Here is a 72,089-nt window from a genome sequence, read left to right on the forward strand (position 1 = left end):
AATGAATCTACTTAGGTGCTCGCCGCACATCTAGCCTGTCACGTACAATAATGTGCCCAACTATGCATAACTAATTAGGCCTCCTTAGATAATTATGGCAGATGTTGAATGAGAATTGTCTATTGAATAAAATATATGGGAGTGCAACTCCACTTCTTGACTTTGATATATATATATATATATATATTAGTGGTGTATTTTTGACCCCTTGCAATATGCCAACCTTTTTCTTTTCTTTCCAAAAATTGAAAATGTATCAACAGCAAAAAAAATAAAGAAAAGAAAAAAAGAGGGATGAAGAATTAGTGATGTATAAATATCTACCTTAATGTGCCAGCGCTGTAAGTTGTCTTTACATAACTTTTTCCTTGGTTTAATTTTTTCTAAAATTTCCCTTGGAAATATAAAAAATCCTTCAGTTGATGCTGCAGCCGAAGAGAAAGCCAAGGAGAATCAAGAATTAATTTTGAGTCAGCTATGGAAAGAAAAAGGCGAAGGTTGTGGGGACATATTATAATATTTAGATAATGAATCTACTTAGGTTCTCGCCGCACCTCTAGCCCGTCACGTACAATAATGTTCACAAGTTTGCATAACTAATTAGGCCTCCTTAGATAATTATGGCAGATGTTGTATGAGAATTGTCTATTGAATAAAATATATGGGAGTCCAACTCCACTTCTTGACATTGATATATATATATTAGTGGTGTATTTTTGACCCCTTGCATTACGAAAACTTTTTTCTTTTGTTTTCAAAAAATTAAAAATGCATCAACAGCAAAAAAAATAAAGAAAAGAAAAAAAGAGGGATGAAGAATTAGTGATGTATAAATATCCACCTTAATGTGCCAGCGCTGCAAGCTGTCTTTTAATAACTTTTCCCTTTGGTTAATTTTTTCCAAAATTTCCCATGGAAAAATCTAAAAATCCTTCAGTTGATGCTGCAGCAGAAGAGAAAGCCAAGGAGAATCAAGAATTAATTTTTAGTCAGCTACGGAAAGAAAAAAGACGAAGGTTGTGGGGACATATTATAATATTTAGATAATGAATCTACTTAGGTGCTCGCCGCACATCTAGCCCGTCACGTAAATAATGTGCCCAACTATGCATAACTAATTAGGCCTCCTTAGATAATTATGGCAGATGTTGAATGAGAATTGTCTATTGAATAAAATATATGGGAGTGCAACTCCACTTCTTGACTTTGATATATATATATATATATATATATTAGTGGTGTATTTTTGACCCCTTGCAATATGCCAACCTTTTTCTTTTCTTTCCAAAAATTGAAAATGTATCAACAGCAAAAAAAATAAAGAAAAGAAAAAAAGAGGGATGAAGAATTAGTGATGTATAAATATCTACCTTAATGTGCCAGCGCTGTAAGTTGTCTTTACATAACTTTTTCCTTGGTTTAATTTTTTCTAAAATTTCCCTTGGAAATATAAAAAATCCTTCAGTTGATGCTGCAGCCGAAGAGAAAGCCAAGGAGAATCAAGAATTAATTTTGAGTCAGCTATGGAAAGAAAAAGGCGAAGGTTGTGGGGACATATTATAATATTTAGATAATGAATCTACTTAGGTTCTCGCCGCACCTCTAGCCCGTCACGTACAATAATGTTCACAACTTTGCATAACTAATTAGGCCTCCTTAGATAATTATGGCAGATGTTGTATGAGAATTGTCTATTGAATAAAATATATGGGAGTCCAACTCCACTTCTTGACATTGATATATATATATTAGTGGTGTATTTTTGACCCCTTGCATTACGAAAACTTTTTTCTTTTGTTTTCAAAAAATTAAAAATGCATCAACAGCAAAAAAAATAAAGAAAAGAAAAAAAGAGGGATGAAGAATTAGTGATGTATAAATATCCACCTTAATGTGCCAGCGCTGCAAGCTGTCTTTACATAACTTTTCCCTTGGTTTAATTTTTTCTAAAATTTCCCATGGAAAAATCTAAAAATCCTTCAGTTGATGCTGCAGCAGAAGAGAAAGCCAAGGAGAATCAAGAATTAATTTTTAGTCAGCTACGGAAAGAAAAAGACGAAGGTTGTGGGGACATATTATAATATTTAGATAATGAATCTACTTAGGTGCTCGCCGCACATCTAGCCCGTCACGTACAATAATGTGCACAACTTTGCATAACTAATTAGGCCTCCTTAGATAATTATGGCAGATGTTGAATGAGAATTTTCTATTGAATAAAATATATGGGAGTACAACTCCACTTCTTGACTTTGATATATATATATATTAGGGGTGTATTTTTGACCCCTTGCATTATGCCTACTTTTTTCTTTTCTTTTCAAAAATTAAAAATGTATCAACAGCAAAAAAAATAAAGAAAAGAAAAAAAAAGGGATGAAGAATTAGTGATGTATAAATATCCACCTTAATCTACCAGCGCTGCAAGTTGTCTTTACATAACTTTTCCCTTGGTTTAATTTTTCTAAAATTTCGCATGGAAAAATAAAAAAATCCTACAGTTGACACTGCAGTAAAAGAGAAAGCCAAGGAGAATCAAGAATTAATTTTGAGTCAGCTACGGAAGGAAAAAGGCGAAGGTTGTGGGGACATATTATAATATTTAGATAATGAATCTACTTAGGTGCTCGCCGCACATCTAGCCTGTCACGTACAATAATGTGCCCAACTATGCATAACTAATTAGGCCTCCTTAGATAATTATGGCAGATGTTGAATGAGAATTGTCTATTGAATAAAATATATGGGAGTGCAACTCCACTTCTTGACTTTGATATATATATATATATATATATTAGTGGTGTATTTTTGACCCCTTGCAATATGCCAACCTTTTTCTTTTCTTTCCAAAAATTGAAAATGTATCAACAGCAAAAAAAATAAAGAAAAGAAAAAAAGAGGGATGAAGAATTAGTGATGTATAAATATCTACCTTAATGTGCCAGCGCTGTAAGTTGTCTTTACATAACTTTTCCCTTGGTTTAATTTTTTCTAAAATTTCCCTTGGAAATATAAAAAATCCTTCAGTTGATGCTGCAGCCGAAGAGAAAGCCAAGGAGAATCAAGAATTAATTTTGAGTCAGCTATGGAAAGAAAAAGGCGAAGGTTGTGGGGACATATTATAATATTTAGATAATGAATCTACTTAGGTTCTCGCCGCACCTCTAGCCCGTCACGTACAATAATGTTCACAACTTTGCATAACTAATTAGGCCTCCTTAGATAATTATGGCAGATGTTGTATGAGAATTGTCTATTGAATAAAATATATGGGAGTCCAACTCCACTTCTTGACATTGATATATATATATTAGTGGTGTATTTTTGACCCCTTGCATTACGAAAACTTTTTTCTTTTGTTTTCAAAAAATTAAAAATGCATCAACAGCAAAAAAAATAAAGAAAAGAAAAAAAGAGGGATGAAGAATTAGTGATGTATAAATATCCACCTTAATGTGCCAGCGCTGCAAGCTGTCTTTACATAACTTTTCCCTTGGTTTAATTTTTTCTAAAATTTCCCATGGAAAAATCTAAAAATCCTTCAGTTGATGCTGCAGCAGAAGAGAAAGCCAAGGAGAATCAAGAATTAATTTTTAGTCAGCTACGGAAAGAAAAAGACGAAGGTTGTGGGGACATATTATAATATTTAGATAATGAATCTACTTAGGTGCTCGCCGCACATCTAGCCCGTCACGTACAATAATGTGCACAACTTTGCATAACTAATTAGGCCTCCTTAGATAATTATGGCAGATGTTGAATGAGAATTTTCTATTGAATAAAATATATGGGAGTACAACTCCACTTCTTGACTTTGATATATATATATATTAGTGGTGTATTTTTGACCCCTTGCATTATGCCAACTTTTTTCTTTTCTTTTCAAAAATTAAAAATGTATCAACAGCAAAAAAAAATAAAGAAAAGAAAAAAAAAGGGATGAAGAATTAGTGATGTATAAATATCCACCTTAATCTACCAGCGCTGCAAGTTGTCTTTACATAACTTTTCCCTTGGTTTAATTTTTCTAAAATTTCGCATGGAAAAATAAAAAAATCCTACAGTTGACACTGCAGTAAAAGAGAAAGCCAAGGAGAATCAAGAATTAATTTTGAGTCAGCTACGGAAGGAAAAAGGCGAAGGTTGTGGGGACATATTATAATATTTAGATAATGAATCTACATAGGTGCTCGCCGCACATCTAGCCTGTCACGTACAATAATGTGCCCAACTATGCATAACTAATTAGGCCTCCTTAGATAATTATGGCAGATGTTGAATGAGAATTGTCTATTGAATAAAATATATGGGAGTGCAACTCCACTTCTTGACTTTGATATATATATATATATATATATTAGTGGTGTATTTTTGACCCCTTGCAATATGCCAACCTTTTTCTTTTCTTTCCAAAAATTGAAAATGTATCAACAGCAAAAAAAATAAAGAAAAGAAAAAAAGAGGGATGAAGAATTAGTGATGTATAAATATCTACCTTAATGTGCCAGCGCTGTAAGTTGTCTTTACATAACTTTTCCCTTGGTTTAATTTTTTCTAAAATTTCCCTTGGAAATATAAAAAATCCTTCAGTTGATGCTGCAGCCGAAGAGAAAGCCAAGGAGAATCAAGAATTAATTTTGAGTCAGCTATGGAAAGAAAAAGGCGAAGGTTGTGGGGACATATTATAATATTTAGATAATGAATCTACTTAGGTTCTCGCCGCACCTCTAGCCCGTCACGTACAATAATGTTCACAAGTTTGCATAACTAATTAGGCCTCCTTAGATAATTATGGCAGATGTTGTATGAGAATTGTCTATTGAATAAAATATATGGGAGTCCAACTCCACTTCTTGACATTGATATATATATATTAGTGGTGTATTTTTGACCCCTTGCATTACGAAAACTTTTTTCTTTTGTTTTCAAAAAATTAAAAATGCATCAACAGCAAAAAAAATAAAGAAAAGAAAAAAAGAGGGATGAAGAATTAGTGATGTATAAATATCCACCTTAATGTGCCAGCGCTGCAAGCTGTCTTTACATAACTTTTCCCTTGGTTTAATTTTTTCTAAAATTTCCCATGGAAAAATCTAAAAATCCTTCAGTTGATGCTGCAGCAGAAGAGAAAGCCAAGGAGAATCAAGAATTAATTTTTAGTCAGCTACGGAAAGAAAAAGACGAAGGTTGTGGGGACATATTATAATATTTAGATAATGAATCTACTTAGGTGCTCGCCGCACATCTAGCCCGTCACGTACAATAATGTGCACAACTTTGCATAACTAATTAGGCCTCCTTAGATAATTATGGCAGATGTTGAATGAGAATTTTCTATTGAATAAAATATATGGGAGTACAACTCCACTTCTTGACTTTGATATATATATATATTAGTGGTGTATTTTTGACCCCTTGCATTATGCCAACTTTTTTCTTTTCTTTTCAAAAATTAAAAATGTATCAACAGCAAAAAAAATAAAGAAAAGAAAAAAAAAGGGATGAAGAATTAGTGATGTATAAATATCCACCTTAATCTACCAGCGCTGCAAGTTGTCTTTACATAACTTTTCCCTTGGTTTAATTTTTCTAAAATTTCGCATGGAAAAATAAAAAAATCCTACAGTTGACACTGCAGTAAAAGAGAAAGCCAAGGAGAATCAAGAATTAATTTTGAGTCAGCTACGGAAGGAAAAAGGCGAAGGTTGTGGGGACATATTATAATATTTAGATAATGAATCTACTTAGGTGCTCGCCGCACATCTAGCCTGTCACGTACAATAATGTGCCCAACTATGCATAACTAATTAGGCCTCCTTAGATAATTATGGCAGATGTTTAATGAGAATTGTCTATTGAATAAAATATATGGGAGTACAACTCCACTTCTTGACTTTGATATATATATATATATATATATATTAGTGGTGTATTTTTGACCCCTTGCATTATGCCAACTTTTTTCTTTTCTTTTCAAAAATTAAAAATGTATCAACAGCAAAAAAAATGATGAAAAGAAAAAAAGAGGGATGAAGAATTAGTGATGTATAAATATCCACCTTAATGTGCCAGCGCTGCAAGTTGTCTTTACATAACTTTTCCCTTGGTTTAATTTTTTCTAAAATTTCCCTTGGAAAAATCTAAAAATCCTTCAGTTGATGCCGCAGCAGAAGCGAAAGCCAAGGAGAATCAAGAATTAATTTTGAGTTAGCTACGGAAAGAAAAAGGCGAAGGTTGTGGGGACATATTATAATATTTAGATAATGAATCTACTTAGGTGCTCGCCGCACATCTAGCCCGTCACGTGTAATAATGTGCACAACTTTGCATAACTAATTAGGCCTCCTTAGATAATTATGGCAGATGTTGTATGAAAATTGTCTATTGAATAAAATATATGGGAGTCCAACTCCACTTCTTGACATTGATATATATATATTAGTGGTGTATTTTTGACCCCTTGCATTACGCCAACTTTTTTCTTTTGTTTTCAAAAAATTAAAAATGTATCAACAGCAAAAAAAATAAAGAAAAGAAAAAAAGAGGGATGAAGAATTAGTGATGTATAAATATCCACCGTAATGTGCCAGCGCTACAAGCTGTCTTTACATAACTTTTCCCTTGGTTTAATTTTTTCTAAAAGTTCCCATGGAAAAATCTAAAAATCCTTCAGTTGATGCTGCAGCAGAAGAGAAAGCCAAGGAGAATCAAGAATTAATTTTGAGTCAGCTACAGAAAGAAAAAGGCGAAGGTTGTGGGGACATATTATAATATTTAGATAATGAATCTACTTAGGTGCTCGCCGCACATCTAGCCCGTCACGTACAATAATGTGCACAACTTTGCATAACTAATTAGGCCTCCTTAGATAATTATGGCAGATGTTGTATGAGAATTGTGTGTTGAATAAAATATATGAGAGTCCAACTCCACTTCTTGACATTGATATATATATATTAGTGGTGTATTTTTGACCCCTTGCATTATGCCAACTTTTTTCTTTTCTTTTCAAAAATTAAAAATGTATCAACTGCAAAAAAAATAAAGAAAAGAAAAAAAGAGGGATGAAGAATTAGTGATGTATAAATATCCACCTTAATGTTCCAGCGCAGCAAGTTGTCTTTACATAACTTTTCACTTGGTTTAATTTTTTCTAAAATTTCCCATGGAAAAATCAAAAAATCCTTTAGTTGATGCTGCAGCAGAAGAGAAAGCCAAGGAGAATCCAGAATTAATTTTAAGTCAGCTTCGGAAAGAAAAAGGCGATGGTTTTTATTTTTATGAATATCAAGGATTTTGGTGTCCAGAACCTACCATTAATGCTGTTATCTCCTTTCAAAAGCACTTCCAAGCACAAGAAAGTGATGTAATACTAGCCACTTATCCGAAATCAGGCACCACTTGGCTCAAGGCCCTTACTTTTACTATTATGAATCGTTCCCGTTTTGAATTACAAAATAGCCCCTTGCACACTACTACCCTTCATCAACTTGTACCTTTCCTTGAGTTTGATCTTTATCTCAACCATCAATCACCCAATCTTGAATGCTTTTCAGCACCAAGGATTTTTGCAACGCATGTCCCGCATGCTTTACTACCCGGTTCCATTCTGAATTCTAGCTGTCGAATTGTGTACGTTTGTAGGAACCCACTGGACCAATTCATCTCAGAGTGGCTATTTATAGCTAGAACTCAGGACAAGGAGCCATGTGACCTAGCTGAAGCTTTTGAGAGGGCTTGTAATGGAATCCAGTTTTTTGGACCCATTTGGGAACATGCGTTGTGTTACTGGAAAGCCAGTATAGAACAACCCGATAAGATATTCTTCTTGAAATATGAAGATCTCAAAGAAGATATCGCCTCTTGCATTAACAGATTGGCCGATTTCTTGGGATGTCCTCTTTCGGAAGAGGAAGTGACCCAAGGTGTGGTGGAAGAAATCTCCAAGCTATGTAGTTTTGATTATATCAAAAACTTGGAAGTCACCAAAACCGGTAGAGCGTACGCAAATGGGGTGAAAAATTCTCACTACTTGAGAAAAGGTGAAGTTGGAGATTGGAAAAATTATTTAACCCCATCAATGTCAGAGCGTTTGGAGAAAATAATCGAAGAAAAGTTGGCTGGTTCTGGTCTTACCTTTAAAACTTCATTGCAGGAACCAGAATTGATATAGAGTGAAGTTTAATTACTATGTTTCAAGCTTGGTTTCATCAAGTTTTGAAAGCATGCATGTTTCCATTTGCCGCCTTGTTTTCCTTTCCTTTTTTTTTTTCCCTCCCCCTTGTTTGAATTCTGAATAATCTGCTGTTTTTTGTTCCCCCAAGTGGCTGTTCGATGCTTCTCCATTTTGGCTTTCAATAAATTCCCTCGCAGCGAATGTATTTGTTAATTTGAATATTTTATTGATGTGCTTTTATAAATTATCATCCCACCTCATTTCAAAAGCTTCCCGTGGCGGTATGTTACTGCTGATAAAAGTAAATTGGCATGTGATCTTTGCTGAAGTAACATCACCAATTAACAGAATCTTCTTATAATATGATCAGGCATAATAAGTACAACCATTTTAGGTATGTTCACCAACGATTAGGATCATCTCTTTGTTTTTTCTTTTTTTCTTTTTTTGCTCTCTTTACGTGTACTTGTTGAAGAATTTTACGATGCAAAAACTGCAGTGGCTTCCATGGTCTGCACTCTTATTGATCAATATTTATATGTACATAAGAATTACCCTAGTTCCCAAGGAAAGGAAATCCTATCAAATTAGGAAACATGTAACAACCAATAATATACACGTAACTTGCTATATGTATATATACATGTGAGTTAACACCCCCCTCAAGTTGGAGCATGGAGATCACGAATGCCCAACTTGCGAAGAAGGAACTCGAACTCTTTGTTGCCAAGTGCCTTTGTGAAGATATCAGCTAGCTGAATATGAGTAGACGCATAGGCAGGCCATATGTTTCTTCGTTGAATTTCGTCTCGGACAAAATGACAGTCAATTACTTCGATGTGCTTGGTCCGTTCATGAAACACGGGGTTGGCAGCTAGATGAAGAGCAGCCTGGCTGTCACAATACAGGTGCATGGGCCGTGAGTGATCAACTCCGAGAGACATCAACAACCCTTTGAGCCGCTTGAGCTCACATGTAACTGTTGCCATGGCACGATACTCGGCCTCAGCAGAGGATCGCGCAACGGTGTGTTGTTTCTTAGATTTCCAGGATATAAGAGAGGATCCAAGCATGACAAACCACCTAGATAAAGAACGCCGAGATAGGGGGCAGCTTGCCCAATCAGAATCACACCACCCATAAAGTTGCAAATCACAATCTGATCTTAAAAACACACCTTGACCAGGGTTACCTTTCAGATAGCGAACTACCTGCAAAGCTGCTTCCCAATGTCGCTCCCGCGGCTGCTGGACTACCCTTAAAAATGTATCCATAGCAAAGGTCAAGACAAGTTACAAGACCTGGATTACCATTAGAAAGACCATCAGAATTTACCTTTCCAGCAAAGAGTAAACACCCTTGGCGTGCAAGGAACCAAGAGAAGTAAAAGTTTCACGTTCACCGCCAAACTGGACAAACCTCGGACAAAAATTTCTCAGTCACGAGACAATGATTGATAATGACTATTAATTAATTGAACAAATTTGCTAAAGTTTCTCGTTGAATCAACGATGGTTTATTAATTACATAGAATTCGGCCATATTAAATATTACGAGTGAAGGCGAAGTTTATTTCTTTTTCCTAAATCTTGTCGTGGGCATCTCTTTTCATAGATTGTCAACAATTTTTTATTTTTCCATATTTACGTGTACGTACGAAGGAGCGGATTTGATATGATCACAATAAATTAGTGATGCAACTTAAAGCAGGACAAGATTTTTCTGGCGCAAGACCACTAGATATATTAGTCGTGTTACTTATAACTAAATTATATTTCTTTCAATGATAGAGACAAACTACGGACATGTGTAATTAAAAAACAATTTGTCGAGATATCATATCTAGTTGGAATAATTGAATTAAAGCTGGCCAAGATAAGAAACGAACCAAATTTGACTAAATTGTGATTAATTAGCTTTAATGATATATTATTTGAAAATTGGAGGTGAAAAACAAAAGCTACCGGTAATGAAAAGTGAGTTATCTTTGTCTTCTCTCATATTGAAAGGCCATTGAAAAAAATAGCAACATAAAAGTCATCTTTATTCTTTGTCGAGATTGCGACTGTGAAAAGCCCGGCAGTCGGCCCCGTTGTTTAATATTAAGAATGGAGACAATATTAAGAATAGAGATTAAAAAAAATACCAATTTGATGCATAGGTGTATCTTGGAATAATTTTTTTTTTAATAATAAATTACTACTACTAAAGAGAGAGAGAGAAACTAAATTTAAAAAGGGAATATTAAATTGTGTAAAACTATCCCACCTAACCTGCTCAGCCTCAAAGTTATCCTTTCTATAGAGCACTCAGAAAATCCCTCGATTGAGACAATAAGCAAGGAACATGATACATGACGATGATGAAGAGGAACTACTCTTGAGTCAGCTTCAAAAAGCGCAACTCTGCAACAGCTTTGATGTTTATCAATACCAAGGATTTTGGTGTCCGTATGTTTGTTTCCATGGTATAATCACTTCTCAAAAGCACTTCGAAGCAAAGCACATTGACATAATGCTAACATCCTTTCCGATATCAGGCACCACTTGGTTAAAGGCTATCACATTTTCAATTGTAAACCGATCACGTTATGGATTACAAAATAGTCCTTTGCTCACTACAAATCCTCATCAGCTAGTGCCTTTCCTTGAGTTCAACGTTTGCATGGAAAATTAACCATTACCTAATCTTGAACACTTATCTAAACCAAGGATTTTTTTCCAACGCACTCCCCATTTGCTTCACTTCCTCTTTCCATTCTTACTTCTAATTGTGGCATTGTTTACCTTCGTACGAACCCTTTAGACCAATTCATCACGGATTGGCAATTCATACCAAGACTTCGAGATTTGGAGCCATCTCGAATAGATGAAGCTTTTGAGAGGGCTTGTGTGGCATCCAAAGTTTTGGACCCATTTGGGAACATGTGTTAGGCTACTGAACAGCTTGTTTAGAACAACCTCACGAGTATTTTTTATTTTTTATTTTTTTGAAATATGAAGACCCCAAAAGGGATTTAACCTTTTGTGTGAAGAGATTGGCTGATTTCTTGCGATGCTCTTTCTCCGAGGGTGAAGAGGCCAATGGGGTAATTGAAGAAATATCAAAACTGTGTAGTTTTGATAACATCAAAGGTTTGGAAGCGACCAAGTTTGGGAAACAGCCTGATGGGACAAGAAATTTTTCGCTTCTTTAGGAAAGGTGAAGTCGGAGATTGGAAAAATTATTTAACTCCTTCAATGTCAGAACATATGGTAAAAATGATGGAAGAAAAGTCTGCTGGCTCGGGCTTGACTTTTAAACTATCATAGGAATTGCCGGAAGTTAAAGTACATGTTTCAGGGAAGCACAGAAGCTTACTACCGCATTGGTTGTATACTTCAATCTCTGTTTTGTCAATGGTATTAAACCCTGATTATAATATATGTGAATGCTTCGAAAATGAATAATAAGTTGTTCGTCTATTCAGATCTTTGTGGAGAAGTATCAGAATATAAACAAATAAAATCCAATGTATACTAGTTTGATCCTGAATATTATGTCTTTTGAAATCTATTACTACCTATCTCTTTTCGCATGATCGTAAAAGTGCTTTGGGACATGGATATATAACAATTTTCCAAGTTTTTAAGTGAAAGGAGGTATTCATTTACACTTAATTATGCATATATTCACGTGAGGAATGTAGTTAATTAGGATTTTGATGAGGCACATTTAAATTGAACATGATCATGCGCGACTGTAGACATAGCAATCTCCCATTTGAGGAGCTTTGCTATAGGCCTCAACCCTCAAATAAAAACTTGCCACACGCACAGTGATGCTTTATAAGGTGTACGACTGTATGGACCTGATTACACCTCATTGAAAATATAATACAATTTTGCATATTTAGATAGCAATATAAAACAACCCAAATTAAATATGATATTTATTAATAATAAATTTACTTGCTATGATCATCCTGGTCAAAGAGTTCTCGATGGGGTTTCATATTATATACAATCAAAAATATCTTTTTCAATATACACAACTAAGTTATCACTAAATTTATTCTTAAAATCTTGTAATAATGGCAAAAATATTCATATAATGCAAGATAAAAGAGAAAATATGAATACATGAAAAAATTAAAGATTTTGAAACTAAATAAAAGATCAATCAGAAAATTAAAAATTAGAATTAGTTAGACTTACAATTTAGGAATTAATGTTGAAACTAAATAATTGAAAGAAAGTACTTTTGATTTATGGGAAATACATGCATAGAGGCACATGCACTGCCCTAATGGACAATTCCACTGCCGCTGTGACAACAAACAAAATAAGTTTTTTTTTTTTTTAATTCAAAACACTAAAAAGAGACGAGGAAAAAAAAAAGAATAAAGTGAATCTCTTTTGTTTTATTTAATTTGTTATTTTAGTTAGTATCTATTATTTTTTTTTCTTTAGTTAAGTTTCTAAATGCTTTAATAGTTAATCAAATTATTACGAATTAGACACTTAAAATAGGGGCCACATGAAGTTTTCTAAAATTACTTGGGGCACTTTCATTAAAGTGATTTGCTAAGTTGAAGAAGCTCTAAGTTGTGGAATTTTTTACTCAAATGAAGCAGGAATCCTTAAGGAATTGCTGCTCTGAGAGATATTCCAAGCCTTCCATTGAAGGATTATGGAAAGGACTTTAGGTCAAAGGATAAATAGGGACAAAAGTCTCAGCTTTTTTGGCGGACTGCGTACTTAAATGAGAGGCCATTGTGTGTGGTGTCTTTTTCCTTTCGTCTAAAACGAATTTATGTAGGAATTTTATTGGTATGCTAAAATACTAATCTAATATTGGAGAGAAGTGAGAACAATTATTTTTATATTTGATTTAAAATTAGTCAAGCGTTTGATTTAATTGCAAAATAGAGTTGAAGAAATCAAATCTAAATGTGATTCAGATTATATTATTTGAATTAAATTATGAAATACATGAATGACTAATTCAAATTAAATAAGGAATGTGGGTGACTAATTCAAATTGAATTATATAGGATTATGGAGGGTTTCTCAATATAAAGGAGACATAAAAGGCCTTTAAGGTGTTATAACCTCTATTAGCTCTCCTTCTATCTCATGTCTCCTTCATAATTTTTCTTTTGTTATTCTACGTTGTTGTTTGGAGTGCAACCTCACAACAATGATGTCATTGAATCTTGGACATCAATCCGCATTATTTTTGTCATTATTGCATCGAAAAATCTTTATAGAGGAGCTCAAATTAGTCTTATTGACAGTGCATAGCGCACGCCTTAACGAATTTATGATTGCTGCCATATGAACAATGCCATAAATAGTGTCAAGTGAACAATGCTGTAAATAATATGGATGAATAGTATATGTGAACAATTATGTGACCAGTACCTACAGCTACTATTCATGGAGTTCTATTCTTCAAGTCAAAATTGTTGATTTAGCTAGTTTTGGATTCACAAAAGTAATATTGACACATATTTCCAACAATCTTAGGACCAATAAGGTATGCCAAACCTATTTCTTATGATATTACTTATAAAAATACTTATAGATTTGGGATTTATTAAAATATATATATGTAGCAAATCCTAAATCCAAAAGTATTTTATTAAGTGAATTTAATATGTTGAGTATATGTTGATAATAAACATTGTCAATTAAAGGTTTTACTGAAATTTATGCTGACGGGGGATTATTACAAAATTCATAATTATCAATACAAAATGAGTTTGAATTTCAAATTTTTATATATTATACTCGACATCCAAAGGAATCTTTTGAAACTTGTTCAAACAAAATCAGGTAAGAAATCAATTTATAATGATTTTATGAATTCAAGTCTATTGTGCTGAAAATTTTTAATTTAAGTAGAATGTTTGAGTCAGGGAATTGTTTTACCATTCTTAAACTTCTCCAAAAATCATGCAATTTTGAGAATTGTGTCCTACACATGTCTAGTATGTTTTTGGAAAGTGTCATGATTTTATGGTTAAAGGATAAATTGTTTTGAATTTTTGAATTCAGTAAGGTTTTAGCAAAAGGTTGTTTGAGGTTTAAAACGAAAATTGTTTATAATTGTTTTAAATGGAATCAAGCTATAACAATTTTATTATTGAGAACCTATATGTTACCATAAGCTATGTAAATTTTGAGATTTTTTGGATGAAGGAATAATTTATTAAAATTCATAGACTGTTATATTGAGAACTAATAATGATATTATTCGAGTCTTAAAGATGTAATTTGATTGTTAAAATTGAGAAGGAAAATGTAATAGAAGAATCAAGGCATTAAATTCCAAGGTAAATTCATCTGAGAATTATGCTCCTAAAAATTATTTCAATCTCATTTTTAAAAAAATTGTATTTTATTTAGAAAAATTGGGCACTATGTTAGCCTACATAGGAATTAAGCTCAAGGAATGGAGACAATAAAATCCTCCAGAAGCCCATTTGGCTAAAGGAGATGACTTTATTATTGTGATTGTATTCGAGAGGGAAGGAAAAGAATTTGTTTTCCTTTATGACTTCTGGTCTGCACCAGCCTTAACGAAGGAAAGATTCTTCTTGGACTTACTTTTGAGAAAATTCTTATATTGAATAATATATGTCACGTGAATAGAATATGATACTATTTGAATTATGTGTTTGTACTTAGCAAGATATGGGTAAAAATGTCCTTTCGAGAGTGCCACAATTATATTGTCAGATAATGGGATATTGTTGGGAAAGGAATATTTTCCTAATTCTCCAAGATTATAATTCTTAATATTCTTAAAGTTGAAAGAAGAATCATCTTAACTTGTGGTATTGACTCTATGGCATGGGAGACGTGGTCATGTGAAGTTTTTTTATATTAAGAAAATAAGAGAACTTGGTATACTGTCTAATTTGAGTTGAGCTCGTCAAATGACTAATGTAATATGTGTATGTAATCAAAATCCACAAAAAAGACATGTAAATCAGTTTTGAGCAGAGAAACTAAATTTATCAGTTTAGTTCACAATGATATTACTAATTTAAAATAAATCGTGAATTGCGGAGGTAAATATGATTGAAGCATTTTCAATTCTTATTGTGAGAATCATGGTACCATCGATAAAGTGATACCTCCCTATTCACCTTAATTAATTAATGTAACTAGAAGGAAAATAGAACATTGAACAACATGGTAAATACCATGGTACTAAGTTCTACAGCACTGCCAAAATTGTGGGGAAAGCTATGTTGTTAGTTTGTCACATTCAGAACAGAATATTCTATTAAAAAAAATAGAAAAGACACCCTATGGGTTATAGAGAGGTTGTAACCCTAATTTATCATACCTTAAAATATGGAGGTGCCAAGCGAAGTTTCTTACACCTAATCCCAAAAGGACAATGTTAGACCCTTACATTGTTGACAGTTTTTTTATAGAGTATGCCTAAAATAGCGCTATTAATATATTCTTAGTTTTTCAAAATGAAGGACATCCATTGAGGTGGATATCATCACCAAGTCCAAGATTATTAAATTCTTTGATTCTATTTTATTTAAAAAGTTGACGGTCATTTATCTACCTCTAAAAGAGTCAATCAAATGATCCTCCTGAGCATTCAGACGTTGAATATAAGAGAGATAAAAGAATGAAAATGACCATTACTTTTGATGGGGACTTCTATGTTTTTCTTATTGAGAATAATCCTTAAACTTTCGAAAAAGTTATGGCTTTACGAGATGCACTAGATGGAAATAGGCAATCAATAGTAAGTTAGATTCCATCATAAGCAATCATGTATGGGAATAAGTTGTTTTGCCTTTAAATACAAAACTTAGAGGGTGCAGATGGAATTTTCAAAGAGAATTGACAGTAGATGGATCATTTATAAATATAAGGCAAGATTAATTGCTAAATGACTTTCATAAAAGAAAGATATAGATTATTCTGATACTTATGCTCCTGTGGTGAGAATTGCATCTATCAGAGTTTTGATTTCATTAGTTACAATTCATAATTTACATGCTTATTAAATGGATGTGAAAACTACTTTTCCAAAATTAAACTTGGATGTAAAAATCTACATAATTCAAGTAGAGGATTGTGTAGTTTCAAGTAATATGCAAAAGGCACGCAAATTGGTTAAGTCATTATATAGCTAATAAGCACCAAAACAATGCCATAAAAAGTTTGATAAAGTATTAGTATCAAATGAAATGCAGATTAAACTAAGAGAATGCTTACTTATAACTTTAATTTGAAGAATATAAGAGAATTAGATATTACATTAGGCATCAAAATCACTAAGACTTATAATTGTCTTATATTGTCACATGAACACTATGTTGAGAAGTTTAGGTATTGTGATGGGAAATCAGTCACTACAACGTATGATGCAAGTACCCACCTTAAGAAAAATGTAGAACATAGTGTTGATAAATTATTATATGTCCAAATCATTGGTTACCTAATATAGTTCATGAATAATGCAAGTCAATGTTACATATAAAATAGGCAAATTGAGTAGTTATGCTTAAAATCCTAGTAAAGATCATTTGAATGTCATAAATAAACTTGTAAAATATTTAAGAGGCACCATTGATATCGAACTTAACTATAATAGCTCTCTACCAGACTTAACTACACTGGCTCGCCATCTATGCTAGAAGGGTACAATAACATGAATTCGATGAAAGATGAAATCAAATTTACTAGTGGTAATATATTTACCCTTGATGGAGGAGGTGTTTCTTGGAAATCTTCCAAACAAATGTGTTTAGCTCATTTTACCATGGAGTTCGAGCTAGTTGCTTTAGACAAAGTATATATTGAGATTGAGTGGTTAAGAAACCTCATAACAGACATTTATCCCTATATTTCTGCATGATTGTATTGTAATTGTCACACTGTTATTGCCATGGGCAAAGAGACAAGATATATAATGGCAAAAGCAGATAAATTCATCTAAGGTTTAATATTCTTGAGCAACTGCCAGAATCTGGGTTTGTGAACCTAAAATGCCATGTCAGAGTCATATTTGACTAATTCTCTAACTAAGCTACTAAACATAAAGTTAATGACAATTACATCAAGGGGCAAAAGACTTTTGTCTATTAAAAAAAAAATTGTAAATGATCCTACCAATGTGATTGGAGATCCCATGAGGTAGGTTCATAAGGATAATAACAAGTCACTTGTTGTCTTATGGCACTATAAGTCTATTTATTTAAGTCCTCTTTAAGATTAGATAGTTGCTTATTGTTAACTCTATGAAATGAGAATTATCAGGGCACTTTTAGGCTTAAATAGATATTATTTACAGAGTAAATGATGTGTTTCTATTGCATTTTTGTTACATTGTACATAAACATTCATTTTAGTTTACTAGCAATAAATTTTGTTTGATTTAGAATAATTCGTACTTAAATTGTGTGCATAATGGTAGGTGTCCGAAAGCTCAAGTTTCAAGAAGGAATACTGATGCAATAGGCGTGCAAAAATGGGGAAAGAACATGACTACAAAAGAATTGAAATAAATCTAGAACAATGTAGTGTTGTAGTCGTTGCTGTACCAACCATTGCTGTAGCAATCCTGCAACAACGATAGAGAAACTTTCGCGCGAGATACTTGCAGAATCGCGATCTGTAATTTTCTAATCTGACTTATGCACACCCTAAGCTTCCGTTTACCCTAATTTTCAATTACAAAAGGGGCACACATCATATGGAAGAACGATGGGAAGTAACAGCGAAACAAATCAAGAGAAAAAGAAGGAAGAAGCAGAATTCAAGAGAGAACAAATCTGCACCATTGAAGAAATCTGCAGAACTATTTGGATTTAATTTTCATCATTCTTTACTTGTTTCCTTACTTATTCTCTGATTGAAACGATGTATTTCATGGCTAATATTTTGATGTTAGTCTTACTGTTACAAGTTATGAACTAAATTTAATTGTAATTGGGTGACAAACAATCTAAATGGGTTCTTGACTGTTCTTATAAATTGATGTAAGATTGTTGTAGCCTTTTGCTTTAATAGCTTGTATTACAATCATTATTTCGGTTGACCTCCTATTTAATGGTTCAAGTTAAGAGAGAGCCACAAAAGGGCATGTTTTAGTGAAAATTATTAGAGTAATACTTGATCTTAATTTAAGTTTTTTAGATTGAGTTTAACTTGAGTCCCAAAAGGGCCACATTTGAGTTAAGATTTGTGATGAACTAAATATGGGGATTCACCTTGTAGGGTAGAGAGAATGTATGTTCGTAATGCCATATTTTATGTGATATAAAAATTGGTCATTGTTACGTTGTGTAAGGGTATGAGAAGTCCAACAAGCGACAACAGAAGATGTAAAGTAATTATGCCCAGTGCTATAGGAGTTGCTACAGCAACTGGTGTTAGTTTGAACAAAACAGTCATCCCATGAAGATAGTTTGATCATTCAACTACTTTATTTTTATTCTTATTGAATTCTTTTTGCGTAAACCGACCAATTTACTTCATTACTCCAGTTACTTTATTACATTGTTAATTTCATTAGTCAATCAACTTTCTTTTAGTTAGAAGGAAGTTTGCACTATCGTGATTGCTGTAGCATTTCTAGTAACAATAGTCCATGTAGAGACGATCTTAAATATTCATCACTTGATTACTTGTTGTGTACACTTGCACATTGACAACAATGACAATCGAGTTAAAATAACCAACACCTATTGCTGTAATTTAGGTTGAGTAATTGAGCTCCTAACGAACTTAATAGCCTCACATTTTTTGTATAGTGGTGTGTCAAAATTGCATGATACACTTTATGGAGCTTTACTTGTGTGAATGTGGAATCGGGTCGCTTCCTATGAGAGTTAGATAGGCTTCTCTAAAGCACTCATAAATCTAAGAGCACAAGGCCATTAAAGTACCAAACTGCAAAATAACAAAAGACTGAGAGAGTTTAACCTGCCTAATATAAAAGGAATATTAGCTCATGGAAACTATAAGGTTCACCAAGTTCCTATGGGACATAGTTAGTTGTTCGTTGGCTGGTTCATAACCCAAAAGGCACTAATTAATATACATTAAACTCTATGATGAAAGAAATTGAAGTATTTTGAAATGATCAAGGAACTTTATTGGTATTTCAAAATACTAATATCACATATTGGAGAAAAATGAAAGCAATCGCTTGTATATTTGATATTTGATTACAACATAAAGTTGAATAAGTAAATTTACCAAATTAAGTCCATGGAACATGTTGAGACTTTACCTTTAACACAAGTTTGAAAGAAAATTAACTATTCATAATTGAACTAGGGGTAAAATGAAAATTTATTAAAATACGTAGAAAATACAAGATGGAAAAGGAATTACAGAAAATTGAGCTAAAAAATGAATTCAGGGGTGTCGAATTAAGGGGGAGAGCCTTCTTTTTATAGATACAATGAGTAAATCATAGCCATCGAATTAAAACAATTTAGACGCTCAGAATTGCGCCACGTGACAAGTTTTGATTGGATAGAACACATTATCAGGGCTATTATTCCGTGTATATGCATGTACCGTATGCACTTTTTTTGGTCCACTAACATACTGCCACGTCATCAGTCAACACCACATTAATATTTTAGTCCAATAGGATTGTGACACATCATCGATCAACGCCAACTCATCAGTCAATGCTACATAAGCAATCAATGTCACATCATTCGTCCAATCGCATGATGCCATGTCATCGATCAATGACACATCATCAGTCAACGCCATGTCATCAGACCGTATATGTGAACAATGTCATGAATAGTGCCATGAACAGTACCGTACATGTGAATAGTATCATACATGTGAACAGTGTCATTTACTCTTTTATGCTCCTCCTAAGGTTTTCGACTGTCATGAGTCTAAAATTGTTGTCTCTTTTACTCTCTGATCTTTCATTCATTCTAAAATGACGATAATGTCCCTAAAATACATGAAATACTTAATTAAAATAAAACACACATAATTAAATTACAACAGACTTAAATGCATAAAAGTACGGATGTTAGTGAGACTTTGAGTGTAAAATGACGATTTTCTCCTCTATAAATATACATTTTCTAACACTCAACAATCATTCCACGTAACCAGATAAGAAGCAACCCATCATTATGTGCCCAAACTGAAAAGTCAGGGTTGGTGATAGACTTTCCATTACTAGAAATTGTTTGGGGTGGTGAGTCATCAGAGATGTGATTGTTAAGTCATAGGTTACTGATCAGGGGAAGGACTTGGGACCTCAATAAGAGATAGTTGTTGGTGGAGAGTTTGATAGATATTAGATTGGCACATTGGTGGATAGTTTGCAGGGAGAGTTTGGCCTCGGTTTGGATATTAGATGAAAAAGCCATAAGCTCTGATACTATGCTAAAATTCAAGAATATTGAAAAGGTTTAAAAGTTTTATTGACTACATTTCTTAGGGAACAGGATCAGGTATTTATACACGAGTAAAGAAATTATATATGGAAGTAACATTTTACAGATATTATGGGATTAATTCTAAACTTAGTAGTTGACTAGCCGTTGGCTAAGTTATGAAGAAAATATGGACTTGAATAATAGTTGGCCATCTTTCTTTGGTGAGTTTGCATGTCACGAGATTGTGTGAGATGATTGTTGCAAGCCTTTGGCAAGAGCAATACGAATTGCCATATTTGTTTCCAATGGTTTGTTATTTGCCTTGTTAATGCGGGATTGAGTTGGTGTGCTGATTTTTTCCATGTTGGTACGTGACTCATGTGGCTGCATGTGGTTCATGTGTTATGACTATTCGAATTCCACATTTAGTGGGCAATGTATCTTAACAGCCCCCTTCAAGATCAGTCGGGTCATAGAGCGAACGCCGAGCTTGTGTCGAAAGAGAAAGAAAAGATCTTTACCCAATGGTTTGGTAAAGATATCGGCAACTTGCTGTAAGGAGGGCACATGCGTGGCTTTAAGGAGTCCTTGAGAGACTTTTTCACGAACAAAATGGACATCAATTTCTATATGCTTGCTGAGAGCATGAAACACTGGGTTGCGTGTCATATACATGGCGCTCTTGTTATCGCAAAGAAGGTGAGGAAGGTGTGATAGTGAGACCCCAATGTCCTGCAATAAAGAAAGAATCCAAGTTAGTTCAGTTGTAGTGAAAGATAAAGCTTGATATTCTGCTTCAACAGTGGAGCGTGCAACAATATCTTAACAATAATTATATACGCTTGAACCAATTATGTAGTGACATATTATTCACCACAAGAGTTGGGATAAAAAATTTGTATCTTAACTAAGTAAATATAACATTATTGTAATGATAATTTTGCCTTAACAAAGTCATTTTTCGTATTAATGTGGATTTATGATGCAAAATTTTATATTTTGATGGGTTCAATTCAAATACCTCCACCTTTTTTAGAATCAATTACATAAACCCAAAATTATCCCGATTCAATAAAGAAATAACATCAATGAAAAAAGCATAAAGGAATTAGGGATATAATCCTTAATCATTTGAGATGATATGGATTTGATTCCGAGAGAGAGAGTCTCTTGAAACTATTGATTTTCATTTGATTTCTACTGGAAAAGGGAAGATGATCTTTTTTATTGTTGCTTCATACTTAAAGGTTGATCGAATGTGTAATAGAGAGATATTGTCGAAAGAAGAACAGAGTATATTGTGCAAGAAAGGTTGATCAGCGACTATCAATTGAACAAATTTGATAAAATTTCTTATTAAAATCAACGGTAGTTAATTAAATTAATGGCACAGAATTTAAGAATCCCTTTCTTTTAACTTTAAAGTATCAACTAAACTCTAAACTCGCAACGACAATGCCTAACAAATTCTCTAATAAAAAAAAATTCCTCAATAAAAAAAATAGAAATATCCACAATTATATACCCAAAATCAAACTAGAAATAACAATTGAATTTTGATCAACAAGGAACATGATTTTTCTCCTTATAGTTTAGAAAGCGTAATTATTGTAAATAATAAATGGGGACATATTATAATATTTAGATAATGAATCTACTTAGGTCTCGCCTCACATCTGCCCGTCACATACAATAATGTGCACAATTGCACGTACCTGATTAGGCCTCTTTAAATAATTTTGGTGGATATTGAATAATAATTGTCTACTGAATAAAATATGGGAGTACAAGTCCACTTCTTGACTTTGATTTATTTTTTTTTTAGTGGTGTATTTTTTACCCTCCGCATGATGCCAACTTTTCTCTTTTCTTTTCAAGAATTAAAAATGTATCCATAGCAAAAAATAAAATAAAAAATGAAAAAAAAAGAGAGGGATGAAGAATTAGTTATGTATAAATATCCACCTTAATGTGCCAGTGCTGCAAGTTGTCTTCTAAACTTTTTCCTTGGTTTAATTTTTTCTAAAATTTCCCATGGAAAAATCAAAAAATCCTTCGGTTGATGCTGCAGCAGAAGAGAAAGTCAAGGAGAATCAAGAATTAATTTTGAGTCAGCTTCGGAAAGAAAAAGGCGATGGTTTTTATTTTTGTGAATATCAAGGATTTTGGTGTCCAGAACCTGCCATTAATGCTGTTATCTCCTTTCAAAAGCACTTCCAAGCACAAGAAAGTGATGTAATACTAGCCACTTATCCGAAATCAGGCACCACTTGGCTCAAGGCCCTTACTTTTACTATTATGAACCGTTCCCGTTTTGAATTACAAAATAGCCCCTTGCACACTACTACCCTTCATCAACTTGTACCTTTCCTTGAGTTTGATCTTTATCTCAACCATCAATCACCCAATTTTGAATGCTTTTCAGCACCAAGGATTTTTGCAACGCATGTCCCGCATGCTTTACTACCAGGTTCCATTCTGAATTCTGGCTGTCGAATTGTGTACGTTTGTAGGAACCCACTGGACCAATTCATCTCAGAGTGGCTATTTATAGCTAGAACTCAGGACAAGGAGCCATCTGACCTAGCGGAAGCTTTTGAGAGGGCCTGTAATGGAATCCAGATTTTTGGACCCATTTGGGAACATGCGTTGGGTTACTGGAGAGCCAGTATAGAACAACCCGATAAGATATTCTTCTTGAAATATGAAGATCTCAAAGAAGATATCGCCTCTTGCATTAACAGATTGGCCGATTTCTTGGGATGTCCTCTTTCGGAAGAGGAAGTGACCCAAGGTGTGGTGGAAGAAATCTCCAAGCTATGTAGTTTTGATTATATCCAAAACTTGGAAGTCACCAAAACCGGTAGAGCGTACGCAAATGGGGTGAAAAATTCTCACTACTTGAGAAAAGGTGAAGTTGGAGATTGGAAAAATTATTTAACCCCATCGATGTCAGAGCGTTTGGAGAAAATAATCGAAGAAAAGTTGGCTGGTTCTGGTCTTACCTTTAAAACTTCATTGCAGGAACCAGAATTGATATAGAGTGAAGTTTAATTACTATGTTTCAAGCTTGGTTTCATCAAGTTTTGAAAGCATGCATGTTTCCATTTGCCGCCTTCTTTTCCTTTCCTTTTTTTTGTTTGAATTTTGAATAATCTGCTGCTTTTTGTTCCCCCAAGTGGCTGTTCGATGCTTCTCCATTTTGGCTTTCAATAAATTCCCTCGCAGCCAATGTATTTGTTAATTTGAATATTTTATATATGTGCTTTTATAAATTATCATCCCACCTCATTTCAAAAGCTTCCCGTGGCGGTAGGTTACTGCTGATAAAAGTAAATTGGCATGTGATCTTTGCTGAAGTAACATCACCAATTAACAGAATCTTCGTTATAATATGATCAGGCATAATAAGTACAACCATTTTAGGTATGTTCACCAACGATTAGGATTATCTCTTTGTTTTTTTCTTTTTTTCTTTTTATGCTCTCTTTACGTGTACTTGTCTTTATAATCTAGTTATTTGAAAAAAAAAAAAAACTGATTTGTTCGTAAATAAAGTGAAAAATAAATTTAAAAAACTCAACCTTAACCATTCACTCAGTGAGAAAAAACAAAGAGGGAAAAAGGATGAGAAAAGATTCCTCACCTGTTCATCAAACATGTACATTAAATTAAGTCATTTACCAAACTGGATTATAATTTTTTTTTTTACAAAATGAGGAGGCTTTATTGAAATAAAAACATTAAATAAATCGGCAAAAGGAGAATAAGGTGCTAAACCCCTCAAAAGAAAATGGAAAGTAGGAAAAAGAGAGATAAGAAAATGTATATAACCAAAATAAGGTGAATAACGGAGGCTAATGTTTACCAAATTATCTGCGTCGGGACTATTAGCTCTATACGTGTGAGTAAAATATATAAAAGGTCATGTGATGAATCAAGTTGTGACTATTAATCCAATTATTGTACAAAGACCGCGGGGAAGCCAAAGGAGTATGACTGAGCAAAATGGTGATAACCAGTAAAGAATCAATCTTCAGCCGCTATTCAGTAACCTGGATCACAGCCATAAAATAATTTGCCCAAAATAAGCAGTTTGAATACCCAAAGAGCAACCAAAACTACCTAACAAAACACCATTTTTATCTATACACAAAGGTGAAGACAAGTTACAAGACCTGGATTACCCTTAGAAAGACCATCAGAATTTACCTTTCCAGCAAAGAGTAAACACCCTTGGTGTGCAAGGAACCAAGAGCCGTAAAAGTTTCACGTTCACCGCTAAACTGGACAAACCTCGGACAAAAATTTCTCAGTCACGAGACAATGATTGATAATGACTATTAATTAATTGAACAAATTTGCTAAAGTTTCTCGTTGAATCAACGATGGTTTATTAATTACATAGAATTCAGCCATATTAAATGTTAAGAGTGAAGGCGAAGTTTATTTCTTTTTCCTAAATCTTGTCGTGGGCATCTCTTTTCATAGATTGTCAACAATTTTTTAATTTTCCATATTTACGTGTACGTACGAAGGAGCGGATTTGATATGACCATAAAAAATTAGTGATGCAACTTAAAGCAGGACAAGATTTTTCTGACGCAAGCCCACTATATATATTAGTCGTGTTAATTATAATAAATTATATTTTTTTCAATGATAGAGACAAACTACGGACATGTGTAATAAAAAAAAGAAAATTGTCGAGATATATATCATATCTAGTTGGACTAATTGAAATAAAGCTGACCAAGATGAGAAACGAACCAAATTTAACTAAATTGTGATTAATTAGCTTTAATGATATATTATTTGAAAATTGGAGGTGAAAAACAAAAGCTACCAGGAATGAAAAGTGAGTTATCTTCGCCTTCTCTCATATTGAAAGGCCATTGAAAAAAATAGCAACATAAAAGTCATCTTTATTCTTTGTCGAGATTGCAACTGTGAAAAGCCCTGCAGCCGGCCCCGTTGTTTAATATTAAGAACGGAGACAATATTAAGAATACAGATTTTAAAAAATCCCAATTTGATGCATAGGTGTATCTTGGAATAATTTTTTTTAATAATAAATTACTATTACCAAAGAGAGAGAGAGAGAGAGAGAAACTAAATTTTAAAAGGGAGTATTAAATTGTGTAAAACTATCCCACCCAACCTGCTTAGCCTCAAAGTTATCCTTTCTATAGGGCACTCAGAAAATCCCTCGATTGAACCAATAAGCAAGGAACATGACCATGCGATGATGAAGAGGAACTACTCTTGAGTCAGCTTCAAAAAGTGCAACTCTGCAACAGCTTTGATGTTTATCAATACCAAGGATTTTGGTGTCCGTATGTTTGTTTCCATGGTATAATCATTTCTCAAAAGCACTTCGAAGCAAAGCACATTGACATAATGCTAACATCCTTTCCGATATCAGGCACCACTTGGTTAAAGGCTATCACATTTTCAATTGTAAACCGATCACGTTATGGATTACAAAATAGTCCTTTGCTCACTACAAATCCTCATCAGCTAGTGCCTTTCCTTGAGTTCAACGTTTGCATGGAAAATCAACCATTACCTAATCTTGACCACTTACCTAAACCAAGGATTTTTTTCCAACGCACTCCCCATTTGCTTTACTTCCTCTTTCCATTCTTACTTCTAATTGTGGCATTGTTTACCTTCGTACGAACCCTTTAGACCAATTCATCACGGATTGGCAATTCATACCAAGACTTCGAGATTTGGAGCCATCTCGAATAGATGAAGCTTTTGAGAGGGCTTGTTGTGGCATCCAAAGTTTTGGACCCATTTGGGAACATGTGTTAGGCTACTGAACAGCTTGTTTAGAACAACCTCATGAGTATTTTTTTTTTTGAAATATGAAGACACCAAAAGGGATTTAACCTTTTGTGTGAAGAGATTGGCTGATTTCTTGGGATGCTCTTTCTCCGAGGGTGAAGATGTAAGAGAGATTGTAACATCTTTGAGAAAACGGCTAACCGTTTAAGTCCAGAGAGCATGTTTTTGTTCTGGAATAAACGGCTCACCGTTTATGGTGAAAACGGTTTTTGTTCTGGAATAAACGGCTCACCGTTTAAGTCCAGAGAGCATGTTTTATGTCCTAAAATAAACGGCTCACCGTTTATTGAGAAAACGGCTAACCGTTTATTTCCAGAAAGTTGTCAATCGGAAAACGGTTAGCAAGATTGAAAAGATTTCAATTGTAAATCGATGCATTTTCAAACCAAAAGAGTTCTTTCGAAGAAGTACCATTTCTAATGGTTGTATTCTTTCAAATAAACATCTTATTCATAAAAAAGAAAGACATACAATAAGATTAAAAAAATCAGATTTTGAAGATTTCATGCTTGTTCTGGAAATACAATCTTATTTGCTAAAGATTGTATTCAGGATTTGATATATCTTGGAGGTAATTTGCCATTGAAACTCTATAGCAAACCAAGATTGGTGAGGGCAAATAAAACCTTAAAGGAAAGTGTGTAAACACGTCTCAAATCCTAAGAAATTTCATTGTTCTTTGCCTCCATATTCTCATAATTCACCAACAGAAGAGGCCAATGGGGTAGTTGAAGAAATATCAAAACTGTGTAGTTTTGATAACATCAAAGGTTTGGAAGCGACCAAGTTTGGGAAACAGCCTGATGGGACAAAAAAATTTTCTCTTCTTTAGGAAAGGTGAAGTCGGAGATTGGAAAAATTATTTAACTCCTTCAATGTCAGAACATATGGTAAAAATGATGGAAGAAAAGTCTGCTGGCTCGGGCCTGACTTTTAAACTATCATAGGAATTGCCGGAAGTTAAAGTACATGTTTCAGGGAAGCACAGAAGCTTACTACGCATTGGTTGTATACTTCAATCTCTGTTTTGTCAATGGTATTAAACCCTGATTATAATATATGTAAATGCTTCGAAAATGAATAATAAGTTGTTCGTCTATTCATATCTTTTTGGAGAAGTATCAGAATATAAACAAATAAAATCCAATGTATACTAGTTTGAATCCTGAATATTATGTCTTTTGAAATATATTATTACCTATCTCTTTTCGCATGATCGTAAAAGTGCTTTGGGACATGGATATATAACAATTTTCCAAGTTTTTAAATGAAAGGAGGTATTCATACCTGAAAAATTTGTAATATCTAGAATGGATAAAACCTCATTTAATCCCTATATTTTGAGATTAGTATCCGTATACTCCCTAAATTTTTAAAAATATCTCAAAACATCGCTGACATTAAATTATTAGCAACTTTCCTCTTACTTATTGTTGCTTTTGGCTTAATTTTTACAATATTACCCTCTTACAATAATTTTTTTTGGGCATTAGTAAAAAGAAAAAAATTAATTATCAATTTAATCTCAAAAAATAAAATAGAAACAAAATTAATATATGTTACTTTTTTGGAACACACTGCTGAGGAGTTAATATATTAATTTTTTTAATAATGTCCAAAAAAATAGGTAATTTAATTATTTTTACAATAAATTTTTTTTGGACACATGTAAGCTTTCACAAAAAGTAATAAATATTCTTTTTGTTTTCATTTTATTTTTGGGGTTAAATTGATAATTTAATTTTTTCTTTTTATTAATTTCATAAAAAGAAACATTATTATAAGAGAGTAATATTGTAAAAACAAGTCAAAAGAAACAAAAAATAACAGAAGGGATGTCAATAATTTAATAGTATGGATGTTTTGAGGTATTTTAAAAAATATAAGGACTAAATTGGCACTAATCTTAAAATATAGGGATGAAACAAACTTTTACCCATCTAGAATTAATTATGCATGTATTCACGTGAGGGATGTAGTTAATTAAGATTTTGATGAGGCACATTTAAAATTGAACATGATCATGCGCGACTGCAAACATAGCAATCACCCATTTGAGGGGTTGTACTCTAGGCCTCAACCTTCAAATAGAAACTTGCCACGCGCTTAGTCGTGCTCTATAAGGTGTACAACTGCATGGACCTGATTACATCTCATTGAAAGTATAATACAATTTTGCATATTTAGATAGCAATATAAAACAACCCAAATATGATATTTATTAATAATAAATTTACTTGTTATGATTGCCCTGGTCAAAGACTTCTCTGTGAGATTTCATATGTTGAAAACAATGTAAGATAATTTCATTATCAATACAATCAAAAACATCTTTTTCAATATATACAACTAAGTTATCACTAAATTTGTTCTTACAATCTTGTAATAATGGCAAAAATATTCATATAATGAAGATAAAGGGAAAATATGAATACATGACAAAATTAGAGATTTTGAAACTAAATAAAAGATCAATCGGAAAATTGAAAATTAAAAATTAGCTAAACTTACGACTTAGGAATCAATGTTGAAGACTAAATAATTGAAGGAACATACTTTTGATTTATGGGAAATCCATACATAGAGACACATGCACTGCCCTAATGGACTATTCCACTACCGCTGTGCCAACAAACAAATAAAGTTTTTTGTTTTATTCAAAACACTGAAAAGAGACGAGAAAAAAAAAAGAGTAACGTAAATCTCTTTTGTTTTATTTAATTTTTTTATTTTAGTTAGTATCTATTATTTTTTCTTTATTAAAGTTTCTAAATGTTTTAATAGTTAATCAAATTATTAAGAATTAAACATTTAAAATAGGGGCCACATGGAATTTTTTAAAATTACTTGGGGCACTTTCATTATTTTATAATTGAACTGGAGTACTTCTTAAATAAAAAATAAAAAATATTTTGTTTAAAATCACTATAAAAAAAAAATTAAAAGTGAGTCTCGTGCCCCAGCCGATCCTAGACTGGATCCGTCCATAGTTGATGAGACTTTTTAAGGCACAAACAATTTTTTCCCTCTCTTATGACTTATCTATTCACCTTTGAAGAATGATGAATGATAAATGATAAAATTAGATAGACACATTCATGAGTCTCTGACTATTTGTGCTATTTATAAATGGATTAATCTCTCAAGCACAGATTTTTGGGTCAAAAAAAAAATTTGATACGTTCTACTAGAATTTTCTTTTCAAAGTTAAAATATTTTTGTTGAATAATAATGGGTCAGGCGTAGGACTATGTTACTTTCTCCAGGGGTGATCTCTTTGGCCATTAGAGTGATTTGCTAAGTTGAAGAAGCTCTGAGTTGTGGAATTTCCGACTCAAAATAAAGCAGGAATCCTTAAGGAATTGCTGCTCTGAGAGATGTTCTAAGCCTCCCATTGAAGTTTATATGAGAGATACAAATTCTCCAAGGCAATTATATATCTACTTCTTAAAGGATTATGGAGAGGACTTTAGGTCAAAGGACAAATAGGGACAAAAGTCTTAGCTTTTTTTGGCGGATTGCGTACTTAAATAGGGACAATAAGTGAATTTAATATTTTGAGCATATTTAGATAATAAACATTGGCCATTTAAGGTTTTACAGAAATTTATGCTGACATGGGGTTATTGAAAATTTTTTAATTATCAATACCAAATGAGTTTAATTTGAAATTTTTATATATTATACTAGAAATCCAAAGGAATCTTTTGAAACTTGTTCAAACAAAATCATTTAAGAAATCAATTTATAATGATTTTATGAATTCGAGCTCGGTACACTGAAAATTTTAAATTTCAGCAGAATGTATGAGTTACAAAACTGTTTTACCATATTTAAACTTCTTCAAAAATCATGAAATTTTGAGAATTGTGTCCTATACATGTCTAGTATGTTTTTGGAAAGTTTCATGATTTTATGGTTAAAGGATAAATTGTTTTGAATTTTTTAATTAAGGGTATAGCAAAAGGTTGTTTGACGGGTTTCTTGAGGTTTAAAATGAAAATTGTTTTCAATTGTTTTAAATGGAATCAAGCTATGACAATTTTATTATTGAGAACCTATATGTTAGCATACTCTTGTAAATTTTGAGATTTTTTGGATGAATGAATAATTTATTAAAATTCATAGACTGTTAAAATTGAGAAGGAAAATGTAATAGAAGAATCAAGGCAATAAATTCCAAGGAAAATTCATTTGAGACTTATGCTCCTCAAAATTATTTCAATCAGAAAAAGAAATTGTATTTTATTTAGAAAAATTGGGCAATATGTTAGCCTACATAGCAATTAAGCTCAAGGAATGGAGACAATAAAATCCTCCAAAAGCCCATTTGGCTAAAGGAGATGACTTTATTATTGTGATTGTATTCGAGATAAGCATGGTGAGGGAAGGAGAAGAATTTATTTTCCTTTATAACTTCTGGTCTACAACATCCTTGAGCAAAGAAATTAGACTTACTTTTGAGAAAATCCTTATATTGAGTAAAATATGTCATGTTTATAGAATACGATACTATTTGAATTATGTCTTTGTACTTAGCAAGATATTGATAAAAATGTCCTTTCGAGAGTGACACAATTATATTGTCGATAATGGGATATTGTCCTAATTCTTCAAGTTTATAATTCTTAATATTATTAAAGTTGAAAGAAGAATCATCTTAACTTGTGTTATTGACTCTGTAGCATGAGAGACATGATTATGTGAATTTTTCTTGTATTAAGAAAATGAGAGAACTAGGTATATTGTCTAATTTAAGCTTGTCAAATGACCAATGTAATATGTGTATGGAATCAAAATCTACGAAAAAGACATGTAAATCAATTCTGAGTAGAGAAACTGAATTTCTCAGTTTAGCTCACAATAGCGTTATTTATAGATTCATAGTACTTCAAAATAAAGGACATTTGTTAGAGTGTAATTTATGCACTAGTTTTGCATTGTTTACTTCCTTTACTATCGATGTTTTGCACTTAATAATAGTGGTTTACTTGTGTTTTATTTTTGTAGGTGCAATTTTATTGATTGGTGCTAAAATTGAGCTACAAGATGATGTTTGAGGATGATTATTTTTCCTAGAGAAATTATGAGCTTCAGAAGAACTTTATTGATAAAGTTTTGGCGCACGCTGTAAACTAAGGACCTACAGTTTTTATTTTAACGTGTTTTGTCTTTTTTGTAATTTTTGTAATTTTTGTAATTACGAATTTAATATTTAGATAATATTTTAGATATTAGTATTTTATTTTAAAAAGAACTCTAGAGAAGAAGAGAGAAAAGGGAATTGAGGGGAGGAATCTATTGTCAAAGGAAAAAAAAAACTCTATATCTAAATTTTTATCTTCTCTCTATGAAGAACTAAACCTATTATTATAGTTGAAGGTTAATAAAGTTTTGATTCATCATTACTGTGAGATCTTTCTTATGCTTTAATTGTTTTATTACTTTTTGGGTATTTGTTTATTCTCTAAATTAATTTCATGATTATGTTTGTTAATTAGATAATTGGCCACTATTTAATTATCAACTTAATCTATTGTCAATTAAAAGATTCATTGTATGAAGATTTTAATATTTGTGACAAATAGCATAGCAGTGCATTGTGTTATGAGAATGAACAATCTAATTTAAATGAACCATCGTATGTGTTTGTTAATTAGGATTTGGATCTCTCTGGTTTTTCAGGCTGTTAATTGATTAAATCTTATGATCGTATCTAGGGTTGTCTATTGATTAGGGAAATTGTTGAGTGTTAGAAAACGTATATTTATAAAGGAGAAAATCTTCATTTTACACTTCAAATTTTACTAACACCCTTACTTTTATGTATTTAAACTTCTTGTCATTTAATTATGTGTGTTGCATTATAATTAAGTATTTTATGTATTTTAGGGGCATCATAGTTATTTCACAATGAACGAGAGATCAGACGGCAAAACGGACATCACTTTTGAACTCAGGACGGTCGAAAACCTTAGGAGGAGTATAAAATAAAAAATAGCACTGTTCACATGTACGGTACTATTCATATGTACGGTACTGTCTACGTTACTGTTCACGACACTGTTCACATAGACGGATCGATGATGTGGCATTGACCGATGATGTGGCATTGACTGATGAGGTGTCACGATCCTGTTGGACTAAAATTCTTATGCACAGTTGATCGATGACGTGGCAGCATATCAGTGGACCAAAAATCTCACGTACGGTACATGCATTACACAGGATTATTTTCAACCAAACCACATCACTGTTCAAGCCGGGTCAAACCTTGTTACTGTTCACCCATGTGGTCAAACCGCGTACTGTTGACTGATGACGTGGCGCAATCCTGAGCGTCCGAAATATTTTCGATCCGATGGTCATGATTTACTCAATGTATTTATAAAAAGGGAGCTCTTCTCCCCTAATTTGATATCTCGGAATCTATTTTTGGACTCTATTTTCTGTAATTCCTTCTCCATCTTATATTTTCTACGTATTTTAATAAATTCTCATTTTGCCCCTAGTTCAATTATGAGTAGTTAATTTTCTTTCAAGCTTGGGTTGAAGGTGAAGTCTCAACATGTGTCATGGGCTTTATTTGGTAAATTTATTTTCTTTTCCCCTCTAATTTTTGTGGATAATTTGACTTTTCGTCGACAAATAATAATAATCTGGTCTAGATACCGCCCTGGTTACACCGGCTCTCTAGTACAAGGTTATTATTATTTGGCACGATAAGCCCTTAGCACCATATTGATTAGAGTGTGATTAATGAGGTGTGGATTCCCCCCTCATGATTTAATTGGTATTAATAAGAAATATTTAGCCCATGGTGCATGTTGATACGGATCCAGATACCCAAGTACGTCATCTCAATAGATTTCTCTTCAATTTATTCTCGTCATTTCAATTCCAATTTTATGATAATCTAAGTCACTTTCACCACAAATCCAACCACCCTCATACAAAACTAATTCTACATATAATTAAAATTCACCTCCTCGTAGGATCGACACTCGTCACCATTAATCTATTCTACAATAGATTCGTGCACTTGCGAGTTCAATAAAATTTACACAACAGAAATAACCAATGGTCGTACCTTGGTTATCGACTAATTAAGGAGAGATTGGCTATTAGAGGGTCTTAGTAGCTATAACTGGTCTATTCATAAGTAGTAATGATTTATATTTGAATCAATAATCAGTAATCGAATTAAGCTAAGTTAATTCCTTCAACCAGAGTTTTTCCCAATTTTAATTACAATTTTAATTTGCATTCTTATTATTTTAGTTTGATTTTTATTATTGTCAACAATCCCCCCATTTTGCATTTTACATTTTAAAAAGATTTAAATAATTACAGATCTCTGTGGACACAACCCTGCTCAATCACTATACACAATTTATTTAGAATAGTTATTTATTTTTGCTGGCTTCGATAACCATCAAATTTTGGCGTCGTTGCCGGGGATATTATCAATGCCGGGGACATCCATTGAGGCAGATATCATCACTAAGTCCAAGATTACTAAATTGTTTTATTCTATTTTCTTAAGAAAGCTGACAGTCATTTATTTACCCTTAAAAGAGTCAATCAAATGATCCTCTTAAGCACTCAGACACTCAATATAAGAGAGGTAAAAAAATGAAAATGACTATTAGTTTTGATGGGGACTTCTATGTTTTTCTTATTGAGAATAATCTTTAAACTTTCAAAAAAACTATGCCTTCACAAGATGCACTAGATGGAAAGAGGCAATCAATAGTGAGTTGGATTTCATCATGAGCAATCATGTATGGGAATAAGTTGTTTTGCCTTTACAAAACTTAGTGGGTGCATATGGAATTTTCAAAGAGAATTGAGAGTAGATGGATCATTTATAAATATAAGGCAAGATTAATTGCCAAATGACTTTCATAAAAGAAAGATATAGATTATTCTGATACTTATGCTCTTATGGTGAGAATTGCATCTATCAGAGTTTTGATTTCATTAGTTATTATTCATAATTTACATGCTTATTAAATGGATGTGAAAACTACTTTTCTAAAAGTAAACTTGGATGTAAAAATCTACATAATTCAAGTAGAGAATTGTGTAGTTTCAAGTAATATGCAAAAGGCATGCAAATTGGTTAAGTCATTATATGGCTAATAAGCACCAAAACAATGCCATAAAAAGTTTGATAAAGTATTAGTATCAAATGAAATGCAAATTAGACTAAGAGAATGCTTACTCATAACTTTAATTTGAAGAATATAAGAGAATTAGATATTACATTAGGCATCAAAATGACTAAGACTTATAATCATCTTATATTGTCACATGAACACTATGTTGAGAAGTTTAGGTATTGTGATGGGAAATCAGTAACTACAACGAATGATGCAAGTACCCACCTTAAGAAAAATGTAGAACATAGTGTTGATAAATTATTATATGTCCAAATCATTGGTTACCTAATATAGTTCATGAATAATGCAAGTCAACGTTACATACAAAATAGGCAAATTGAGTAGTTATGCTTAAAATCCTAGTAAAGATCATTTCAATGTCATAAATAAACTTGTAAAACCATTGATATCGAACTTAACTATAATAGCTCTCTACCAAACTTAACTACAATAGCTCGCCATCTATGTTAGAAGGCTACAATAACATGAATTCGATGAAAGATGAAATCAAATTTACTAGTGGTAATATATTTACCCTTGATGGAGGAGGTGTTTCTTGGAAATCTTCCAAACAAATGTGTTTAGCTCATTTTACCATGGAGTCCGAGCTAGTTGCTTTAGACAAAGTATATATTGAGATTAAGTGGTTAAGAAACCTCATAACAGACATTTATCCCTATATTTCTACGTGATTGTATTGTAATTGTCACACTGTTATTGCCATGGGCAAAGAGACAAGATATATAATGGCAAAAGCAGATAAATTCATCTAAGGTTTAATATTCTTGATCAACTGCCAGAATCTGGGTTTGTGAACTTAAAATGCCATGTCAGAGTCATGTTTGACTAATTCTCTAACTAAGCTACTAAACATAAAGTTAATGACAATTACATTAAGGGACAAAAGACTTTTGTCTATTAAAAAAAAAATTGTCAGTGATCCTACCAATGTGATTGGAGATCCCATGAGGTAGGTTCATAAGGATAATAACAAGTCACTTGTTGTCTTATGGCACTATAAGTCTATTTATTTAAGTCCTCTTTAAGGTAAGATAGTTGCTTATTGTTAACTCTATGAAATGAGAATTATCAGGGCACTTTTAGGCTTAAATAGATATTATTTACAAAGTAAATGATGTGTTTCTATTGCATTTTTGTTACATTTTACATAAACATTCATTTTAGTTTACTAGCAATAAATTTTGTTTGATTTAGAATAATTTGTGCTTAAATTATGTGCATAATTATAGGTCTTCGAAAGCTCAAGTTTCAAGAAGGAATACTGATGCAATAGGCGTGCAAAAATGAGGGAAAAAACATGGCTACAAAAGAATTGAAACAAATCTGGAACAATGTAGTGTTGTAGCCGTTGCTATAGCAACTATTGCTGTAGCAATCCTGGAACAACGACAAAGAAAATTTCGCGGGGGATACTTGCAAAATCGCGATTTGCAATTTCCTAATCTAACTTATGCGCATCATAAGCTTCCGTTTACCCTAATTTTCAATTATAAAAGGGGTACGCATCATATGGAAGAAAGACGGGAAGTAACATCGAAACAAATCAAGAGAAAAAGAAGAAAGAAGCAGAATTCAAGAGAGAACAAATCTGCACCGTTGAAGAAATCTGCAGAACTATTTGGATTTAATTTTCATCATTCTTTACTTGTTTCCTTACTTATTCTCTGATTGAAACGATGTATTTCATGGCTGATATTTTGCTGTTAGTCTTTCTATTACAATTTATGAACTAAATTTAATTGTAGTTGGGTGACAAACAATCTAAATAGGTTCTTGACTGTTCTTATAAGTTTATGTAAGATTGTTGTAGCCTTTTGCTTTAATAGCTTGTATTACAATCATTATTTCGGCTGAACTCCTATTTAATGGTTCAAGTTAAGATAGGGCCATAAAAGGACATATCTTAGTGGAAATTATTAGAGTAATACTTGATCTTAATTTAAGTTTCCTAGATTGAGTTTAACTTGAGTCCCAAAAGGGCCACATTTGAGTTAAGATTTGTGACGAACTAAATAGTTTTGCCTTTAGATACAAAATTTAGTGGGTGCAGATGGAATTTTCAAAGAGAATTGAATGTAGATGGATTTTTTATAAATATAAGGCAAGATTAGTTGTCAAATGATTCTTATAAAAGAAAGACATAGATTATTTTGATACTTATTTTCTTGTGGTGAGAATTGCATATACCAGAGTTTTGATTTCATTGTTACAATTCATAATTTACATGCTTATTTGATGGATGTGAAAACTGTTTTTCTAAAAGTAAACTTGGATGTAAAAATCTACATAATTCAAGTAGAGGATCATGTAGTTTCAAGTAATAAGTAAAAAAGCACGCAAATTGGTTAAATCATTATATGGCTTAAAATAAGCACCAAAATAGTGCCATGAAAAGTTTGATAAAGTATTAGTGTCAAATGAAATGCAAATGAGACTAAGAGAATGCTTGCTTATAAATTTAATTTGAGAATATAAGAGAAGTAGATATTACATTAGGCATAAAAAATCACTAAGACTTGTAATAGTCTCATATTGTCACAGGAACACTATGTTGAGAAGGTTTAGGTATTATGATGGGAAATTAGTCACTACACCATGATGCAAGTACCCACCTAAAGAAAAATGTAGAACATAGTGTTGATAAGTTATGATATGTCTAAAGCATTGGTTATCTAATATACTTCATGAATAATGCAAGTCAACATTACATATGATATAGGTAGATTAAGTAGTTATGCTTAAAATCCTAGTAAAGATCATTTAACTATCATAAATAGACTCCTAAAATATTTGAGAGGCATCGTTGAATTCTTGAGCAACTGCTAAAATCTGGGTTTGTGAGTCTAGATTGTGATGTTAGAGTCAAAACTGACTAATTCTCTAACTAAGTTACTAAACATAAAGTTAGTGGAAATTACATTAAGGGGCAAAAGACTTCAGTCTATGAAAAAAAAAAGTGTCGGTGATCCTACCAATGTGATTAGAGATCCCATAAGGTAGGTTTATAAGGATAATAACAAGTCACTTGTTGTCTTATGGCACTATAAGTATATTTATTTAAGTACTCTTTAAGGTCAAATAGTTGCCTATTGCAATAATTTAGGTTGAGTAATTGAGCTCCTAATGAATTTAATAGCCTCACATTTTTTGTATAGTGGTGTGTCAAAACTACATGATACACTTATGGAGCTTCACCTATGTGAGTGTGGAATTGGACCGATTCCTATGAGAGTTAGACATGCTTCTCTAAAGCACTCATGAATCTAAGAGCACAAGGCCATTAAAGTACCTAACTGTAGAACAGTGAAAGACTAAAAGATTTTAATGTGAACTTCTAGTCCTCTACCTTACACAAAAGGAATATTGGTTCATAGAAACTATAAGGTTCACCAAGTTCCTATAGGACACAATTAGTTGTTCATTGGCTAGTTCATAGCCCAAAAGGCATTAATTCATACGCATTAAACTTTATGATGAAGGAAATTAAAGTATTTTGAAATATGATTAAATTAAAGTATTTTGAAATATGATTAAGGAACTCTATTGGTATTTCAAAATACTAATATCACATATTGGAGAAAAATGAAAGCAATCACTTTTATATTTGATTTAAAATTAGACACATATTTGATTTGATTACAACATAAAGTTAGATAAGTTAAATCTAGATGTGATTTGGATCATATTATTTGAATTATTTTATAAGACACATGGACGACTAATTCAAATTAAATAAGAAAAATAGTTGACTAATTCAAATTGAATTAGTAAAAGGGTTATAGAGGGTTTCTCTATATAAAAGAGACATATAAGGCCCTTAACGTGCTACAACCTCTATTATCTCTCCTTCTATCTTATGTCTCCTTCATAATTTTTCTTTTAGTGTTCTACACTGTTGTTTAGAGTACAACTCCACAATAGTGATGTTATTGAATCTTATAGATCAATCCTCAATATTTATATCCTTATTACATTAGAAAATCTTCCTAGAGAATTAGAAATTTGTCTTAAGGACAATATATCGTACAAGCTATGACGAACTTATGATTGTTGCCGAATGAACAATACCATGAATAGTGCTAAGTGAACAATATCGTAAATAGTATTAGGTGAATAGTATCCTTGAACGGTGATGTGAACAATACCCACAGTTCTATTGATGGAGTACTATTCTTTATGTTGAAATTGTTGACTCAGCTAGTTTTGGAATTCAAAAAAGCAATATTGACTTATATTTTGTTTCCACTATTAGGCATTGTCCTAACTGAAACCCCAAGTATTCGGCTATCCTAAGTATTGTTTTAGATCTTGATATTACCTTGTATTGCAGCATTTATTAACATAAATGTGGCGATTTATTATTGTATTTTTTTTTTAATTAGGGATGATAAAATCCTCCTTGATATAGGGCTCTCATTTAGGGTGTATTTTGAAAAATTTTTAGGGAATGAGATAGGAAATAGCGGAAAAATATTCCTCAAATTCTTAATTGAGTAGGGCTTGATTTTTATTTAATAATTTTTATCTTATCAATTACAATGTCAATTAATAATTTTTATTTTTATTTTTACCTAATATAAATAGGACCTAACTAAAAGAAAACCCTATAATATAATTCTTATTCAACCTTAAAATGTTGTTATATTTTCTTTTTACTCTTAAGCTCCCGTTCTCTTCAAAATTTTTGCAATTTTGATATCATTTCAAAATATTATTTTAAAATTTTGGAATTTAAATACTTAATAATATGGTGCTAATTTTGTTTAAGTCTATAATTTCTAATTTCCTAAAATTATGTATCCATGCCTCTACAAATTAAGCAAATGGGGAATGTGGTGGGAATGGGGAAATCATTTCCCATATGGGGGATTCCTTATTCCTTACCCACTAAATTTAATGAAGAATGGAGGCAAAATTTTTAATGGGGTGGGGAATGGGTAATTTTTAGTTTCATCCCTTGAGGCTTGGGGTCCCTTCACTTAGATAGAATGTATAAGAGTATTTCCACTTTACACCCCTACCGTTAGTATAAAATTTAGTATATATTTAGTATGTGAGGGCATTTGAGTAATTATATGCTAACTTGATTAAATAGTAAAAACATTTTGAATTTTTACACTTTGGAAACTAGAACATGTCAGAAACATTATTATGTCCGCTAGATAATAACAAAAGCATGTTAGTGTTCAACGGGTTTTACACCAAATAAAAACAATTAATGTTCCTTGGGTAATAACATAAGCATGTTAGTGTTCAAAGGGTTTTACACCAAATCGAAAATAATGATTTGTTTAATTTTTATCTTTACAAATCGGGAAAGCAAATTCATATCACCATTAACACATTAAGCGAATTCGTTGTTGTGACAAACAAGATGTCGGGGAAGCAATCGGAATCAAGTTTGACGGGAACTGATGTAAGAGTTCAAACTGATTCGACAGCCTTGGGTAAACACCGGCGACGACCAAGAACCCACCCACTTGCGATGGACCCGCATGCCAGGTAACTGAAACTTCCCTTTTTTGTTATACTTTTTTTTCCTTTTTACAGTGTTGGGATGAGTTAAAAGTGAAGCTGAGGCTAAACAATAATGCTGATATGGGTCTGCAAAGTTGGTGCATGTGTTTTTTTTTTTCCTTCAAATCATGAAAACCAATGATAAAAATTATTGTTTTAGTTGGTTAATTTCTTTGTTGGATACTTATTTTGAAGGCTGACTCCTACTAGAATTAAGAAATTGGCATGACTAATTTAAGTTGGACTATATGTTTTGGTCTCTAAATTGGAAATATTCATTGCATAAACAGTTGTTAAGTTGGTTAACATCTTGTTGAAGATGGATAGTTCGGGGAAGATTTAGAGCAATAATATGACAAATGCATGAATTTATTTCTTTTTGGGTGGTGATACAAAAAATGATAAGGGTATTTCTCATGAGTTTTGCTGAGATCTTAATATAATTTGGCACCAAATTTGTGAATGATCTACTGCCCAATACATATCTAGAATATTGTTTTGCTGACGCAAGGGTATTTTAGTCATTTATTTAGTCAATTATCAATCAACTAAATTTTATACTAACGGTAGGGGTGTAAAGTGTAGATACATGTATACATTTTATCTACATAAAGGGACTCAAAACCTTAGGGGATGAAATTGAAAATTACCCAGTGGAGAATAAGGTAGGCCTCCCGACATCATTGTTAGCCCTATGTTTTATCCTTTAATGCAATTTATTAATTTAAAAATACTAGTTACAATGGGGGTTGATAAGATATAAAAAATAAAAAATTAAGGCTGAACTCTTAGGGATGGTAAAAAAATTCGGGCTAAAATCTTAAAGATCTAGAACTACACATTAAAAAATATGGATTCAGATACTGTTAAGTAAATAAGAGCATCAGCTCAACCATGCCATCATCCCCACCCCGGGGTGGATCACCTCAGCCAAATGGTATGAGCAGAACACTGATAATGAGCCTTCTACAAACATGGGCCAACCAGAGACGAATACCAGCCAGAGACATATACCGAGCAGATACCCATCCCCCAAGAAGCGGGAACACGATCTCACGAAATCACGACAGTTGCGCTATGCCCAGAACCGTTGAGGGAAACAAGGTGTCCCACGTTTACCCACAATGTAGCAGTTGAAGTCCCATGAAGGGCTGCTACTACCCGAGAAAAGGGGGCATGAAGAGTGAACAGAAACGTGGGACAACGGCTATAAAAGAGGAAGAAACCAATGAAGAATGGAGAGAAAAAATAGGAGAGGGGGAAAACTCTGCCAAATTTAAATCAAATTACTTTCTATACAAACTGTGAGCAAATTATAAGCAATTATCAAGTCTAAATTGCACCGTTTTCCCGTAAACACCTTGTGCTAACTTAGGCATTGGAGGGTTTACGCCGGTAAAACTACTGGCATCTCTAATCCACTTTTTTACTAGCGTCTCTGATCCACTTTTGTGAACGCAGGTTTAGTAGGAGAAGGAATGGCGATTCCAACTCCAATGACTTAAGCGATCGGTCAAGCAAGAAGAAGTTGACATCTTCTCTACCGACCACATAAGCGTTGGTGTAAAGATCTGGTCGGGCAAAGGGCGAGCAGATTTCAGCATCAACATTTTGGCGCCGTCTGTGGGGAGCTGGATAAAAAGCTACTACCAAACCAATAGTCATCAGAGGAAGCACACGAATAATCGATTATGGATGTTTCAAGGAAGGGTGCCTTAGGGGATGACAATGAAACTGTTGAGACAATCACTCTCCGGGAGATTGCGAATGAAGCTCGAGAGAGGATGATGCAAGATCAGCTGGAGCAGATGGAGAAGCAAATGGAGACTCTCACGGCCATATTGCATGAGCTGAGGGATGAACGAAGAAGGGACTGTGAAACCACCGTGTGGAGAGATGAAGTTGTGGCAGAACCCAACCTCCGGAGGTATAAAGTCGAGGAAATCCCTCCACCGGTAGACCAATCCTATGGGGCACATCCCCATAGAAGTACTTGTCAGATTCCAGGGAAGTGCGTAGACGAAGGGAGAGACCAACCTTGCTCCAGACGAGTACTGGAAATTAATGGCCGAGGAGCCAATATTGATAAAGGAGAGCTCAGACAACGGTTGCAAAACGCCAAGCAGGAGCGAGATCAGATAGCTGTGCGCGATCCTGACCGTGCTGTAGAATTAGAAAGTGAGGTGCACAGATTGGCGCAGGTGATGGATGAGATTTAGGGCAAGAGAAAGCCCCCGAGTTCGAGGATAATGCTAGATGAAGAATCTCTGTTATCAGCTGAGATCATTGGTACTGTGATCCCAAGAGATTTCCGCTTTCCCGACCTCAAATACTCCGGGCGAAGTGACTCGCTGGTGCATATTGAACGTTTCAACGATATGATGGGTGTACAGGGGCTAACACCAGCTTAGAGATGCAGGGTGTTCCCATTGACACTAGAGGGACGAGCCCGAGAATGGTACCGCAAGCTGCCACAAGGAAGTATAAAAGGATACGAGCAGATATGCCAAGAGTTGGCCGAGCAATTCCGAGGAGTAGTGGCCCCAGAGGACGATATAATGGAACTGATGGGGATGAAGCAGGAGAAACATGAATCCCTCCAAGATTTTGTAAAACGATACCACCGGGCCGTGCTTGATTTTGGAGTTTTCAATCACCCGCAGGCATTGAGGGGATTAAAAGAGGGCGTGAGGATAGGCCGATTGTGGTATAACTTGAGAAGTCCCCTGGTGCAGAATTATTCGACGGGGTATAAGCAGGCGATGAGAGATATAGAAATCGAAAAGGAAAGATCGGCGAGAATAAAGAGTGAACAGCTGGAGGAGCTGAGACGAAAGGAAAGGAGAACCCCGAGCGGGAGCGGGTCGGGAAAGCGAGCTGGGGAATCCTCAGTGATGGACGCAATATCAGCTCGGTCTCGCCCTCACCCCATAGTTCAAAGACCGCAACAGTTCCAACACAGCCGAGCTCAGCCTCCACGCCCCTCATTCCCGGAGCGGCAACGAGAATTCCGGCAGTTGGCTACCCATCCTTATCACAACGTCCCCAGGGCACTACATACAGCCAACTCCAGAGCTGGACGACCAGGTCAGCTACATACAATATCAGCTTGGGACAATATCCATGATAGCCGAGCAGTTCAACTAATCGACCAAAGCCTGGCGTATAGACAATACACCCCATTAAAAATCCCTATAGAGGAGTTGTACGAGAGGATCGAGGGACGAGGCCTGTTGTACCCTCTAGCCCCTATAACAAAACCTGCTCATCGACGTGATAAGAGCAGATTTTACAAATTCCACGACACTAATGGTCACACTATCAGCCAATGTCGTGACCTAAAGATTCAGGTGGAGGATTTGGTGAGGAACCGATACCTGGATGAATATGTAGATGGAGTGTCCCCCGTTATTGAATCACAGTACACGCGGGATGAAGGAGTTGAGAGGAGCCTGGAACGTGAACAGCCAACTATCCGTGTGATATCAAGAGAGTCAACATTGGCTGGGGATTCGAACAGGGCACAGAAGAACTATGAGAGATACGCCATGACCAGCAAAGAGGTGCTTTTCAATTTGCGAGCAGCCAAAAGGGCGAAAATGAGGCAAGTTCCCATTATGTGGACAGATGACGACGAAGAGGGTATTTTATATCCTCATGAGGATGCACTGGTGATTAAGGCAATGGTGGCTGGTACAGAATTACAGCGAATACTGGTGGACACGGGCAGCTCGGTTGACATACTATTTAAGTCGGCCCTAGATGATATGGGAATTTCAGACTTAAAACTGAAACGGACGAAAACATCCTTGAAGGGATTTGGAGGAGGACGGTTAACTCCCATGGGGATCTTCGAGCTCCCGATTACTGTAGGGTTAAAGCCGTTTGAAAGAACAGTGATGCTGGACTTTGTCGTGGTAGAAGAAAGAAGCCCTTACCAGATGATATTGGGACGACCTTTCATGAGACTAAGTCAATGCGTTATATCCACGCATTACCTGGCATTGAAGTACATAGTAAATGGAGTTGTTGGCATGGTAAAAGGTGACCAGAGAATGGCGATGAGCTGTTACGCTACAGCGGCCAAGGAGACACTACAGGTTACCACCTTGGATAGCCGAGGAGATTCTAAAAAGGGCCGCCAGGAGCCAGTGGAGAAACTGGAGGAGGTTTTGGTGAGCAAGAATAACCCGAGCAGAGTGGTAAGAATCGGGTCATGATTGGGAGAGACAATAAAAGACGAGCTGATAAAATGCCTATAATCTCATGCGGACATATTTGCCTGGTCGCATGAAGACATGCCTGGAATTGATCGCGGGGTCGCTTGCCACAAATTGGCAATCAGGAAAAGGGTAAGGCTGGTGAGACAGAAAAGGAAGTGCTTTAACTAAGAAATGTACGAGGCCATAAACGCCGAGGTGGAGAAACTGTTGAAAGCAAGATTAATAAGGGAGGCCAAATACCCGAAATGGATTTCCAATGTAGTGCTAGTAAAGAAGGCCAATGTGAAATGGAGAATGTGTGTGAATTTCACAGACCTCAACAAGGCCTGCCCAAAGGATAGGTTTCCCCTACCTAAAATAGATCAATTAGTGGACTCAACGGCGGGTCACAGTCTGCTCAGTTTCATGGATGCCTTTTCAGAATACAACCAGATACCCATGGACAAGCATGATGAAGAGAGCACCGCCTTTATAACTAACATGGGTTTGTTTTGCTACAAGGTAATGCCCTTTGGCCTGAAAAATGCAGGAGTTATCTATCAAAGGTTAGTGAATAAGATCTTCAAACCATTGATCGGCCATACCATGGAGGTATACGTGGACGATATGATCACAAAGTCTAAAGAACCGAGGGATCATGTGAAGTACTTGGAAGAGACCTTTAAATTGCTGAGGAAGTATGAAATGAAGCTGAACCTGGAGAAATGTGCATATGGAGTCAGCTCGGGTAAATTTTTTGGGATTCCTGGTGAGCCACCGAGGGACCGAGGCCAACCCGAAAAAAATACGGGCAGTAATAGAAATGAAGTCCCCCCAAACAGTTAAAGAGGTGCAGAGCCTTACAGGAAAATTAGCAGCACTGAACCAGTTCATCTCGCGGGCCACAGATAAATGCCACCCTTTCTTCCAAACCATAAAGAAATGGAGGAAGATGGAATGGACGTCAGAATGTGAAGAAGCGTTCGGGCAGCTGAAGGAATATCTGGCCCGCACCCCATTATTATCAACTCCAAGGGAGGGTGACCAGCTGTATTTGTACTTAGCAATCTCTAAATGGGCTACCAACTCAGTATTAGTCAGAGAAGATGAAGGAAAGCAACATCCGGTATACTACTAGCAAGGCCCTAGTAGACGCAGAAACCAGATATCCACTGATGGAGAAATGGGCATTAACTTTAATAACGGCAGCACGCAAGTTTAGACCATATTTTCAGGCCCACCCAATAGTTGTGATGACGGACCAGCCCCTTCAACAAATGCTCCAAAAACCAGATGCATCTGGTCGGTTAGTAAAATGGTCTGTGGAGCTGAGCGAATTCAACTTATCCTATAGACCCCGAGGAGCAATCAAGGCCCAAGCCCTGGCCGATTTTATGGTTGACCGTGTTGAACCAGGGGAAGAAGTTCAGGAGGAGCAACCAGTGAAACTGGAGAATCCAAAGGGAGTGTGGCTGGTAATGGTTGATAGGTCACGTAGTGAACAAGGATCCGGAGCAAGAGTTGTAATACGAAGTCCAGAAGGGTTCGAGGTATCCTATGCAGTGAAATTTGAGTTCCAGCTCACGAATAACCAAGCTGAATATGAGGCCTTCATTACTGGGCTCGGGCTTGCACACGCACTACGAGCAGAAAGGGTAATGTTAGAGTGCAATTTATGCACTAGTTTTGCATTGTTTACTTCTCTTAATATTGATGTTTTGCACTAATAATAATGATTTACTTGTGTTTTACTTTTGTAGGTGCAATTCTATTAATTAGTGATAAAATTGAGCTACAAGATAATGTTTAAGGATGATTGTTTTCTTGGAGAAATTATGAGCGGCAGAAGAACTTTTTTGATAAGGTGTGGGCGCGTGCTGTCAACTGTGAACCTGCAGTTTTTAGTTTAACGTGTTTTGTATTTTTGGTTATTTTTGCAATTACGAATTTAATATTTCATATATTACTATTTTATTTTAAATAGAATTCTAGAGGAGAAGAGAGAGAGAGTATTTAAGGGAGGAATCTATTGTGAAAAGGGGAGATTTTTGGATTGGAGAAAAAGAAAAAAACCCTAGATCTAAACTTTTCTCTTCTCTCTATGAAGAACTAAACCTATTTTTCTGGTTGAAGATAATGAAGCTTTGATTCATCACTACTGTGAGATCTTTCTTATGCTTTAATTGTTTTATTGCTTTTTGGGTATTTGTTTATTCTCTGAATTATTTTCATGATTATGTTTGTTAATTAGGTAATTGGCCACTATTGAATTATCAACTTAATCTATTGTTAATTAAAGGATTCATCGTATGAAGATTTTAATGTTTGTGACAAATAACATAGCAGTGAGTTGTGTTATGAGAATAAACAATCTAATTTAAATGAATCATCATATGTGTTGATTAGGATTTGGGTCTCTCTGGTCTTTTAGGCTGTCAATTGATTAAATCATATGATCGTATCTAGGGTTGTCTATTGATTAGGGAAATATCCAACGGTCGTACCTTGGTTATCGACTAGTTAAGGAGAGATTGGCTATTAGAGGGTCTCAATAGCTATAACCGATCTATTCATAAGTAATAATAATTTATATTTGAATCAATGATCAGTAGTCGAATCAAGCTGAGTTAATTCCTTCAACCAGAGCTTTCTCCAATTTGAATTACAACTTTAATTTGCATTCTTGTTATTTTTAATTTGATTTTTATTATTGTCAACAAAACCCCCATTTTATGTTTTACGTTTTAAAAGGATTTAAATAATTACCGATCTCTGTGAACACGACCCTGCTCAATCACTATACACAATTTATTTAGAGTAGGAATTTATTTTTGTTGGCTTCGACAACCATCAAATTTTGGCGCCGTTGCCGGGATTGGTGTCATTTATTTAATCCTTTTTACGTTTTACTTGGTGTATGGTTCATTCTTCTTGTACAGGTACACTTTCGTTTGATCCTGAAATTGAGAAAACAGCTCGCCAGATAAGACAGCAGACGAAGCGAGCTAAGCAACGATCATCGTCGCCTTTGCTTTCTGAAATAGATACAGTACCTGATTTAGTTGAATCATCTAGCAATTCAGAAGAACAAGTGATGGATAGACCTGCACCTGTAGAAAGAACTCTTAGAGAGTTAACTGAACTAGACTTGAATCAGCAACCACTCTGCATTCAATATGTAGATTTAGAGGTAAATTTTGAATTCAAGTCTGGTCTTATTCATTTATTACCCAAGTTTCATGGTTTTGCAGGTGAAGATCCTCATAAACATCTTAAGGAGTTTCATGTTGTGTGTTCAAGTATGAGACCACAAGGCGTGACTGAAGAGCAGATTAAGCTGCGTGCTTTTCCATTCTCTTTAGATGGGTTAGCTAAAGATTGGTTGTACTACTTGCCTCCTGGATCGATTGCAACGTGGAATGGTTTGAAGAAGCAGTTCCTCGAGAAGTACTTTCCTGCTTCAAGAGCTGCCAACATCAGAAAAGATATTTGTGGGATCAGACAACTTCCTTGGGAGACTTTGTATGAGTATTGGGAGCGATTCAAACAATTGTGTGCCAGCTGTCCTCAGCATCAGATTCTGATCAACTTCTTATTCAATATTTTTACAAAGGACTAGCATTGATGGATATGAGTATGATAGATATTGCTAGTGGAGGCGTGTTGGTGAACAAGACCCCTACACAAGCAAGGGAGTTGATCTCAAATATGGCTGCCAATGCACAACAATTTGGCAACAAGCAAGATGCCACTTCAAGAACGGTGAATGAGGTAAATATTTCTTCTGTTGAACAACGTTTAGATAAACTTACTTCTCTTGTGGAAAAGTTTGTTGTAGGTAATGTGCAACAGGTAAAGACTTGTGGCATTTGTTTCAATATGGGTCATTCAACTAATATGTGTCCTACACTTCAAGAAGAACCCGTTGAACAAGCCAATGCAGTTGGAGGATTTCCAGGCATGTCTCAGAGGAGGTATGATCCTTATGCACAAACATACAATCCGGGATGGAAGGATCATCCCAACTTCAGCTATGGAGTTAGGCCGTCAGGATTCCCACAACAGTATCCACCAAGACAACCATCACCTCCACAGTCAAACTCCAAGTCAGGTATATCTCTTGAAGAAATTGTTAAATCACTTGCGACTAACACTCAACAATTTCAGCAGGCAACTACAGCAAGCATTCAGAACTTAGAGAACCAAATGAGTCAATTGGCGACTACAATGAGCCGTCTGGAGTCTCAAGTATTAGGGAGATTGCCTTCACAATCTGAGGTGAATCCAAAGCAAAATGTTAGTGCTGTCATCCTTAGAAGTGGGAAGGAGTTGCAAGAGCCTAGTAAGAAAGTGACAAAGTATGTAGAAGATGAGCTTGAGAAGAATGAATTGATGCCTAAATCTCAAGATGCGCAACCCACCAGAGCGAAACCCCTGCCTATTGTGATACCTCCTCCTTTTCCAAGCCGGTTTGCAAAATCCAAGAACGAGGAACAAGAGAAAGACATCATTGAGACATTTCGCAAGGTTGAGGTAAATATTCCTTTATTAGATGCTATAAAACAAATACCTCGATATGCTAAAGTCTTTAAGGAACTGTGCACCTCTAAGAGAAAATTAAGAGGAGATGAAAAAGTTCACATGGGGGAGAATGTTTCAGCAGTTCTTCAAAAGAAACTACCTCCTAAGTGCAAGGATCCAGGTATGTTTACTATCCCTTGTAAAATTGGTAGTGTTAGAATTGAAAAGGCTTTGTTAGATCTAGGAGCTTCTATTAATGTCATGCCTCGTTCCATTTATTCATCTTTGAATGTTGGTCCATTAAAAGAAACTGGCGTGATAATTCAACTAGCTGATAGGTCTAATGCATATCCTGATGGGGTATTAGAAGATGTCTTAGTACAAGTTAATGAGTTGGTTTTTCCTGCTGATTTTTATGTACTTGATATGGAAGCTGATAACTCCTCTAATTTTGTCCCAATTTTGCTAAGAAGACATTTTCTTAAGACTGCTAGGACTAAAATAGATGTACATAAAGGGACTCTCACTATGGAGTTTGATGGAGAGGTTATAGAATTCAAAATGAATGATGCCATGAAATATCCTAGTGAGAAACATTCAGTATTTTCTGTGGATGTTATTAACCCTATAGTGCAGGAAGTTTTTTACAAGAAAAAGACGAAGACATTTCATGATAGAATGATTTTGAGAAATGAGTTCTCTGTTGGTCAAAAGGTTCTTCTTTTTCATTCTAAGCTTAAACTTTTTCCGGATAAATTACGTTCTTGTTGGGTTGGACCTTTTATTGTTACTAATGTTTTTCCTCATGGTGCAGTTGAGATTCGAAGTTCGACCTCTGACAAAGTTTTTAAAGTTAACGGTCATCGCTTAAAACCTTTTTATGAAGGTTTTTCGGTAAATATTGTGGAGGATGTGGCTCTCGAGAGTCCCAATTATGGAGATTGATGCATAAATGTGTCTAGCCAAAGACATAAAACAAATGCGCTTTTTGGGAGGCAACCCAAATGATTTGTTTATTTTGGTTTTTGGTTTTTATTTTATCTTCTTTTAGTTTTGATTCAGATTTTTTTTTTAAATAATATGTTTGCTTATTTTGGCCAGAAGAAAATTTTTAATAAGGCGTGCCCACGTTTTAACTAATAAATACTTCTGTAATTTTTAAAGTAAAATAGCTTTAAGGCGTGCCCACGTACTTATTAGAAAAGTACTTCTGAAATTTTTAGTGTCTCAAAGAAAAAAAAAATTTTAATGTGTTTGCTTATTTTGGTCAGAAGAAAATTTTTCATAAGGCGTGCCCACGTGCTTATTAGAAAAGTACTTCTGTAATTTTTGGAGTCTCAAAGTGATTTATTAAAAAAAAATTTAAAAAAAAATTATTTAATTTTATTTTTAAAAAAAAAAACAAAAAAAGAGATTTTCTGTTGTTCTTCTTTTATATATTTATTTATAAAAAAAAATCATCATTGTTCAAAAAGTTTAAAAAAAAAAATTTTTTTACTGTTAACAGAATCCCTAATTTTCCAGATCTTGTTTTCTTCTCCAGCGCGCAGAACCAGCAGCAGCCACAGCAGTCCCACCTGCAACGCAACCAGCCCGTGTGCAGAAAGCTCCAGCCATCACCATCGAGCAGCGCATCATTCTCGCGCGCGCAACGCAGCCGAACAGCAGCAGACGAGCACGCCCCGCAACGCAGATCTATTGTTTTATTGCTTTTTGGGTATTTGTTTATTCTCTGAATTATTTTCATGATTATGTTTGTTAATTAGGTAATTGGCCACTATTTAATTATCAACTTAATCTATTGTTAATTAAAGGATTCATCGTATGAAGATTTTAATTTTTGTGACAAATAACATAGCAATGAGTTGTGTTATGAGAATAAACAATCTAATTTAAATGAATCATCATATGTGTTGATTAAGATTTGGGTCTCTCTGGTCTTTCAGGCTGTCAATTGATTAAATCCTATGATCGTATCTAGGATTGTCTATTGATTAGGGAAATATCCAACGGTCGTACCTTGGTTATCGACTAGTTAAGGAGAGATTGGCTATTAGAGGGTCTCAATAGATATAACCGATCTATTCATAAGTAATAATAATTTATATTTGAAACAATGATCAGTAATCGAATCAAGCTGAGTTAATTCCTTCAACCAGAGCTTTCTCCAATTTGAATTACAACTTTAATTTGCATTCTTGTTATTTTTAATTTGATTTTTATTATTGTCAACAAAACCCCCATTTTATGTTTTACGTTTTTAAAGGATTTAAATAATTACCGATCTCTGTGGACACGACCCTGCTCAATCACTATACACAATTTATTTAGAGTAGGAATTTATTTTTGTTGGCTTCGACAACCATCAGGTATAAATCCGAGCAGATTCCCAGCTAGTCTATAATCAGCTCAGTGACCAATTCCAAGTAAGGGAAGAGAAGTTGGGGATTTATTTGAAGAAGGCCAAGCAAATGGTTGAGCTCTTCCGAGAGGTAGAAATAAAGCAGATATCCCGGAATGAAAATTACCGAGCAGATATGTTGGCCAGAATGGCCGCAATTGCAGATCCAAAATTACCCAAGTCAGTTCCGCTGGAAGTGAGAACCTCGCCAAGCATAGGGGAGGAAGCAGAAGTAATGCAGGTGAGCACCAAAAAATCCTGGATGGACCTCATTCTCTCATACATCCGCGAGGGCATCTTACCAGAGGACATGAAGCAAGGAAGGAAGTTGAAATGTCGGGCAGTAATGTATACGCTACTCGATGGGATACTCTACCGCCGAAAATTCACCTTGCCCCTTTTAAGATGCTTGGATGACGAGGAAGCAGATTATGTGTTGAGGGAAATTCATGAAGGAATATGCGGCAACCATTCGGGGGCGAGAACTTTGGCTGTCAAGGTACTTCTGCAAGGATACTTCTGGCCGATCATACACCAAGATGCGAAGGGAATGGTAAAAAACTGTAAGGTTTGCCAGAACTTTTCAGAGGCTCCTGCTCAACCCCCAGAAAGGCTAACAACTATGTCATCCCCATGGCCTTTTGCTCAATGGGGAATTGACCTGATTGGCCCGCTACCTAAGGGCTGAGGAGCAGCAACACATGCAATTGTAACTATAGATTACTTCACCAAATGGGTAGAAGTGGGAGTCCTTAGTCAAATCACGGAGAGAAAGACAACGGATTTTATTTGGAAAAATATCATCTGCAGATACGGGATCCCCTATGCCATCATTACAGACAATGAGAGGTAGTTTGACAACAACAACTTCAGAGAATTTTGCCAAAACTTGGGGGTGGACCTGAAGTTCTGCACCCCAGCACACCCACAAGCAAACGGACATGTGGAAGCAGCCAACAAAGTAATAAAGAAAGTGCATATTCCTGCTCGGTCGCTTAAGGACCAGCAGGCAATTTCACGAAATTTTACTAAGGCAAGTAAGTGCCTATTCCTGCTCGGTCGCCTAAGGACCAGTAGGTAATTTTATGAAATTTTACTAAAGCAAGCAAGTGCCTATTCCTGCTCGGTCGCCTAAGGACCAGCGGGCAATTTTACGAAATTTTACTAAGGCAAGCGAGTGCTTATTCCTGCTCGGTCGCCTAAGGACCAGCAGGCAATTCTACGAAATTTTATTAAGGCAAGCAAGTGCCTATTCTCGCTCGGTCGTCTGAAGGGTCAGCAGGAGAATCTACTAATTTTACCAAGGCAAGCAAGTGTCAATTCCTGTTCGGTCCACTAAAGAACCAGCAGGGAAAGTCAAATAAAATTGCTAAGATAATTTGCATAAACAATCCGTGAACAAAAACAAGACAACAAGGCCAACAGAAAGCATCCAAAAATTTATAAACATCCAAACGTTTGCAAATAGATGAAAGTTTAGAATTTATACAAAAATAAGCCTAAAGATTATGAGGTTCAGCAGCCTCAGTAGTTGAAGGACCAGCAATCTTAGGAAGAGGAGGATCAGCGACATCAGGGGGAGGAGGCACTGACCCTTGACCTACTTCAGGAGCACAATCCCCCGTTTCCTCCTCCTGCACCCCACCTAAGGGAGCCTCCATCTGATCCTAATCACCCCGCTCCTTATCCTCCTGGTCGGCCTCGGCCATATATTTCTGCACTCCAGCTTCAAGCTTGCTCATATTAAGCTCTGGATATTCTTCCTTAAGCACAAACATGATGCACTTATAGCAAAAAGCGAGCCCAGAGTCATACTCTGCATCCAGTCGATCGTCTACATCAGCAGATTTACCTTTCAGCTCGGCCAACTGATCATTTAGTGACTCGATTTCCCCCTCGAGGGTCGTCTTCAAGGTATCTCGCTCGCTTTGAGTAGCCTGGAGGTCAGATTTCAAATCACCCAACTCGCCCTCAAGCTTGATAGAGTTGGATTCAGCCATGGCCACCTTTTCTTCCAGATCCATGATCTGCTTGTGCAGATCAAGCAGCTTTTCTTTGAAGCGGTCGGCAGACTTAACTTTTTTCTTCAGGTCCTGGTTATCAGCTTGAAGCCTCCTCTCATGGCGTGTGGCCCTGTTCTTGTAACAAAACACCAGAGTAGCCAGCTTGAAGGAGACCCTCTAGACAGAACCATCCAATTCATTAAGATTCATGCCCTTAATGTCCTTGACCATTTTCGGCCCCACTGACTTCCCATAGGCTCTCTGATACGGGGTTAGATAGTCACCCTGGTCCTGAGGCGGAAGAGGAGAGGATCGGTCTCCAGAATGAATACTGACCTCAGGACTCTTGTCACTCACCTTCTCTCCACCATTTTTCCGAGGTGGAGGAGTGGGCAGAAGCCTTGGGCGGACCAGCATTGGTTTTCTTCGAAGGAGGAGGGGGATTGCTGGAGCTGCTTGGAGCCCGACCACGCTTCCTGGTCATAGCACTGGGGATCTTATTATCCATTCCGGCAGCTACGTCCATTAAACGTAATCCGACCAAATTTGTTGATAACAAGAGGTCTTGGCAGGTAGATGCGTTCACCAGATCAGTTTCCACCTGGAGTAAGGGTCTGTCGTCAAGCTCCTTAATCAAACCCCACGATTCTGAAAGAGCAAACAAGGTTAAAAAACCCAATAAGTAGCAATTGGAGAAAGAAAATAGGCAAAAAATAAACAACCTGGGGTGACAAAACGCGTTGGAAGGTGAATATCACCACCAAGCGAGCGGGCTGCTGGACACCAATTTCCTCCAGCGAAGAAGAATTTGTTCTTTCAATTTTTACACGAGGAAGGAAAGCCAGTGATTGGCTTTCTCTTTACAGAGCTCGACATGAAGTAGTACCAACCTGCTTCATTTGGGCTACTCCTCAACTGGTACAAATGCTTTACTTCAACAAGGGAGGGTTCCTCTAATCCACGCCTCTCCCATAACACATACATAACCGAGAGGACCCTCCACTCATTTGGGTGTAGTTAACTTGGAGCCAGGTGCATACCACCCAATATCTTGGCAAAATAACACTGAAGGGGCAACCGAGCTCCTAGTTTGAAACTTTCCAGATGCATCGTCACATATCCCCTCGGAGGCCGGCTAAGAACGTCATCTTTCCCGGGGATTACAAGGAGAACCTCTTCAGGTATGTTATAAAGGGTTCTAAGCTTGAGCAGGTCAGTTGGGGTGGTGGCACAAGCTATATAGTCAATAAGATAAGAATCTGCCTCCATCCTATGGCCAAGGTTCCTCTTCTTAGGGGGCCTGCTTGGCTCGGAACTGCTCCCCTCACCATCACCCACTTCTTCAGGGACCCCAGCCCCACCAGAACTATGATTCTCACTAGAGCCCGACACAAGTCCACCTCAGTTTCCTACAAGCTCTAATTTAGGGAAGGGCGAAGTAGTCATCGAACGAGGGTACTCAGGGATTTCCTTACGATATGAGGGACCTACACTACGAGAAGAGTATAGAAGATCATTGGGTCCAAATAAATGGGGATATAAATCTTCTATCTCTTCATCACTCTCATCTATAATTATTTTTCCCTTCCGGTTTGACATATTGAAGTTTAAAAAGGGGAAAGCACAAAATATCCGAATGTATGGGTACAAAAAGGGACAAATACAGAACCCACAATACAGAACCCAATCAACAACAACCAGAGATGGGGTTAAAGGCTATACCTGGAATAGACTGGCACTGATAGCGCTGTCGTGACAGAGAAAGAACCCAGCAACTGGAGGCTCCGGACGCGGGAAGTGTGAGCAAAGTTCAAAGAATGAGGTGGCTTACGGCGGACAGACGAATAACAAAACGATGATGATTTTAGTCTAGGGATTCGAAACAAAAAGGGGGAAATGAAAGCGTTTAAGTGATGGGGATGCCAGCTCACTCACCGTACATCGAGGATGGATAGCCCGTCGTTTCAAATTTCAAATACGAAGAGTCGGGAAGCGCCACGTCACTAACCGTTATAAGAGGCCTGATGAGATGTAAGCCCAAGTATATACTAGACACATTCATGAAGGCCCATACTCGGGCCAAAACCTCCCTAGACGAGAGATGGAACCTCAGATCCACCATAATAACGAGAGGACCAGATGGGTAGTTCCCAGAATCGATAAGATTCGATTATCAGTTTTTACTCTCATCTCGTTTCACTCACAAGACCAGAAACTGTGGGACTGGTGTTAAGTAAATAAAAGCATCAGCTCAGTCATGTCATCATCCCCACCCCGGGATGGATCACCTTAGCCAAATGATACGAGCAGAACACTAATAATGAGCCTTCTACAAACATGGGCCAACCAGAGACGAATACCAGCCAGAGGAATATACCGACCAGAGACATATACCGAGCAGATACCCATCCCCCAAGGAGCTGGAACACGATCTCATGAAATCACGACAGTTGCGTTATGCCCAGAACCATTGAGGGAAACACGGTGTCCCACGTTTACCCACAATGTAGCAGTTGAAGTCCCATGAGGGGCAGCTACTACCCGAGAAATGGGGGCATGAAGAGTGAACAGAAACGTGGGACAACGGCTATAAAAGAGGAAGAAACCAATGAAGAAAGGAGAGAAAAAAAGGGAGAGGGGGAAAACTCTGCCAAATTTAAATCAGATTACTTTCTATACAAACTGTGAGCAAATTATAAGCAAATATCAAGTTTAAATTGCACCGTTTTCCCATAAACACCTTGTGCTAACTTAGGCATTGGAGAGTTTACGCCGGTAAAACCACCGGCGTCTCTAATCCACTTTTGTGAACGCATGTTTAGTAGGAGAAGGAAGGGCGATTCCAACTCCAGTGACTTAAGCGATCATTGAAGCAAGAAGAAGTTGACATCTTCTCTACCGACCACATAAGCGTTGGTGTAAAGATCTGGTCGGGCAAAGGGCGAGTAGATTTCAGCATCAACAGATACTAAAAATTAAAATCCATGTGGACAAACACCATTCCTAAGCTGAGAACATGTCGAACGCCATTGCATCATTGGCTGGCTACTACATCATTGCTCAATCATCATCGACTAGCCCCCATATCCTTAACTATCAAACGCTGACTGTCGCGCCTTTTGTCATCAAGCACTATCTGTCTCGCATCGCTGAGCACTTATCATTGTCGTCAAACGTCGCTGCGTCACTAGCTCGCTACGATATTCTTTTATGTATCTGGAAATCTGGAAAATCTGCCCACGGTCCGTATGGGTGTTACCTACATCCATTTGTTTTTTTTTTTTTTTAAAGATCCAAATACAAATTTGGATTTCAAAATATTAATGGATCAAAATCCTAATACACTTATATCTAGGCCTGCATCTGAATTTTGTCATCTCTAGTAACTCCAGTCCAAAATCTTCTGAACAAAGCCCAATTTCATTATATTTTGAAAAGAGAAAGCCCAAATAAAGGCAATTAAAAATTAAACCCAATGGCAAGAATAGTAATATTGTCCTTTCACTTCATTAGTTTCCAATTCAAAAATTACACTACTTATTACTTTTGTTATTTTTGTTAACGTTTTTAAATTTAATATCCCCATCAATCACTTTTTGCTTCACAATATTTGAACAATTAATTATTTTTCATCCTCTTTTCCTTATAAAAGGACTTGAGAGAAAGGAGTTTTATTTATAAGAAATGGAACACATAACATTTAATTAGAGAAGATATAATGAGTCTTATTTCTCAAAGTCTATAAACTTAAAAAGAAAGAAAAACCTAAATTAAGAACAAACCAAAAAAACAAAAACATTGCTATCCTTTTTGCTTTTCATATTTGTCAATACTTAATATTCAATCTACTATTCTGCTTTTTCCTCACTGAATGTTACCTTCACGAAATCATACCATAACTCACTTACTCACTCACAACCCAATAATGGTAAAAAAAAAAAAAAAAAAAAAACAACAACAACCACATGAAACTAATAATAAATAAATGTAAAATTAGCAAAAATAGGAGTTTCAAGTTAGCCAAATCTTCGACCCATGGTTTGCTCTCATTAATTTTTCATATTGAATTCTTATGTACACTTTTGACTTGATTTGAAATAAGATTCACGCTAGTTTAAGCATAAGCAAGACCTAAATGTGTTTGTTATAAACATTAGTTGGTAGGGATTCAAATAGTTTATTTTTAACTCGAGTCTCAATTGATATGTGTTACTCATATATAATGATGAATTTCATAACTTAAAAAATTATTATTCTATCATCTAATTGATAAATACTCCATCAATGATGTAAATGTTGAGATTACTAATATTACTCTTAGCGATTTATATATACACTACTTCTAATAAAGATGATTTAGTGAACATCAATACTCACTATATCATAGACACCTGAATACGTGATTGATATTTTATAACTATCTATAAATAATATTTAAACCGTGAATTAAGTATACAGCACCACATGGTACTATTGCTCACCATAAAATAAGCACCACTACCTACTAAATCATTACTCCTCCTTATAAAATTGTTTACACCTTAGTTGCTAACTGGTCCAATGATGTCATTGTTGGTCATAAGTGGGATTTAATGCTTAGACGCAACTCTACCATTCTCGAGGTCCTTTCCCCTTTTTTCCCAATACATTTATATCGGTGGGTGTGTTTCTATATTTGACCTTTTATTGTCATCACTCTTTAAGTCTCTTTCGAGTTATTGTTATGATTATTAATTTTGTAATCATTATCTTCATCGTCACCTTATCCGTACATTCAAATAATCTAATAAAATGAAAAAACAGGAAGTAAGCTTGTTTAATATTCTGCACTGTGGAGGTCCAGGTCCACCTTCACTAGATAGGAACAACTTTCCTAAAACCCAGGTCTCGAATTCGCTTGAATTTCACCAATATATGTGCTTTTATTTTAAAATATAAATATGTTCGCCTCAATTTTAATCAACAGGAATATTAAACTTTTATTCTTTGACTAACCCGGCCCATTATTTAATGGGCCTAATTTTCAATCCGATCCAACACAACCAGCCCATTTTAACACCTCATGTGTAGAACACATTTTATGTCAATCAGATATAAAATTGTCATTATCAAAACGGTATTGCATAATAATAGCCAAGGGGAAAACGATCCACGAAATCAACCAATCAAATTAGCAAGTTCTTATGTCGAATTTAGATCAAAGTAGTCATTGTCAACATGCAAACGGATGCGGCCTTTATAAAAAGTGGGGATTCGAGTCTAAGAAGGACCCGAGTTTCAACTATTGCTTTTTTCCATTTCGTAATAAACAGCCAACTCATAGGCAAATGTCGCGTTCGATCCTTATCATAAATAGTAAATTATGGTGCTATTTATTTTTTAACCTGAGTCTGAATTTATTTTTTAAAATATTTAGTTATTTTACGTCGTTTGTTTTTTTGAACTTCGTACTTATTGTCAAATAATTTTATTTGACTAGAAAATATAAAAGAAAAAACTTACTTTTATCTTAAGTTTGAGATCTAAATAAAAAATTTTAATTTTAAATCTCAGAAGTACCTCAATTTAGTATTTCTTATATTATGTATAAACTTAATATTTTTGTATTATCAAGTTAGTTTTTTAAATTGCTATAAATCTTTATTCACATGGTAACATTAACTAAACAAACTATTGAACAAATCAGATTATATCAATTATGATGAATAAAAACTAAAACAAGGACATTGAATTTTTATGAGAGTTGATGTTATAATTACAGCTTTTGTTACAAAATTAAATTAAGAAATAATGATAGTATTATTTTTTTAATCAAATCGAACTAGTCAACTTGTTAAATTTCTACATTGTGAAAAATAAATATATGCACCACTCAGAAGATATTTATATCAAACTACTCACTTTTAAATTTTTTCTATTCAGATGTTAAAAAAAAAAGAAACAAACATATTATTCAAATATATTTCATACTCAATTAAATTCCAACCTATTCAAATTTCAAAAAAAAAAAAAACACAACCTATATAAGGCGAAATCAAGTAACAATCAGTGACTACTGTCAAATTCAGTTGGTAAAATTTTGAAATTGAAAAAAAAAAAAAGTATTGGAGTTCAAATCTTATACCCACAAAACGGAAAGAAATATAAATTTAATCATCAGTCCTGATATGCTTCGATTTAAAAATTGGGTAATGGTTAATTCAAAATGAAAAAAAAATTGCTTCGTTTAATCTTATTTTAATGATTTCTTCCCAAAAAAAAAAAAGAATTGGAAAAGTAATTGCAATGTTTTTTTTATAATTAGTAAGGATATTATTATTTGGTTGTAATAGTGACCAAAGGCGAACAAAAATAGTGTTATTATGCAATACCAGCATAATAATCAAAACAGTGCACTGCAAGCTGATGTCATCTCGGTCGCCCTCATGTCACTATTGAAACTAGAGCTGGTAAAAATTTGACACGATTCGAATGCTCAACATGAATACAATATGAATAAATGAGTATGAACCATTAAATATGACACGATTATTAAATGCGCCACATATGGATTGATATAATTATTTTTTCGTGTCAGATTAAAGTTAAAATTTTTTACTTATTTATTCGATCAATAACACGATTATACTTTCTATTCTAAATCAATTTGTGGCCTCTTGTCATCAAAACTCAAATATTAGATATGATTCTTTTTTTAAAAAAAGAATGAACGTATATATGGTGTTTCATTTATAAAATTGTATATAGATTTAGAATTTTAATGTAAAATATTAATAAAGATATATATTTTATAATATCAATAAATAATGTGTGCAATGAAGTATAAATATTTGATGTAAATCTTGTTAAATATATAGATATTAAGTAGGTTATAAAGTGACTCATTCATTTTTAATATCGGATTAGAGTCTCAATATTTTAACACAATTAAATGAGTCGTATGTAGATGAACTTAAATTTAACACGACACGAACACATTTGGTTGCCAACTCTAATTTAGAACTAAATGCTATCTGTTAACAGTCTCATGAAAAATGAATCTAAATGATAGAGGTGTTTGTAGATCAAATTTTGCGGATTGGACATCAATCCATATCTGATCCATGATTTTGTAGATTATAAAATTTTAATCAAATCCAATCCACAGATTGGTGAAATTCAATTCAAATTCAAATCCAATCTATATGTTTGCGGATCGGATACAGATTTAATCCAATTCATATCAAATCCACCATTTTACAGATTGGTTTGCGGGCTAAAAATTTTAATTCTGTCATATCCACGAACTAACTAAATATAAAAATAATTTTCCTACCGATCAAATTTATTAAAATAAATTAATTATTTAAATAAAACTAGAGAATAAATTCAAAGTTTCAAAATATAACACACCAAGAAGAAAAAAACTCAATTTGTTTAGACCAGTACAGGAAAATTAACTGCTTAGGAAGCTATATTTGTTTATTTAATTATTTTTATTTTATATTATTATCAAATAAAATATAATATGATATTAATGTAACTATATTCTAATTTATTTATTTATTAGTTAGTACTAAGACCATATTTACAAATTTAATTTTTTTATTAAATAATTTTTTTTACGAATTCATAGATTTTTACGGATTTACATAACTAAATCCATATCTAATCCACTGACTGAGAATTTTTAAATTTTTAATTCAATACAATCTATTAATTCACGGATCGAATTTTTATAAATTAAATTTCTACAGATAGACAAATTGAGGAGATTTAGAATGAATTCTAAACACCCCTTCTAAATATAAATGGCCGAATTACATCACTAGGCAGACTAATTCAACCAGCCGTTAAAATTTTACACAAACGGATAAAATAAATCACTAAAAGCCTTCCAATCAATCAAAATTCCACAAAACGACACAGTTTTTCAGCCGAAACATCAAATCTAAATCTGAGCCACGAGTAACGGCTATACCTAGCGTGTCCGAAAACAAACGAGTTTTACTTATACCGTACAATTATACAGAACCTTACATTTACAGCACGGTACGATACGCATCCCTCATGATTGTTTGCTTTTTATCGACTTTATGTCTTCCTATGATTAGAAAAAATTTTACTTTTTCAGCTTACTTGTATAAAATTGAAGAGTGGTGCATCGCCAGTCAATCGCGGCCTGGAAGGTGCATCCACGCGCTTCCAAAATCGCCCATTTTTATTTTCTATTTTTTTTAATTTTTTCGGTCTCTTATCGTTTGTCAACATCCAAGAATTATTTGACATGACAATACCTCTGTCATTTTTTTTCTCTCTCTTTTTCTTTTTTTTGGTAATATTAGGGTAATAAATCAATTTTTTTAACCAACAATTTTTACTATTATATTTTCAGCAAAAAATAAAAATGGAAAAATAGTCTAATACCCTCCCTTTCACAGCTCAGACATAGATTAGAAAATTAATCAAAATTAATAAAATTTAACAATCACAACTTCGACGTAATCAAAAGATCATAAAATTTACAAAAATTAATAAAAAACTAATTATCTAACGGTACCAGAGATACCCAAAATATATGGCAATCAGCCAAATAAATAAGTATTATTGTTACTATTAATCTCTTCTACCTGATGACACGTAAAATTCTTTTAAGAAATCTCACAACCATATATTTGTAACTTTTTCTTTTTTGATATATTGATATATTATAATCAAAATTTTACTAATATTTACAATAAAAAATCGATCGAGATTTTTCTAAATAATTATATTACAATACTGTATATCAACCCTCCCTTCAAATTTAAAGAAAATCTACCCTTATTATTAATATTAGAGACCAATGTGAAAAATGACAAACGTGGAAAGACAACTAGACCCCTATTTGTAACTTAGATGGTAGGATTTATCATCTTCATTTTCTTTTTTCTTTAAAAAAAAAACGTGCGTATACATTTGGTCTTCTACGCGATCAAGAACTTTCTCTGAATTTCCAACAGTGCCCCTAAGCATACATCGAAACTACAACACAATGACACTGACAGCATTCGTCATTTATTACGACGGCAGAACACGTGGCGAATGCTGACCAAGGTCCCACAAAACCAGTGCCACCGGCGTAGATTAGCACCGACCACTTAACTTTTGGACCATTTGGTTTTCTTTTTTTCAACTTTCTTGCAAATTTGGGTTAGGTGGGTGCGATGTGGGGCACTTAAATGCTCACATGTGATTTGAAATTAGAAGAGGAGCCCTTCAAAAGAAGTCATTTTGCCCCCACAACAAGGCAATAAAGAACTTCGCTAGAAATCACTTCCAGCCAAAAAAGTGCTTAATCAAAAGCACATATTATAGAATATTAGAGTTAAACGAGGCATTAATTGCACTTAATCTAAAAACAATGATAACATTGTTATTACAAATGTTGACAAAAACAAATAGGGTGGCCTTTCAAGGCCAACCTGGCTCCTATCTAAAAAGGACAGTCTAGATGGAGAAAGAGTAATGAATTGTGTCAACTACTCTTGTCCACTCCTTAATAAGAAAACCAACCCTTCATTAAACAATACATGTACTTTTTCTAACTTATCTGTACTAATATCAAGTCAGGTTTCTCATGCCATCACTAAATGAACAAGCTGATACACAAACACACACACACATATGCATCATGCATTTGGCGTTTCTCAACAATCCTATGCTAACTGCAATGTAGATGGAAACTCAAAAAGTATATTCATGGAACATTTGATCAATAGCACAAACACAATAAACTAACAACATAATGAATGAAAATATGAGAGCATAATGATCAGACATAATATTCAGATGGGAAAATGAAATCATGGTCTTGATTTGATAGAGGATTCCACATACTATACGTGCATTCGAGAATGGTGAAGTTTGAAGCCAGCGGAAGAAAAAATGGGATTTTTTTTTTTATTGACGGAAATGGTTGAGAAAAAACAACAATATTAATAACAACATATTCATCCCTCTTTCACTAACCCAGTAACTAAGTACCCACCAGACATCCAATCTCCCTCAAGGCTTCCAATATTTTGTATATATATCATCACATATATACATGTACAGATCAATATTCTAAGAGCCTGCCAGTTCTCTCTCTCTCTCTCTCTCTCTCTCTCTCTCTCTCTCCCTCCCTAAAATTCAGCTAAGGACCAAATTTAATCAAATTATACATACTTTTCAATAGTTTCTCTTAATGGAGATGGGGAATGGGGATACAAGAACCAGGCTGGCCTACAACAAACTGGAAATGAAGTTCCAAAAAAGAAAAGCAAAACAATAAAAGGAGATGGCAGAAGGAAGGTGGAACCACCAGAGCAATGACGAATGAATGAATAAATAAAAACTGCAAAAGGGACTAAGCTATCTCTCTGGGTTCCTCTGGCTAGTGAGATTATTATGTGGCTCTGATTTATGTCACAGTTATCTAGTAATAATTTTATGGCGGGAGAAATGAATGGTTGGGCAGTGGAAGAGTGTTCCCATCAAAATGGGGGTTTGGGTAGCGAGAAATCACTATAAAGAAACAAGCACGGTACAGTCTTGAGTGCTAAAAGCTGTAATGCCTCACCGAGTGTTCCAACATATCACGACTAGGGCACACAATTTCCTTCATTCGGCTACCATTTTTGTATATCTTGAATGTTGGTACAATCCTCACGTTCTCAGCATGTGCAACTCCCGGACTCTCATCAATGTCGACCTTTTAGTTAAACAGCCCCAGATACAAGTAAGAGATTCACATTGTTTCTCATTTTCATATAGGCAAGTAAAATTAAGTCAGCTAGATATTAAGTGAATTATTTACCTTGAGAAAATTTATGGATGGGTAGCGGCCACATAGTGTTTCAACATATGGAGATATTTGTTTGCAATGCAAGTTGGAAGCTGATTTGAAATGGACTACTGAGACACCTGCAATTATTTGAATACCACCTCAAAACTGTTCTTTTGAACACAGATTGAAACGGCCAGATAAAGACCATTTGAATCTGAAAATTGCAGACAGAAGGCTTACCGGGTAAAGATACTGCAGCTCTGAACTGCTCAAGACTTGACACTTCCTCCACTTCACCACCAAACTTCATATTATAAACTTCTTCACCACGAGATTTCTTCAATGAAACCTGGGCGTGAAAGAGGGATTCTGCAATTTCATTGTCATCTGGAAGTTCTCTCCTCAAAACCTCAAAATCTCTGACAGCATCTGCCCACTTTTCTAGCTGTTGTTTAAAGCAATTATCATTTCGTGTATTCTACAAATATCAAAGGGAAAAAATAGAAGATAACTCTTCAGAAAACTGTACCTTGCTGTTTGAGGCAGCTCGTCGAAGAAGTGCTTTTGTGTAATTGGGTTGAATAAGTAAAGCTTGGTTGCTGTCCTCAACAGACCGCTCCCACTGTCCCAGCTTGAACCAACAAGCTGCTCTATTGCAATAGAGAACAGAGTTTGATGGATCAAACCTGAGGCCTTCTCCATATGCTTGGCAGGCTTCAGTGAACCTTTCAGATTTAAAGAGATCATTGCCACGGGCACGTGCTCTAGCAACCAACTTGACATTGTTAAGCAGTACTGCAACTTCAACATTCCGGGGATCAATTTGCCCAGCTTTTTCAGCAGCTGTAACTGCATTCTCAAACCTGCAAGACATCCATCATCTATTCTCACTCTCCCTTAGATATCTGATTTCTGATAAAGCCTAGCATTTTAGAACTTACCTTCCCAGTGCCATCTCAATCTGAGCTCGGACAAAGAAGGTATAAGCTTCAGAAAGCATCCCAAAAAATCTAGTTTGTGAGCTAGAGACTGTGGATGGTTCTATTTTAGGAATGTTTGATAGGCTTGACTCAGCATCTTCAAGTTGGTGAAGCTTCAAAAGGGCTTCTACTCTACACATTGAGAGCTGTAATTTCAAATTGAACCAGTTAAGGCTACTGTTACTTTTTTATTTGCATCAAATTCACTAGGAAAACATTCAAGCTAGGGTTTTACCTGAGGAGAAAAGTCAGCTCCAGCAGCAATGGCTGCATCACCTTCCCTCAGTGCACTTTTCCAGTCACCGACCTTTCGGGCATCTGTGCATTTGCTGAGATGCTTCTCCACTACCTGCAACCTGTGCACCTCAGTTGGATCTGCCTGCTGCCCAGACAAACAAAGGTGCCCCCGGGCATTTTCAACTTGCCCTAACCTGTGACAAAATGCAGTTAAAGATGCAGCCAAAACTTTTATGTGAATTTGATTTTGTGCAGCTTAGGGCTTGATGAAGAAACCGAGATCCAACTAGGCTAAACTACGATAACAAGAACAAGACTGAGATCAATGAACCCAAATCAGATAGTCTATCCAAAGACTGAGACAATGGAGATCAAATTGCCATAAAAGATGAGAGATCATGAAGTCATAATGAGAACCAGAGTCACCAAAAGAACGAAGCCTTTTAAATAAGAAATCCAGGTAACCTTGTGCAGTCAAGCTACGAACAAAAGAAAAAAGGATTGAAAAGAAAAACAGTAGATTAGATTAAGATCGCAGATGTGAGTATTACAAGAGCAAAAGACAAAAAAGTGTCATTAGCTAACACCGACACATGAACCAGACCTTAAAATCCAACAAATAACCACTAAAACTTTTAGCCAAAGCACATCAACTATCAACAGAACTTCTATTAACCCACCAACAATGCCAAAGTTTCTGCAAATCCAGCATCTTAGCAATAAACTCAAAAGCAAAAGCCAAAACTAACTCCATTCAGCCATACACAACAACATAGAAAGGAACAAATAACCATCGCTTTACTCACATTGACCCAGCAAATTATTTTCATAATACTCAACATCTAACGGAATAAGATTCGTGATATGACTAACCATTTCAGCTTAAGTCAATGAAAACCACACATTCCCACAGATAAAAACCAGGCATTATCAATATCAATACAATCAACAAATTATCCAAAAGCACAGATTTATTTCAAACATCAACCATTCTCGCCAATGTAGCTCAAAACATCAATAAAAATGACCAAATGTAGATCAAAAGATCATCAAGATTACACAAACACCTCAAAAATCAAGCCAACATTATCACAAAAACAAGCACAAAACCCCTAACCAAACCAACTTTCCTCAGACTCTCACCTTACAAGCAAAGAACCCAAACGTTGATGAGCCCTCCAATAATTAGGATCCAACCTCACCGCCTCCTCACATTCCTTCACCGCCTCCCCAATTCTCCCCAACCCCGTGAGTGCCGCTGCTCTATTACTCCTAAACGCTGCGTTTCGCGGGGCTAAAGATATTGCCTTATCATACATACTCAATGCCTCACCAAAACAACCCTTTCTATACAACTCATTCCCCATTCTCTTCAACTCCTCCGCATCTCCGCCGCAGATTCCGCCTCTATTCCTATTCACATTTGCATTCTCCGGGCCCACGGCCAAACTTCCTCCGCTTTTGACGGAAGTGGCAGAACCTCCACCAACAATATGATTACTTCCTCCACGCATTATGCTTCCGTGTCCATAATGACCCATTCCGGATCCGAGCGTGTCGGTTCTCGAGCTCCGGTTCGACGTTAACCCAATCCCCGTTTTCAAAATTTTCCCAGAAGGACATATATTCCCCGTGGGAAGCACATTGGGAGGCGGTGAGCTGACAGAGCTCTGATGGCTGCTCTGACCAGAGTAAATCAACGGGTGACCGGATACGGATACGGATCCGGAGTCTGATCTAGCGTGACCCGGCTTCCGCGTCGGAGCAGTTGGGCTGGTTTCAGAAGACCCGGACAGCTCACCGGAGTGGCTGTTCGGGATAGAATCGTGCCTCTTGTTAACTGGGTTGAGTCTCGTTTGGCCCGAAACGGATCCGGATGAGCTAGAACTGGAGCTCGTTGTCGTTGTAGTGGTCGTACTAGTTGCAGTGAGTCCACTCGGGCGAGTTCGCAGCGGCGAAACGGGCGAACCCAGATCGAGTTCTCGAAAATCGGGCTTGTTGGCCTCGCAGCTCAATGCGTCATCACAGAAGGAGAGATTATGAAACCCTAACTCGGTAATGTTGGTGGCGGTGGTGGTGGTGTTGTTATTTTTGCCAGAATGCGACATTATGAATTTAGTTGTTTTGTTTCTTCGTTTTTCCCAGTAACCAAACAAGAAAAACGAAAACAGGGGAAAGCACTTATAATATCAATTATTCTCCAATCCTCTCCTTCTTTCTTCTCCTCTCCCCCCTCTCTCAGCAGCAATGTGTGTAAATGGAACTCAACAGAAGCGAGTGTTGCTTTGAAGAAGACATGAGAAAGGAAAGAGAGAAAGAGATGGGGATCTCGTGATATAAAAAGAAGGAAGCAAAGAATGAATGTGAAGCTTTGAGAGCGAGAGAGTTTTTTTTCTTTTTTAGAGAGAGAGAGAGAGAGAATGGGGTTTTTACACTGTGGAGAGAAAGAAAGAGAAAGAAGAGAAGAAATGAAATGAAAGAACCTTTTATTTTCCTTTTTTTTAATTAATTTATTTATTTTCTCTTTTCATTCACCTGCTGCCTCACGAGACAGATTTCATTTCATTTCCCTTCTCTTCTCTCTCATCTTCTGATTTCTCTATTCGCTTTTGTTTTTTATAAACACAATTTTAATTTTTAGTGGCAATAAACAAAGTTTTATAGAAATTAATTATTTTATTATTTTTTTTGTTCTTTTGTGATTTGCATTAAGAAGGGCCACCGGTTTGGGTTGCTTTGCTTGGACACACTTCTCCCTATCTAATATTCTCTCTCGCTTAATTGTCTATAAAATTGGCTATTTGGCTTTACTTGATGCATTGTTTTTATGTAATTACAATGCCCACTCTCTATCTATGGAAATTGCATACACTCGCGGCTTTTTTTTTGTGTCAATTCTTATTTATATCTAGATTTTGGTTTTGACTTTTTATGTAATTTTCCTTTTTACTATTATATTGTTACTAGAGAGTATTAAATTTGAAATGCTTTGAATTTTCCTTTCCAATGATTATATTAAATTCTTAATTGCAAAGACCATTTATGAAGTCTGTTTCCATTTGGAATCCAATGCTCTTAATTAATATTTAATTTAATAATTACATGAAAATATTCAGAACTATCAAAAAAATATATGGCATAATAAAAACAAAAATGAATCAATATTGATCAATATAATTTTTCTCCTCCATTGATGCATCAAAGGTACAAAATTGTAAAAATAAAAACTTGTACTTGTTTTAGAAGAAGTAGAAAAATAGCAAATGCATTATCACATGTCAAATTGACTAATTTACAAAGCAAGTTAAATCGTGCATAAAAAATTAAAAAAAATAAACATAAGACTACCACTCCATTAATTATAAAATCCTCTTAATTGAAATGAAAAATCCCTTCATCATTAAAGTCCAATCTTCTCTTCAATTACTGAATAGAAAGATTTCATTGAAAGTGAAAAAATAATTATAATTTACGTACCATTATCTAACATTTGAATAGAGAAGATCTCATATCTAAAATCTAATGGATTTCTTTAAGAACAAATTATCACTAAAATGAACTGATAATAGCAAAACTATAAAATGAATACACACACACACAAAATCATCCTCGGTAGGATAAGAAAAGTTCTCATATTGTAAGATCAACTACACAAAAAAAAAAAACTCCTTTATCAACGATTAATCATAGACCTAACACAAAAATTATTGTCACAAGACCATCAGAGTTGTATGTCAAATGCATAATCATTGCCAGCGGGAATTCTCTCGAATTACACAAATATGCAACATTATTGAGAGATCGCGTATTTAAATAGATATTCAAACACATATATATAAATTAATAAATTCAATTTTAAGTGCAAGTTGATTTGAACCCATTAGCATATGTGGGGAGTATTTAATTTTCAGTATACTATACTTAAAAAGATTAACAAATTAAATTGCAATTTGAAGGAAATAGCCAAATATTTTATTTTAAAAAATGGGATACGAAGACTTAGAACAACAATTTCAACACAAAACAAAAAAGCTGTAAAGTGGACGCGCGAGAATGCGCGTGAAAGAAATAAAAAATTGCACGACTTCTAATTTTCGCAGTAGAGAAAGTGATTAAATAGCGAAGTGCGTAGGTTAAAGAGATGTGCGCAGCGTAGGGGAGTTCATGTTGGACTTTTCACCTCTGAATGAATGAATAATTACTGCGTTCGTGCACGCTTTCACGGAAGCCACGTGTCAATCAAACAAGAGTTGATGAATCTAATAAATTTACCGTTTGGACACTATCAAGAGAAATCACTTGAAATGCGAACGACTCCTGTACTTTGTTATCCTACTCTCGTGGAACTCCCTCACTCCAATTGAAAACTTGGCCCCGTTTAGGATTATTTTTGAGAGGGTTAAAAGTGATTTTAAAAATTTAAAAGTTAATTTTGGTGTTTGATAAAAAAAAATTAAAATTACTTTCGCTAAAATCAGCTCCTCCTACAGCTGATTTTGAAAAGCAGGGAAAGAGTAACTTTTAGATTCTGATTTTGAGAATCAATTTTATTCTTTAATATAATTTCATAAATATCCTTACAATTATTACTTAAACCCGAAATTATCCTTATTTAAATTGGAAATAAAATTAATATTTTAATAATTTTTTATTATAATTAACATTTTCTCCATAAGAATAGTTTGTGTAAATAAAGATACAAGGCACAAAACTATAGAAAATGTTATGTTTATGCTGCTTAGCAAGAAGTTAATATGCCAATTCCACATTTTTATAAAAAAAAATTGTTTGATTCAACGAGATATTGTACGTGTACATTTTTCATCCTACATTATGTACATTTTAGTCATTTATTTTCTTACACCAGTTTAACAATAAGATTTACCAAACAGGCATAACTACTTTCAAAATTCACAGTACTTTTGAAAATAAAATTTACCAAACACTTAACTGATTCTCTTCACAGCTGATTATTTATACAGCACAGCTAACAACAATTATTTTAAAAGTTGCAGCATTACCAAACTAGCCCTTACTGTTGTTCTCCTTTTTTTAAAAAAAAAATCAACATTATATAAAATGTGTGGATTTACCCCAGTCTTTAATATTAAATATCAATGGTTGTTAGTTGTTACCATTATTAATTATTAGATATGGCATTTGTATTTACTAATTATTGTATGATTTAATCTATATCGTTAAAAATCTACTATTAGATGATCTGAAAATTTCGTAACAATTTGTGTAAAGAATATGGTGTCATAAAATTAAAATTTATGAGTATATTATACCTTACAACTTGGACACTTTAGGATAGTTAAATTTTATTATTTCTTTTTGTAATTTTTGAATGGTTTTCAGACTGCCTCATAATTTGACCCAAATATACATAATTGAAATGTGCAAGTAATTTATTTAATAAAAAAAATTTATGTGTACTACTATTATTATTATCCTAGATTCCTGTACTTTCTAGCACAAAATTAAAAGAACCACCACCCAAAATCAGCAACATTTAATACCTCTCCTTTCTCAATCGGTGTCTCCAAGGTACTAACTATCCTTCATCTATGCCATTGTTTGCGAAAATGCTTCAAACACAAATCCGATTGCTTCAAAAGAGCTCCAGAGTATTTTTGTTGTATATAAAATTTCGATGAAGTGAATTTGGAGTTCATTACTTCAGAAAAATATTCGTAAAATGTGATGTCGAATTATCATTATTCACAAGAATGCAACAACATTTTATATAACTAATACTTAAATAAATTTTATTGGAATTATCAAATTGATGCTTAAAATATTTCTTAATATTTTAATATCTTAATGCAAGTAAATTTAAATTTCAAATATCTTATACTGTCCACAAAAAAAATTATTAATAGAACCAACCAACACTTAATTATTACTTTTTATAAAAAAAAAATATTTATAAAATAATAATGAAGTCTTCCATTCACATTTATATTATAGAAGAGTATACTTTTACGGTTTAGTGTCAAAATACTCGAATATCATTTTTTAGAATTCTAGAAAAATTGTCAACAACTTAATGCAACAAATGGGAAATGGCATTATAGCATATACGGCGTACAATAAGGGGTATTTTAGTGAATTTATATGAACTCACGACAGGAGTAGCTGGCCATGTGCAGGTACAGTAGTGTGCCAGCTGGCCCATTCAGAGGAAGCCTCAAGAGTGACAGTGGCATCCAGCTAAGCGTTTAACGGCGAGACCCAAACGCCGTCGAGGGATTCCCCGGTATATTCACATAAACGGTGAAGATTCGCCTTTAACGGACGTCAAAGAGATTGTGACAGTGGAGGGGAGACCAGCCTTCTGTTGTGGCAGCAGAGTAGTGGGGAGAATGATGACCAGGCGAGGCGATCTAATTCATAGGCCAGGTAAGCAAAAGCAGAGAGCTGGGGCAGAATCATGCTGTGTGATGCGGTGCACCGTAAACTTTGGTGTACGTAGCTAGAATATTCCACGTGGCTATCACGTGGCAATTTCGTTGATGTGATGTGGGCACGAATGGACCCGTTTTGTTTTTTTCTTTTTGTTTTATTGGAATCTTTCGTTATCAGGGGTAGTTTTAGTCCGAAAATGAAAGTGAGACTAGGCGAATAATTTTTCAAATACGGATATCTAATTATATTAAAATTACCATGAGTTAAAAAATAAAATAAAATAAAATAATATATATATATATATATTCTCTTTGTGTGTTTATATCAAGAATTCCTAATTAAAAACCCACTCCCAGTAGTATACGTAGTTTATTTATTTACTTTTAACTAAAATAAAAAAATCTTATTGACTGACGGAACGAGAT

The 72,089-nt window shown here is 34.7% G+C and overlaps 3 protein-coding genes, 1 non-coding gene and 3 pseudogenes across 4 annotated transcripts; 4 read left to right on the forward strand and 3 right to left on the reverse strand.

Moving 5' to 3' along the window:
• Positions 1-7,165: 7,165 nt before the first annotated feature.
• LOC18046790 (cytosolic sulfotransferase 15) lies at positions 7,166-8,404 on the forward strand. Its single transcript, XM_006442470.2, has one exon. It carries the CDS (start codon positions 7,166-7,168, stop codon positions 8,171-8,173), a length of 1,008 nt encoding a protein of 335 aa, XP_006442533.1. The 3' UTR covers positions 8,174-8,404.
• A 2,118-nt stretch (positions 8,405-10,522) lies between these two features.
• LOC18046791 lies at positions 10,523-11,487 on the forward strand (annotated as a pseudogene).
• Positions 11,488-22,598: 11,111 nt separating this feature from the next.
• LOC18046792 (cytosolic sulfotransferase 15) lies at positions 22,599-23,676 on the forward strand. The gene has a single exon (XM_006442472.2). It carries the CDS (start codon positions 22,599-22,601, stop codon positions 23,604-23,606), a length of 1,008 nt encoding a protein of 335 aa, XP_006442535.1. The 3' UTR covers positions 23,607-23,676.
• Positions 23,677-25,805: 2,129 nt separating this feature from the next.
• Positions 25,806-27,364, forward strand: LOC18046793 (annotated as a pseudogene).
• A 20,430-nt stretch (positions 27,365-47,794) lies between these two features.
• On the reverse strand, positions 47,795-47,901 carry LOC112100561. Its single transcript, XR_002906929.1, has one exon. It is a non-coding gene; the product is annotated as a small nucleolar RNA R71 (small nucleolar RNA).
• Positions 47,902-52,743: 4,842 nt separating this feature from the next.
• LOC112099889 lies at positions 52,744-54,846 on the reverse strand (annotated as a pseudogene).
• An 8,343-nt stretch (positions 54,847-63,189) lies between these two features.
• LOC18046794 (TPR repeat-containing thioredoxin TTL1) lies at positions 63,190-67,686 on the reverse strand. Its single transcript, XM_006442474.2, has 7 exons — positions 66,397-67,686; positions 65,252-65,447; positions 64,978-65,162; positions 64,566-64,899; positions 64,277-64,481; positions 64,067-64,173; positions 63,190-63,961 (listed from the first exon to the last, which is right to left on the reverse strand). Exons 1-7 carry the CDS (start codon positions 67,359-67,361, stop codon positions 63,809-63,811), a joined length of 2,145 nt encoding a protein of 714 aa, XP_006442537.1. The 5' UTR covers positions 67,362-67,686; the 3' UTR covers positions 63,190-63,808.
• Positions 67,687-72,089: the final 4,403 nt, after the last annotated feature.

The sequence above is a fragment of the Citrus clementina genome, unplaced genomic scaffold (genome assembly GCF_000493195.1).
Source record: "Citrus clementina cultivar Clemenules unplaced genomic scaffold, Citrus_clementina_v1.0 scaffold_3, whole genome shotgun sequence".
In the NCBI taxonomy this organism is placed as follows: Eukaryota; Viridiplantae; Streptophyta; class Magnoliopsida; order Sapindales; family Rutaceae; genus Citrus; species Citrus x clementina.

What these genes read in the sequence shown, in the direction of transcription:
- LOC18046794 (XM_006442474.2), bottom strand. Translation starts at nt 67,361, where the DNA reads ATGTCGCATTCTGGCAAAAATAACAACACCACCACCACCGCCACCAAC. An exon ending in GAGCTGACTTTTCTCCTCAG is followed by an intron (nt 65,163 to 65,251) that starts GTAAAACCCTAG and finishes TTGAAATTACAG; the next exon opens with CTCTCAATGTGTAGAGTAGA. An exon ending in CATCCATAAATTTTCTCAAG is followed by an intron (nt 63,962 to 64,066) that starts GTAAATAATTCA and finishes TTTAACTAAAAG; the next exon opens with GTCGACATTGATGAGAGTCC.
- LOC18046792 (XM_006442472.2), top strand. Translation starts at nt 22,599, where the DNA reads ATGGAAAAATCAAAAAATCCTTCGGTTGATGCTGCAGCAGAAGAGAAA.
- LOC18046790 (XM_006442470.2), top strand. Translation starts at nt 7,166, where the DNA reads ATGGAAAAATCAAAAAATCCTTTAGTTGATGCTGCAGCAGAAGAGAAA.